A 72089-nucleotide genomic window follows, 5' to 3' on the forward strand; every position below is an offset into this window, starting at 1 on the left:
AGGGGGCTTATGTGACTTTCAGGGAGTGGGGGACCAGAAAAGGGAAAATCATTTGAAATGTAAATAAAAAATATATCGAATAAAATTTAAAAAAAAAAGAAGAAATTCTGGTGAAATAATGATCCCTGTAAGTTATTTTACAGAACAATAGGGATAAAAACTACATAGTATTGGCATAGGGACAAGCAGGTAGACAAACTGAATAGAATTGAAAATGCAGAAATGAACATTCATACCTATGTTCACTAGATCTTTGACAAAGGAGCTTTAACCATTCAGTGGAAAGAAAACATTTTGAACAAACAGGGCTGGGTCAAGTGGCAGTCAACATGTAAAAGGATGCAAATTGAACCATTCTTATCTCCCTGTACAAAGCTCAGGCCATGTGGATCAAGGACCTCCACATAAAATCAGATACACTGAATCTAATAGAAGCAAGAGTCAGGAAGAACCTGGAGCACATGAGCACAGAGGAAATTTTTCTTAATAGAACACCAATAGCTTATGTTCAAACATCAAGAATTGACAAATGGTACTGGGCAGTAGTGGCGCACACCTTTAATCCCAGCGCTTGGGAGGCAGAGGCAGGCGGATTTCTGAGTTCAAGGCCAGCCTTGTCTACAGAGTGAGTTCCAGGACAGCCAAGGCTATACAGAGAAACCCTGTGTCAAAAAAAATAAGAATAAATAAAATAAAATATTTTTTTAAAAAATTGACAAGTGGCACCTCATAAAATTACAAACCTTCTATAAGGCAAAGGACACTGTCAGTAGGACAAAATGACAACCAACAGACTGGGAAAAGAGATCCAATAGAGAGCTAATATCCCATATGTACAAAGAACTCAAGAACGTACACTCCAGAGAACCAAATAATCCTATTAAAAATGGGGTACACCGTGGATAGCATTGATGGATTTCCATATATTGAACCATCCCTGCATCCCTGGGATGAAGCCTACTTGATCATGGTGGATGATCATTTTGATGTGTTCTTGGATTTCATGGGCAAGAATTTTATTCAATATTATTGCATTGATATTCATAAGGGAAATTGGCCTGAAATTCTGCACTAAAACCATCTGGTCCTGTGTTTTTTTTTTTTTTTGTTCAGAAGGCTTTCTATGACCCTTTTATTTCTTTAGGGGTTATAGATCTGTTTAGATGATCTATTTGATCCTGATTTAATTTTGGCATTTGGTGTCTGTCTAAGAAATTGTCCAATTCCTCCAGATTCTCCAGTTGTGTTGAGTACAGGCTTTTGTAGTAGGATCTGATGATTTTTTGAATTTCCTCAGTTTCTGTTGCTATATCTCCCTTTTCATTTCTGCTTTTGTTAATTTGGATACTGTCTCTGTGCCCTTTGGTTAGTCTGGCTAAGGGTTTATCTATCTTGTTGATTTTTTTCAAAGAACCAGCTCCTGGTTTTGCTGATTCTTTGTATGGTTCTCTTAGTTTCTACTTGATTGTTTTCAGATCTGAGTTTGATGATTTCCTGTCTTCTCTTCCTGGGTTAATTAGCTTCTTTTTGTTCCAGGGCTTTCAGTTGTTCCATTAAGCTTCTAGTGTATGCTGTCTCCAATTTTTTTTTTTTTTGGAGGCACTCAAAGCTATGAGTTTTCCTCTTAGCACTGCTTTCATTGTGTCCCATAGATTTGGGTATGTTGTGCCTTCATTTTCATTAAATTCTAAAAAATCTTTGATTTCTTTCTTTATTTCTTCCTTGATAAAGATATCATTGAGTAGAGTATTGTTTTTTCACATGAAGAACTCCGATGACTGAGAAGCACCTTAGGAAATGTTCAGCATCATTAATCATTAGGGAAATGCAAATCAAAACAACCCTAAGATTTCACCTCACACCAGTCAGAATGGCTGAGGTCAAAAACTCAGGAGACATCAGGTATTATCGAGGATGTGGAGAGAGAGGAACACTCCTCTACTGCTGGTGGGATTGCAAGATGGTGCAACCACTTTGGAAATCATTCTAGCGGTTCCTCAGAAATCTGGGCATGACACTTCCAGAGGACTCTGCTATACCACTCCTGGGCATATACCCAGAGGATTCCCTGGCATGCAATAAGGACCCATGCTCCACTATGTTCATAGCAGCCCTATTTGTAGTAGCCAGAAGCTGGAAACAACCTCAGTGTCCCTCAAAGAAGGGATGGATACAAAAAATGTGGTATATTTACACAATGGAGTACTATTCAGCCATTAGAAACAATGAATTCATGAAATTCTTAGACAAATGGATGGAGCTGGAGAACACATACTAAGTGAGGTAACCCAGTCTCAAAAGATCAATCATGGTATGCACTCACTGATAAGTGGATATTAGCCTAGAAACTTTGGATATCCAAGACATAATCCACATATTAAATGATGTCCAAGAAGAATGGAGGAGTGGCCCCTGGTTCTGGAAAGACTCAGTGCAGCAGTATAGGGGAATGCCAGAACAGGGAAGTGGGAAGGGGTAGATGGGGGAACAGGGGGAGGGAAGAGGGCTTTTGGGACTTTCGGGGAGTGGGGAGCCAGAAACGGGAAAATAATTTGAAATATAAATAAAGAATGTATCTGATAGAGGGCAGGCAGCTGCAACAGCAACAAGGGCAGCAGTGACTCATCCAGAGGAAGGGCCATCAGCAGTTGAACCAAGGTGACAGGGTCCAGGCAGGCCCTGCGCCACTACCACTGACCATCCCTGGCCAGCCAGGCTGCAAGCAAGCGGCAGATTTACAGCGCCTTTCACCACACAGAAGCCACATCAGAAATCTTCCTCCCGCCAGTCACTTACTAGAGACTTGCCTCCATCTTGGTTCTCGAGATCAGACAGCCTGAGGTATGAAAACGTAACCCAAGGCCAACATCTTGGGGGTCTAAGCCCGATGGGCATTGGCCTTCACCCAGGCCCTGGGCTGTTCTGGGGGCCATCAGTGTGCCAATCCAGCCAGGAGGTTGTTTGTCCGGCCAGGCATGCACGCCGCCATTTAGGCTACAGGATGCCAGAGAGTTCTAGCAGGCAAAGTCAGCCAACAGTCATAGACCGAGACTAACATAGCGGGGGTCTAGGCCCAACAGGCCCTAGACTGCCCCCAGGACCTGGGCTGCTCAGTAGGACATCTGTGTGCCAACCCGGCCAGGAGGTTATTAGCCCAGCAGACTCTCCCTGCACTTTCAGGAAGCGCACGCACGCTGCCATCCTGGCCACCTGACAGAACCAGTTAACACTCATAGCCCGAGGGGAATTTTGCTCGGGCCTTGGCCTGCCAGGCTTTTGCCTAGACTCGGGGCCTGAGCAGCTAGGCTAGCCTTGTGTGCACAAACCCAGTTGGGAGGCCGGCTGCCCAGCAGAGTGATCAACATTCAGAAAAAATCCCGCAGCATACACCATCTGCACTCCCTGAAGGAACAAACGGGCACCACCTGGTTCACAGAGACAATCTGGGGCAAGGCACACTAGGGCTCCGAGGGCACCCAAGAGGAGGACAGCACATCAGCAATCTGTGACAGGGGAAACCTAGCCATCCAGTGTTGTAGAAATAGCCCTAGAGCCTCACAGGAGGCTCAAACACCACCCAGAGACAAGACCAACTAACTCCAGAGAACAAGATAGCAACGGGCAAACACAGGAATGCTACAAACAGAAATCTAGGCAATATGGCAGCATCTAAACCAAACTCTCCAACATCAGCAAGTCCTGGTTATGCCAGCACACCAAAAAACAAGATTTGGATTTAAAATCACTGGTTATGATGCTGCTAGAAGAACACAAAAAGGACATAAATGAATCTCTTAAATAAATACAGGGGAACATGAATAAGCTAGAAACCCATATAATGGAAACACAAAAATCACTTAAAGAAATTCAGGAGAATAAGGCTAAAGAGATAGAAACCAATAAAGAAGAAACACACACACACACACACACAAAAACTTAAAAGAAATGCAGGAGAACTTGAGTCAACAGGCAGAAGTCATGAAAGAGGAAACACGAAAATCTCTTAAGGAATTAAAGGAAAACACAAACAAACAAATGAAGGAACTGAGCAAAACCATCCTGGATCTAAAATCAGAAGTAGAAATAACTAAGAAATCACAAAGGGAGACAACTTTGGAGATACAAAACCTTGAGAAGAAATCAGAGGCCATACATGCGAATATCAACAACAGAATACAAGAGATGGAAGAAAGGATCTCAGATGGTGAAGATACCATAGAAACCATTGACTCAACAGTCAAAGAAAATGCAAAATGCAAAAAGCTTGTATCCCAGAACATCCAGGAAATCCAGGATACAATGAGAAGACCAAACCTAAGGATTATAGGTATAGATGAGAGTGAAGATTTACAACTGAAAGGGCCAGCAAATATCTTCAACAAAATTATGGAAGAAAACTTTCCCAACTTAAAGAGAGAGATGCCCATGAATATACAAGAAGCCTACAGAACTATTGGACATAGTACTACCAGAGGACCCAGCTCTACCACTCCTGGGCATATACCCAGATGATGCTCCAACAAGTAATAAGGACAGATGCTCCACTATGTTCATAGCAACCTTACCTATAATAGAAAGAAGCTAAAAAGAATCCAGATGTCACTCAACATAAGAATAGATACAGAAAATGAGGTACATTTACACAATGGAGTACTACTCAGATATTATAAACAATGAATTCATGAAATTCTTAGACAAATGGATGGAGCTAGAAAATGCCATCCTGAATGAGGTAACTCAATCACAAATGAACACACATGGTATGCACTTGCTGATAAGTGGATATTAGTCCAAAAGCTCAGAATACCCAAGATACAACTCACAGACCACATGAAGCTTAAGAAGAAGGAAGACCAATATGTGGCTACTTTGATCCTTATTGGAAAGTGGATCAAAATACCCATGGCTCACAGCCAACCAATAGACTGATCATAAAGTCCCCAATGGAGCCATTAGAGAAAGGACCCAAGGAGCTGAAGTGGTTTGCAGCCCTGCAGGAGGAAACAATAATACGTACCGACCAGTAACCGCAGAGCTCCCAGGGACTAAATCACCAACCAAAGAGTACACATGGAGGGACCCATGACTCCAGCTACATATGTGGCAGAAGATGATCATTTCAGACATCAATGAGGAGAGGCCATTGGCCCTGTGAAGGTTCAATTGCCGAGAACAGGAGAGAGCCAGTCAGGAAACTGTGGTGGGTGGGAGTGAGTTGGGGGAGGGGGAAGAGATAGGGTCTTTTCAGAGGGTTAACACCAAAAGGGGAAAACATTTGAAATGTTAATAAAGCAAATATCTATAATAATAATAATAATAATAATAATAATAATAAAGCCTCAACAGATACAAAAAGATTGAAATATCAGATCACCAGGGACTAAGGTTGGTCTTGAATAACAACAAAAACAACAGAAAGCCCACGTACAAGTGGAAGCTGAACAACACTCTACTCAATGATAACTTGGTCAAGAAAGAAAGAGACAGAGAGAGAGAGAGAGAGAGAGAGAGAGAGAGAGAGAGAGAGGAAGAAGAAAAAGAAGAAGAAAGAAGAAGAAGAAGGAGGAGGAAGGAAGGAAGGGAGGAAGGAAGGAAGGAAGGAAGGAAGGAAGGAAGAAAGAAAGAAAGAAAGAAAGAAAGAAAGAAAGAAAGAAAGAAAGAAAGAAAGAAAGAAAGAAAGAAAGAAAGAAAGAAAGAGAAAGAAAGGAAAGAAGGAAGGAAGGAAGGAAGGAAGGAAGGAAGGAAGGAAGGAAGGAAGGAAGGAAGGAAGGAAGGAAGAAAAGAAAGGAAAAGAAAAGAAAAAAGAAAATAAATTGAAGACTTTTAAAAATGAAATAAATATGAAGGGACAACATACCCAAATTTATAGGACACAATGAAAGCAGTCCTAAGAGGAAATCTTATAGCCCCGAGTGCCTCCATAAATAAATAGGAGAGATAATACACTAATAGCTTAACAGCACATCTAAAGACTCTAGAACAAAAAAGAAGCAAATATACCCTGGAGGAGTAGATAGCAGGAAAGAATCAAACTGAAGGCTGAGATCAACCAAGTAGAAACCAAAAGAACTATACCAAAAAAAAAAAAAAATCAAGAAAACCAGGATCTAGTTCTTTCAGAAAATGAACAAGATAGATAAACACTTAGCCAGACTAAACAAATGGCAGAGAGACAGTATCCAAATTAACAACATTAGAAATAAAATGGAAGACATAAGAACAGAAACCATGGAAATCCAAAAAATCATCAGACCCTACCTCAAAAGTGTATATTCAACAAAACTGAGAAAACAATGAAATGGACAATTTTCTAGACAGATACCAGGTACCCAAATTAAACCAGGATCAGATAAATGATCTAAACAGTCCCATGACTATTTAGAAGCAGTTATTTATAGTATCCATCCCAATAAAAAGCACAAAATCAGATGGTTTTAATGCAGAGTTCTATCAGACCATTAAAGAAGACCTAATACCAATACTCTTCACAGTATTATACAAAATAGAAACAGAAGCACTACCCAAATCATTCTATGGAGCCACACTTTCTGTGATACTTAAAACACAAAGACCCAATGAAGAAACAGTACATCTGACCAATTTCCCTTATAAATATCAATGTAAAAATACTCAATAAAATTCTCATAAGCTGAATCCAAGAACACATGAAAATGATTATTCACCATGATCAAGTAGGGTTCATTCTGGTGATGCAGGGATGGTTAAATATATGGAAATCCATCAACTTAATCCACTACATAAACAAACAGAAAAAACATGATCATCACATTTGATGCTAAGAATGCATTTGACAAAAATTCAACACACCTTCATGGTAAAATTTTTGAAAAGGTCAGGAATTTAAGGACCATATTTAACATAGAAAAAGAAATATACAGAAAATGAGTAGCCAATGTCAAATTAAATGGAGAGAAATTCAAAGCAATCCCACACAAATCAGGGACTAGACAAGGCTGACCCCTCTCTCCCTAACTGTATAATATAGTACTTGAAGTCCTAACCAGAGCAATTAGACAGCAAAAGGAAGTCAAATGAATACACGTGGGAAAGGAAGAAGTCAAAGTATCACTATTTGAAGATGATAAGATAATATATGTAAGTGACCTCAAAAATTCCACCAGGGAACTCCTAAACCTGATAAATGGGTTTGGAGGGGTAACAACAAAAGGAGATAAAATTTGAAATGTAAATAAAGCAAATATCTAATAAAAAAATCAAACTTTGACTCTAACCTGTCCTGACAGAAAAATCTCCTGCAGTAATGGGGGCCCAGAGCTTATGGAAGTTTCCTGGAAATGACTGATGTAACTTGAGGCCCATACCATGAGAGGAAGCCCCTGCCCAGAGTTATCTAATGTCCAAGAAAACGAAGCTGACTGAAAACCTAGGGTAGAGCTGAAGACAACTGGCCCTTCCCCTAAAAAAAAAAAGTCAAGGAAATGACCCCTAGCAATGTTTTGATGCATTCAGATTACCACTATGTCCAACTGTGTTCAGAAAGGCTTCCTCTGATGGCTGTTTGGAGAATATGCAGAAATGCACATCAAAAACTAGAGGGAGCCCATAAACCTTGAAGAAAAGAGGGGGGAAGGGCTGTAAGTAACCAGATGGTTCCTGAAAACAAAAATGGAAATAGTTCTATGGGAAAACCTAGATATGCCACTACTGGGCATATACCCAAAAGATGCTCCAACATATTACAAGGACACATGCTCCACTATGTTTATAAGAGCCTTACTTATAATAGCCAGAGACTGTGGTACAGTTAGACAATAGAGTAGTATTCGGCTATTAAAAATAATGTGTTCATGAAATTTTCTGGCAAATGGCTAAAACTAGAAAATATCATCCTGAGTGAAGTAACCCAGTCATAAAAGAACACACATGGTATGTACTCACTGATAAGTAGATATTAGCCCAAAAGCTCAAATTACCCATGATACAAACTATAGACCATATGGACCTTAGGAGGATGGAAGACCAGGGTGTGGATGCTCCAGTCCTGCATAGACTAGGGAACAGGAAGATCTCAGGAGGTAGAGGGAGGGGTTATCTCAGAGATAGAGGAGTGGGAGGGAAAAGTGGGAGCAGGAGTAGGTACTAGAGGAGATGGGAGGGGGGAATGGAGAATAAGGAAACTGAATAAAAATATTTGATTTTTTTTCAGGTAGCAGTGGGAGATGAGGAACAGGAGGTAGCCACTGGAGGCCAAGGAAGCAAGGAAGCCAAGAAAGCAAGAGGCTTCCAGACCCAATGAGGATGACTTTAGCCAAAATGTGCAGTGCAGGGGAGGTAGAATAGAACCTATAGAAACCACCTCTAGTAGATAGCCACAGCCAGTCAATGGTTGGGTCACTCACGCACCTCAAAGTTTTTAACTCAGAAATGTTTCTGTCTCAAGGAGAGACAGGGACAAAAGTGGAACAGAGACTAAAGGAAGGACCGCCTAGGAACCACTCCACCTGAGAATACATTCTGTCTGCAGACACCAAATGCTGACACTCTTGCTGTTGGCCAAGAGGTGCTTGCTAAAAGGAACCTGGTGTGGATGTTCCCTGGGAGGTTCTGCCAGCACCTGATCAATGCAGATGTGGTTGTTTGAAGCCAACCATCAGACTGAGCTCTGGGACCCTGGTTGGGGAGCTGACAGAAGGACTGGAGAAGCAGAGGTGGATTGCAATACCATAGGTAGAACAATGTGGGCTGACTGGACCAGCCGGTGCTCCCAAGAACCAGATCAGCAACCAAGGAGTGTACAGGAAGGGATCCATGTCTCCAGATACATATGTAGCAGAGAATGGCCTTGTATGATGTCAATGATGGGGGCAGGCTTGTGGTCCTGTAGACGTTTGATGCCCCAACATAGAGGTATGCTATGAATACCTGGAGCTATGCTATGAATAGTGGAGGTATGGTATAAATAGTGGAGCAGGTGTGAGTGTGTGTATGGGGAAGATCCTAATAGAGGCAAAGAGGATTAGAGAGAGGGCAAATGTAGGAAGGGGGTTTGTGGCAGGGTAACTGGAAAGTGGGATATTATTTGAGAGGTTGATATGGGACAGAGGGGTTTGTAGAGGGTTAACCAGGAAGAGAGATATCATTTGAGTTATAAACAAATGGAATAGTTAACTTAAAAAATGTTTTAAAAAAGACTAACCAGCACAAATACCAAGTGGTCAGTCCTATAAGCACATATATACACACACAAAAAAAATCATTAAGTTACACAATCACATAAGCAGGGTAGACACTAGCTCACATAGACTGAAATAAATACTATATGGGTCTGCACTAGGTCCTCTGCATACATGATGTGGTTGTACAGTTTAGTGTCTGAGGGGCTCCTAACAATGGGAGTTTGGTGGTCTCTGACTCTTCTATCTGCTCTTTGGACCCTTTTCTTCCTCCTGGATTGCTGAATCCAACCGTGATATGAAGCTTTGTGACTAGAATTATCACATCTTGTTATGCAATGTTTAATTGATGTCACTGGGAAGCCCTCTATTTTCTGAAGGGAAATGGAGGAGCAATAGATCTAGTTAAGAAGGATGATAGTGCAGGCACTGGGAGAAGTGGAATTGGGGAGGCTGCATTGAGGATGTACTTTATGGAGAAAGAATATATAAAGAAAACACATTAAAATGTTTGTTGTGTTGTTGTTGTTGTTGTTGTTGTTGTTGTTGTTGTTGTTCAAAGCAAGCACAGGAACAAACCCCAACCTGCATGGCTATTCCTTCCTGTGACTTGTCTTCACTGTTTCACTACGGAGTGCTTCTGCTTGCAGTCATAGTTCATCTATTTCAAAAACAAATACAGCCAGTGACTATAGTTAACAATCAGTAAAAGATCTATATTATCATCCTCCCTTTCACATTCTCTTTTGTGTTGGAGAAAGGGAAGAGAGTATGTGTATGACGAGTTGCATATTTGAGAACACAGTCATATTTGTGTAGAGGCCAGAAGTAAATCTTGGGTACTGTTTCTCAAGAACTTCTTTTTTTGTGAGACAGTGTACCTTCCTGGCATGGCTATTAAGCTAGTATGAGTGACCAGGAAGCTCAAGGAATGTTGCTGTGTCTGCTTCCTAAGCTCTGGTATAACGAGTATATGTCACTATGCCAAGATTTGAGATATGCACTGGAGATGAAATTTGAGACCTCAGGCTTTAATGACATGGATGACAAGAGGAACCAAAGCTCTATACTCAGCAATCACATTTTTCATGTTCTGTCCCCATTGTATGGAACAATGTGATATCTTGAAAATTTACAGTGTATTGTTTCTAGCCTGAATTGTAATGAAACACTGAGCAAAGACACATCAATCAAACGATCTTATTGAGAACAAAAGGAAAAAATTTACTGTGAATTATAATAAGATAATTCCATTGGGGCTACAGCTAAAGCACATTAAGAACTCAAATTTAGATATACATAGGCACAAGGGATGGGAAAAGTGTTACAGAGAATAGGGAAGTGCAGATATACACATGCAGTGACTCCAGAAACTGGAAACTGGAATACAGATATTTCTTGAATCTTGAGGAATATAAGAGTTATTTGAAGGGAGAAAGGAAAACCCATCATGATCCAGGCAATTTGATCTCTTTAGAGAGGAATGAAGCACAGCTCATAAAATGGTGGTACAGATGCAAATCCATTTAACACTGCAGATGTATCAATGTCCTTTGGATGAACGAGAGATTTCAGCTTAAAGTTCTGCAAGATCGTGGTCAGGACTAAAAATAGCTCCATGCGGGCCATGCCCTCTCCTGCACACATCCGTTTTCCTGGAAGGGAAATTCCAAAAAAGATAATTATTCCTTGTATACAAGTGTTAGCCTGAGATGCACTGGTACAAATACAAGACAAAAACACTAACTGCTGAGTTAAAGAGTATGTGTGTAGATAAATGAATGGATGAAAGAAAACCATTTTAGACAAATAGTGTCATTTTTCCAACTATCATATGGTATTAAGGAATAGATCATCAAAAATATTTATCCACTAGTTGTGTTTGTTTATATGTGTACTCAAAGCACAAGGGAAGATGTGGAGAGGAGATTTTTAAGTTTTCATAAAGATCTTAAAATAGGTTTCATGCATATTGCAGAAATAAATTCTATATCCATTGTTCATAACCTGAATTTGGAGGAGGAGGAACCCTGATGCTACTTCAGGGCATCATGGCATGTATAAAATATTTCCATCACACCAAGGTGACCTGGAAAATTCTGAACAGAGAGAAAATGTTCTGTTTCCGTAGTTAGAAAACTTCAGTGAAATGGTCCCCAATTTTCTTTGAATATTTTTTGTGACCTATGCTCTTTGAGGAAGCTAAACATTTTTTATGAGAATGCTGCTTTGGGTTTTGTACAACATGTGATGTATGAAAGAGGATTATATGAACTTCTTCCCAGCAACCCTCCAGTTCTGATATATGTGATAATCTCACATGTTAATCCAACTGCATTAACATGAAGTACTCAAACATCTGTTTCCCAAGCATGCTTTAGGCACCTTGGTAACTTTCTGTGGTTTTGGAGACAAAGCTTATCATTCAGCCTGGAGGTAAGTAAGGTCAAAGACATGAACTTAAATTATGTAGAAGTCTTCATTTTCATGGAGAATAAGAAAAGTATAAGTGAATTTTTGTTTTTAAGATGGTATCTTTGGTATTTCTGTGATGTACCTAAAGGAAGAAAACAAATTCCCTTCACTCTAAGTTTCTCTATTTCTGAACAATCAAAAGTCTCATTTTCATAGCCTGAGAGAGAGGGTGGTCCTCATAAAAATGAGTGCATGGACAATACAAGTCATGCTACTGATCATTCACAGACTTAAAATCTACCAGTCTTTGTGGAGTTACTTTGTAAGTCCCCATAGATCTGCATGCCACTGGAACCATTGTAATGAGTTTATATTACCTGCTGAGAAAGGCATGAAATAGTCACTTTTCTTAAAGTTTCCATTCTTATCTAGAAAGTGGCCAGGGTCAAACATCTCTGGGTTGGGAAACTCCTTGCTGTCATGCAGCACTGATGATAGTGATGCTATTACTGTTGTTCCCTGCAATGACACACAGAAGAGTAACAAACAAGCACATTAGAAAGAAATCATGGCATGTAAGGAAAATGGAAAATAACAAAGTTCAACCTTCTGTTTCATAGATAGTGTTAAGTATAAAGAATATCAGGGACTGTTCTGACAGACAGAGCACAGGTTGAGTGTGATGACAGTGACAGTGATGTTCCTAAAGTGTGTTGAGTTCAATTTTAGGTCACAACTGGAGTACAGAAGTCATCATCTGTAAAGGAATTTTAATCCAGCAATGTGGCTGCTCTTGCAAGAGATCATATGCAAACACCTTCTAGGTCTGTGTTATCTGGACACACAGATATGGACTACAGATATGCCTTAAATTCCAGGGAACAAATGCAAGCAAACCTCTGAGTTAAAGGCCAGAATGGTATAGAGCAAGTTTCAGGTAAAGAAATGCTTAGATCCAGGTATGGGGGCACACACATTTAATCCCAGCACTCAGGAGACAGAGACATGTAAATCTCTGAGTTCTAGTCAATCAGTTCAGCTAACGCAAGTTGAGTTGAAAGGTGGGAGAAAGGAGCAGAGTTCATGGCACTTCAATTTTTGAAATTCAGAAGCAGTTTTTACAGGGACAGATTTACAAAGGCAGGTTACAAAGAGAACAGGTCAGACACATGTAAAAACAGAATGAATAAGAGAATAAGAAAGAGCCAGAAAATTAGAACAGATTGCCAGAGTTAGTTTGAGGTCAAGCAGAGTAATTCAGTGAGAATCTAAGAGAACTCAGATTGAATCAGTCAGTTTGTAGAGGAGCTTGGGCCAGACAAACTGAGTTGAACCAGTCAACCAGAGTTCAAAAAGAACTAGAAAGGATGAGCTTATTCAGCAGTAAGCCTAGATGACAATTACATCAGGTGAATAAAAGTTACACTTAACAAAGGTCATATCAAAAACATTATTCATCACAACCAAGCTGGTTTAATCCCAGAGAAGCTGACATGGCATTACCCAAAACATAAAAATGTTTATCATACTCATGAGAAAAAAATATTATCCTTAGTGAGGTCACACAGTTCAAATATTTAAATGCTACATGTTTTCTCTCACATGAGAGTCTTACCTTGAATCATTTGTTTTCCTTGTATTTTTTACTTATGGTATATGTGGAAACTAGATAGGTAAATTCATGTCATTGTCAATGGAGGATTCATGAGGGCTAGTAGAATATGGGAGAAATGAAAGTGGACAGTACAATAGTGGGTGCAGGATTCAAGCAGGTAGCAAAGTGATATGAATGGGAAAGTGGGCAGCAAAAGGAAGGCTTAAAAAATGCAAGGAACATAAGAATTTATGTGGGAATGTATGTAGGATTGCTACAATGGGATCTCATAGTTCAAATAAGGTGAAGATTTAAATAAAATGCAAGATACAAAAGAAGTTATGTAGGAACTTATAGCATCCATAATGGGAATCTCACAGTCCAAGTGAAAAATATATACTAAAGGGGGATAATTGAACACGTGTACTATCAAAGAACAGGGTGAGTACAGTAGGAGTGAAAAGTTCAAGCATGGATAGAGAATAAGGAAAAAAAGAAGTAAGGGGCAATGTTCAATCATGTCCTCAATTCTCAGGGATCATCATGAAAGAGTGGGCAGAAAGAATGTAGGAATCAAAGGGACAGTGTGACAGAAGACTGGAGCACAGAGCACAGGGGTGCAGCAGAGAAAAGAAAAGCCTACCTTGGGGATGAGGTAATTCCTGAACTTAATGTCACAGGTCACTGCATGTGGCAGGTTGTTAGGGATGAGGTCAATGAATCTCTGGACCTCATGAATCATGGCATCTGTGTAGGGCATGTGGCTCCTGTCCTGCATGCAAGGGCTGCGATGTTTGCCAATCACACGATGAATCTCTTCCTGGACTTTAGCTGGGTGGTCACAGTAAAAATAGGGGAAACAAGAAAAATGTAAGATGTTTATTACAGTACATGACTACATGATGCACAAAAGGTGCCTTAATAGCATTATAAATGAATTTTATATCGAGTACAATAAGACATGCAGATATGCTACATATAGATTCATAAGACTATCTTACAAACAGCTGTTATGATATATCAGTATGTACTTATAAGAGCAAATAAAATAGAATTAAGTAAATATTTAAAATAGCAAAACAATACAATTAGCCATCATAACTTATGATGATAAAAAACAAGTAGAAATCAAACATGGAATTTTTGTCAAAATATAATATCTTTAAAAAATCTTGTGTGTGTCTCTGTGTGTGCATATGTGCATGTGTGTATGTGTGGTGTGTGTGTGTGTGTGTGTGTGTGTGTGTGTGTGTGTGTGTGAAATTTAAAGCAATATGTTGCTCAAAACAGGACAAGTTCAAATTAAATCGTTGCTTCTGAAAAATTACCATATTTGTAAATAATGTTTCCTATATACTCATTTATATGAAATATCTAATATTTTCTGTTGGAAAAAGGAAAAATGTGAGTTATAATTGCATCCCATATATTAAAAGACATCTACAAATAAATAACACAAACATACATGTACAGGCACACACTTTCTGTTACTTCATGAGCAGAGTGTTGCATTTCAGGATTTAGTCATTCCGATTTTCATTGTGATATTCATTAATGGTAGATAAATATTCTCTATCATGAAGAGTATGGTTATCTTCTATTAGTAGTACACATTATGACTGGAGTTTTTTCTATTTAGTTTGTAATCTTCCATTTCATGAGTTACAATAGCTTCTAAGTATCTAAATTCATAGCTCTTAGAATAAAAGCTCAGTGGATATGGGCATCAGACCACATATTATTTCTCATTTGTCCTCAATCTCTGCTCATGCATGCAGCATCCACATGGTAAATACAGAATAGAGAGCTTTGTAAATCTTGTGCCAAGAAACCTATCCTACAGTCTTATCCCCCTATGTGGGCTATTCAGATTTCTGGAGCCCATGACTTCCTTGATCCTGCTTAAGAGAAGTAGGTAACAATATTGACAAGTGTTTCATGAAGAAAGGAAAGATGATACAACACTGAGGTTGAGGTCTACATTTTTGCTTAGCAGTCTCACAGCAAATTTACATGTGACTTAGGGGTCTCCCTAAAGTATGTTATGCTTATATTCAGTCCTAGTGTTCTGAAACTCCATAACTATTTCTTGGGTTAGTGGTTTAATTCTCTTCACACTTTAGAGTACTTGGAGATTTCTATTAAGATGATACTATGTAGGGATCAGGAACACCCTCGGCCATAGCACGCCGTCTCCAAGCAGTGCAGGAAGCCAGCTATACACCCAACAGCCAGTGAGGACGAGACAGCCAGCACAACCTGCATCCAGAGCTGGTCGGGGCCACATGGGTAAATAACCAAATACAACTACAAGAGAGTGGGTCTTGGCTGCCATATTTGCTTCTGTAACTGTAAAACAGACTGGTAGGCAGAATTCACTTGGAACACACCACACCAGGACTCCACCTGCATCCAGGAACTCTGCAGCACAACAACAGTTTGTGCCAGGAGAAAGCAGCTCACCCAGGGTTGCTGAGATAGGCCTACAAGCACACACACAGGAGGGGAAAGCTCCAGCCAGTGACAGCAGGCCCAACTAACACCAGAGATAACCAGATGGCAAAAGGCAAATGTGGGAACATTGCTAACAGAAATCAAGGCAATATGGTACCATCTGAACCCAATTCTCCCACAACAGCAAGTCCTGGATACCCCAATACACCAGGAAAACAAGATTTGTATTTAAAATCACAGGTCATGATGCTGATGGAAGGCATCATGGAGAGCTTCAAGAAGGACATAAATAACTCCCTTAAAAAATACAAGAGAACACATGTAATCAGCAAGAAGCCCTTGAAGAACTAAAGGAAAACACAACAAAACCGGTGAATGAATTAAACAAAGCCATCCAGGATCTAAAGAAGGAGGTAGAAACAATAACGAAACCACAAAGGGAGACAACTTGGGACATAGAAAACCTAGGAAAGAAGTCAGGAGTCATGGATCCAAGCATCAACAACAGAATACAAGAGATGGAAGAGAGATTCTCAGATGTAGAAGATACCATAGAAAGCATTGAAATAATAGTCAAAGAAAATGAAAAATGCAAAAAGGTCCTGATCCCAAATTTCCAGAAAATCCAGGACAAACTGAGAAGACCAAACCTAAGGATTATAGGCATAGAAGAGAGTGAAGATCTCCAACTTAAAGGGCCAATAAATGTCTTCAACAAAATTATAGAAGAAAACGTCCCTAACCTAAAGATAGAGATGCCCATGAACATATAAGAAGCCTGTAGAACTCCAAGTGGATTTGACCAGAAAAGAAATTCATCCCGTCACATAATAATTAAAACACCAAATGTACTAAACAAAGAAAGAATATTAAAAGCAGTAAGGGGAAAAGGTCAAGTAATAAATATATAAAGTAGACCTATCAGAATTACACTGGATGTCTCACCAGAGACTATGAAAGCCAGAAGAGCCTGGGCAGACATAATGCAGACCCTAAGGGAACACAAAGCCAACCTAAACTGCTATATCCAGCAAATCCAACCCTTCAAAGGATAATGAATGAAAAAACACCAACAAAGGAAGGGAAACTACACACAAGAAAAAGCAAGAAAGTAATCTTCTTTCAACAAATGCAAAAGAAGATAGACACACAAAAATAAAAATTACATCAAAAACAGTAGGAAGTAACAATTGCTATTCCTTAAAATCTTCTAACATCAATGGACTCAATTCCCCCAATAAAAAGCCATAGATTAACAGACTGGGTTCATAAACAAGACCCAACATTTTGCTACATACAGGAAATGCATCTCAGTGTCAAAGACAAACACTACTTGAGAGTAAGAGGCTGGAAAACAGTTCTCCAAGCAAATGGTCCCAGGAAACAAGCTGGAGTAGTCATTCTAATATTAGATAAAATAGACTTTCAACCAAAAGTCATCAAAAAAGATACAGAAGGCCACTTTATACTCATCAAAGGAAAAATCTACCAGGAAGAATTCTCAATTTTGAAAATCTATGCCCCAAATACAAAGGACCTGCATTTGTAAAGGAAACCTTACTAAAACTTAAAGCATACATCGCACTGCACACAATAATTGTGGGAGACCCCACTCTCTTCAATGGACAGATCAGGGAAACGCAAACTAAACAGAGTCACAGTGAAACTAACAGAAGTTTTGGAACAAATGGACTTAATAGATATCTATAGAACATTTCATCCTAAATCAAAAAGGATACCTTCTTCTCAGCGCCTCATGGTACCTTCTCCAAAATTGACCATATAATTGGTCACAAAACAGACCTCAACAGATATAACCGAACTAATTCCATGCCTCCTATCAGATCACTATGGAATAAGGGTGGTCTTCAATAGCAACAGAAACAACAAAAAGCCCACCTACACATGGAAGCTGAACAATACTCTACTTAATGATACCTTGGTCAAGGATGAAACAAGAAAAGAAATCAAAGACTTTTTAGAATTTAATGAAAATGAAGGCACAACATGCCCAAATTTATGGGACATAATGAAAGCAGTGCTAAGACGAAAACTCATAGATCTGAGTGCCTACAAAAGGAAGCTGGGGAGAGCATACACTACCAGTGTAACAGAACACCTGAAAGCTTTAGAACGAAAAGAAGCTAATTCACCCAGGAGGAGTAGAAGGCAGGATATCATGAAACTCAGGGCTGAAATCAACCAAGTTGAAACAAAAAGAACTATATGAAGAATCAAGAAAACCAGGAGCTGTTTTTTTTTCTGAGAAAATCAACAAGATAGATAAACCTTTAGCCAGACTTACCAGAGGGCACAGAGACAGTACCCAGATTAACAAAATCAGAAATGAAAAGGGTGAAATAACAACAGAAACAGGAAATCCAAAAAATTATCATATTCTACTACAAAAGCTTATACTCAACAAAACTGGAAAATCTGGATGAAATGGACAATTTCCTAGACACATACCAAATACCAAAATTTAATAAGGATCAGATAGACCATCTAAATGGTCCCATAACCCCTAAAGAAATAGAAGTGGTCATTGACAGTCTCCCAATCAAAAAAAGCACAGGACCAAATGGCTTTAGTGCAGAATTCTATCAGATATTCAAAGGAGACCTAATGACAATACTCTTCAAACTATTCCACAAAATAGAAACAGTAGGAGCACTACCCAATTCCTTCTACGAAGCCACAATTACTCTGATACCAAAACCACACAAAGATCCAACAAAGAAGGAGAACTTCAGACCAATTTCCCTTATGAACACCGATGTAAAAATACTCAATAAAATTCTTGCCAACTGAATCCAAAAACATATCAAAACAATCTTTCACCATGATCAAGTAGACTTCATCGCAGGGATGCAGGGATGGTTCAATATATGGAAATCCATCAATGTAATCTACTACATAAACAAAGTCAGAGAAAAAATCACATGGTCATTTCATCAGATGCTGAGAAAGCATTTGACAAAATTCAGCATCCTTTCATGTTAAAGGTCTTAGAAAGAACAGGAGTTCAAGGCCATACTTAAACACAATAAAAGCGATATACAACCAACCAGTAGCCAACATCAAACTAAATGGAGAGAAACTTGAAGCAATCCCACTAAAATCAGGGGCTAGACAAGGCTGCCCTCTCTCTTGCCATATTTATTCAATATAGTACATGAAGTCCTAGCCAGGGCAATTAGACAACATAAAGAGGTCAAAGGGATCCAAATTGGAAAGGAAGAAGTCAAACTATTCACTATTTGCAGATGATATGATAGTATACTTAAGCGACCCAAAAAATCCACCAGAGAACTCCTACAGCTGATAAACAGCTTCAGCAAAGTAGCTGGTAATAAAATTAACTCAAGCAAATCAGTAGCCTTCCTATACTCAAAGGATAAGCAAGCTGAGAAAGAAATTAGGGAAATGACACCCTTCACAATATCCAGAAACAATATATAGTATCTTGGTGTGACTTTAACCAAACAAGTGAAAGATCTGTATGACAGGAACTTCAAGTCTTTGAAGAAAGAAATCAAAGAAGACCTCAAAAGATGAAAAAATCTTTCATGCTCTTGGATTGGTGGATTAATATAGTAAAAATGGCCATCTTGCCAAAAGCAATCTACAAATTCAATGCAATCCCCATCAAAATCCCAACTCAATTCTTCATAGACTTAGAGAGAGCAATTCTCAAATTCAGCTGGAATAACCAAAAAACCTAGGATAGGTAAAACTATTCTCAACAGTAAAAGATCTTCTGGGGGGATCAGTATTCCTGACCTCAAGCAATACTAAAGAGCAGTTGTGTTTCAGGGAGGGCGAAATCCAAGAAAGGAAAATCACTTGAAATGTAAATAAAGAATATATCGAATAAAAAATGATATAATGTAGATCCCATTACAAATAATAACTAAAAGATAGGTCTTGCCACTGAAAATCATAAGCACATTAAAGAAAGGTTCTCTGATCCAATCAATTCTGGGACTAGAACAAATCACTCTTCCCCCTTTTGTTCCTATACATTGTTGTTTCTCTGTCAACCACTGGAAACCTTTTAATACAGGGATTCTTAACACTCACTTTTCTTAATTCTATTGCTATTTCTATTTCTCCATGGCAGAAACTCAGTCACTGTGGGATTATGGAGAGGAAGGGGCCCTGGCAAGAAGAAACTCCTTTTATAAACATTTTATAACCCTATTCTGACTCCTTGTTTTGAACCAACATCCATATTGTGATTGTAGAAATACAGCTTACATGTTCATTAGGCATTTATGTTAAAGTGTCATCTGCTCTGCCCCATTTACTCATGCCTCATTACACTATTGTATTTCAGTATTTTTGTGAAGCTCTCTTGGCCATTTACTATTTTCCTTTCCTCCTACCTTTTAAAACTAATTGTCATTCATGTTTATGCTAATTTCACTTCAGTGAAAATTATGTATGTTAAAACACTAAATTATTTAAAAGTAAGGTTCAGGTTGGCACATTCAGATGCTGTCTCCTGAAGGAACACTCCCTTTTGAAGAGGAAACAGAGGGGACCACTTCTACTTTGGAAGAAATTAAGAGAGTTCTCATGAGTGCTGTATTTATTCTGGTGACAATAATATAAGAACAAAGACTGCCCCAACCTTGTTATTTTCTTTGATGCTATCTGCAAATGTTATACTAATGAAAGCATTAAAACTGCATACATTCCATGAATTCATATGTAATATTTTAAGCTTTCTGATATGTCATAGGAAAAATTTTGTTTCAGCCAGTAGTAAATTGTTTCTTAACATTTAAGTGAACAAATATTCATAAGCATAATACATACCTTAATACATATTGTAAAACAAAAATAAAAGTACATTTCTAAAATAATATTATTTTTAAATAAATGCTGTTGGTAGAACTGGAAGAAATATGTTCAACAGAAGTTGCATTTAAATGAACTTTTGAAATAATGACATTCCTTTTTCTACAAGTATTGCCCATATGGAAATAGCATTCTAATTAACTGACTTAACTTATTTTCATTCCTCAGATTGGACATTAGCTCAGGAAGGTTCAGGAAATTCCAGGATTCATGCTTATGTTTCAGTAAAGTAAGTTTTTACTGCTGTACACCAGAATTAGATTTATTAGAAAAAAAGTAAGTGCAAAAGCTTGAGTGCTTTGAAAATCTAATTTGGGGACTAAATATATAGGTAAAACAAGCCAAAGAAGGTTGGCATTGCCTGAGACTGATTATTTCCTAAGGAATACACTGATCAGCATTTGATTCCTTTTCCTACATCTACAGTTCCTTGATTCCTCTTATTCATCCTACTCTCTATGACCAATTGCACAGAAAGTTAAGGACTGACACATCTCTAACAATAATACACAGAACACTAGCAATGTCTTCCCAGCATCCTATAAGAATACTATGGTTAGCCAACTGTGTCCTTACCTGTGACTTCTGGATACTTCATCAGGAGCAAGAGAGCATATCTCAGTGTTGTGCTTGTTGTCTCTGTCCCAGCACCAAACAAATCATTCACAGTGATTGCTAGGTTTTCAAGTGTAAACTCCGAGTGTTGATTGTGGCTTTCCTAAAAATTATTTGATGTGTTTATCTGGTAAATTATTTACAAGCGCCTATGATAACAATGACTCTTTCAATATCAGATTATTTTCTATTGCTGCCAACACAGAACTTGAAAAAGATAGTTCCAGAAGTAGCACAGCATTGCTGAGACTGATACAGAGAATCTAAATTTCATTTCCCACACCCTTATTTATTTTTTTGCTTGAATTCATTAATAATCTACACCTAAATTTGTACAATGCTATTTTCTTTCTTTTTTGGAATATTTTTATTAGTTATTTTGTACACTCCATATTTTATTCCCCACCCCACCAACCCCTGTCCATGCTCCAACTCTTTTGCATCCCATACCTCCTTCCTTCCCCCTGTCTACACATGGATGTCTCTACCCCCACCCCACCTGACCACTAACTCCCTGGGGTCTCCAGTCTATTGAGGGTTAAGCGCATCATCTCTGAATGAAAATAGTCCCAGTAACCTCTATTGAGTTTAACTGGGTCTAATAATAGGACCTAGTAGTCCTCTATTGTATGTGTGTTAGGGGCCTCATATCAGCTGTTGTATTCTGCCTGTTTGGTGTCCCAGTGTTTGGGAGATCCCGGGGATCCAGATTGATTGAGATGCTGGTCCTCCTAAAGGGTTGCCCTCAGCTTCATTGCAAAATGCATGACCTTTAACACTTAAAAAGATGTAAATGATATTTTTGTTCATTCATTGAAAACAAAGGTCCATATGCTAAATATAGTGAGAATAATTCAAAATCATTTGACTCTAACAATTTGGGAGTTCTCTGTTATACTATTACTAGTCTATAATCCACACTGTTAGCACTGGAGTTAAATAAACATGCTCTTTCTTTAAGAGATTCATAATAGATTTAAATCAATAGAATTGAGAAAAATGGGAAAGCATGGTGCTAGATGTTACAGGCTTATATTACAAATTTCTCATTCATATCTTTGTTCAAAAATTTTTGCACTCAATATTGCTCAAATGGGATAAAAGAGAGACTATAAATAATGCAATTTTCAAAATGAGGAATAAATCTGAATAGATAGTATGTAAAAGGGATGTCATCATGGATGTTTATTCAGTATATCATTATTCATATACCCTAATTGTTGAGAACCTTATGGGGTGCCATGCCACCTGGCAGGAACTTTGACCAATGTGAAATTCCTCTCCTAGCCTTTGAGCAGGAACTCCTGTGTCAGCCATAATCCCCTCCACCTGGGATGGAGTGCTCAGGCCAAGGTGAAGCCCATTGTTCTTCAAGGATCTGCAGTTTCCTGAGAGATACTAGCCACCTGCTTGAGCAACTGAACCAGTTCTGTGGAGAAGTGTCCAGCTTTTGGGGGAAGGGTTTTCTTGCCTATATATTTGGAGTCCTCCATTAAATTTTGAGACCTTGAGCAGCAGGTGTCATCTTGGTCTTGCTCTCTTTTCACTGGCCTTTCCATACATCCCCAGCTTCCCTTCCAGGTAACCTGTTCAATGTAACTGTTTACAGTTACACCTTAAAGTTACAGTTACAGTTAAATTAGGCAGTTACACCTCATTTAAAAATTGATAATATTAGAGTGTCTAATACTGTTTAATAACACTATTAACACTATTAAATGACTTTCTCTATGTTAGTATCTGCTAAACAAAGACACACATCTCCCTTTGTCATATTACTTCAGGAGCTGTCAACCTTTTTCCAGGAATTCATTTTATTTCATTTTTCTGGTTAATAGTTCTGGAAAATCATAACAAGTCATATTTTTCCATGTTTTCTTTTTTATTACAGAAGGCCTACTACAGTAGGCCATACCAGGGAAAACATTTGGGAGAGACTACTAAAAACATGCCTTTTTTCAATTCTTTTTTTTATGCTTTTGTACCAAAGTGATTTTATTGAAAAAACAAAATGCAATGTTTTTTGTTTTTTTTTTTTTTGTTTTTTTTGGTTTTTTTTTTTTTTTTTTTTGGAGACAAAAGAACAATCACTCTTTCTAACCTTTCACGATACAAAATGAAAGTCATTGTTAACCAAGGAAACTAGTGGCAAATGGCTGTGTGTCACCAGAACACATTTAAAGCAAGATAAGAAGAAGCAGAAGGAAGGGGGAAATGGGAAAGGGGAAAGCATTCAGAATGTAAACAACGAATATAGAACATTTAAAAAAAATTAAAAAATTAAAATAAAAAAATAAAAATAAATAAATAAAATGGAGAAAGATGGCTGTATGGACAGGCAGCTATAGCTGCATATTCAAGTAGCAAAATTGATAGAACTAGACTTAAGGAGTTATGACTTGGCCCTGATGAAAGCAAGACAGTGTTTAGATTGTGAGTGGCATTTGATATTATGTTGGGATAGCAATCCTTCCAAACAAAACTGGTCATCCCTAAAGAGCCACAGAGTGAAATACAAAATTGGCTTTATTATCAATATAACTCCAAAAGTAAAAGATATGTATTCTTTGTGCCTCACTGCTGGTAACAATGGGTTTTTATCCGAAGAATCAGGAAAGTGTGGCTTGAGCTAGGCCTTACTCAGTCCTCCATCAGGGTGTCTTTTTTCAATTCTAATTCTCTAGTCCAAACACCAAAGTATGGCATGAAAGAGAAATTAGACCCTGCATCTGCACTCATACATTTTTATGAGGTCACATCAAATCCAGTTGTCTATTTTTAGAGAGAAAGATGGCACCGCACCAAATGACTGTGGCCAAATATGTTCATTCTATGGAAACTAAAATACCCACTAGCTGACCCCACACAGAAAAACTTCACAAGCCTCTTTCTAGAGCAATAATAGTGTCCAGTCGCTTTTAACACGTTTATTACTTGTTTTACTTTCTAGTCACTGAATGTTGGACACCAGACTATAACTATATTTCTAAGTCCTCTCAGCAGTGTGTGTGGATCCAAATGTGGACTCTAGAAGTTGATCACATTCTATGCCTTCTTATTTCATTGCCAATGAAATCCAAGGATTTAAATTTCTTAAATGATACATGTGATCTTCATTGGTTTCATCTTAAATATTCCTTAGAAGTCTGTCTTCCTCTTAGTTTACATTCCAGAGCAAAATATTGGTGTTCACAGAAGTCAGCATTTGAACTCAAAACAGTCATTTCAGAGAAACTTTTAAATGATATTAAGCTTTCATAGTTAAATTAAAATGATAACATATATGTCAGTATTACAGGCACACATTCCACATAATTAGTAGATTTCTACTTCAAATAAGAAAGTGACTGCAATACCTTGGCATTTTTTTCCAAACGAAATTAACTTGTGATCCTGGGTGATGGTTTATAGGCACTCAATATAAAGTACTGTTGGCAGTAAAGACAATAAGATTGACTTACACTTGCTTCCTGGTTAACTTAATTTGGTTGGGTAATTTTCAGTTCATTTTCCATCTATATCTCTATTATTCTGCACCTTTCCTAATTGACTCAGATTTATCTCACTGAATATAAAAAGTAATCTTGCTCATTGCAACTTGTACTGAATTGTTCAACTCCTGCTCTCTATGTATCTTAGTCCAGAATAGCTTTTCCTTCCACTCAGATCCATAGCTTTCACTACCAAGAGCTGATAAACTCCTCCCTGACCTATGAACCTCACACAGGGTCTTATCTCATCCCTACTCTGAATCTGGAACCTCTGGGCTTTATCCCTGGTCAGATCAAGTCATGATCCTGGATTTGCTCTGGTGCAATAAAGTATGACTATTACAAGGTACTAACCACTTTCTGATTAGTTTTAAAGCCTGCAGCAGGGAATTTCATACTCAGAAATGTGTTCCTGGTTAAAAAAAAAAAAGAGTCCGTGGATGGAGAGGTCAGAGACTCTAGGTTACAATTTACTGGTGTTATTTTGTTAATGGTCATATTGTCCAGCTGCTGTGCAAATGTTTATGTATAACACTGGACTGTTATAATTTTAGGTCCAAGAAGCTGTTTTTGTAGATTAGAGACCTATCCAGAGATGTGTAAATCATAAAAGTGAGAAAAGAGGGAGAGAGAGACCTCATACTTAGCCCTAACATCTTGATCAATTCCATCTTCCTGCTAAGGTCTGTAAAAACAAGAGTATGGGAAGGAGAGTACTGAAATACAACCTTCTTCTGCACATGACACAGACCTGAATACAATTATACAAAACATTCAACTTCCAGCAGCAACTGAGAAAAGGTGATTCAGGACATATTTTTTTAACTGAAAAGCTATTGGCAAATAATAACTAGATGGGAGAAAGAATCTTACTTTTGAATATATGGTTACTGAGAGATTTCCCATGATGTAGTAGTGAATGACTCAATGCAAATATGGGGAACATTTACTGGAATTAGTGGTTGGTAAAAGGAAAAGAGAAAGAGAGAGACAGAAAGAGGGGGGAAGGAAGGTGAAAACAACGAAGCAAGAAAAGAAAGAAAGAGGGCTTGGGACCATCTCACACCATACTCAAGTGGCACAGGGAGGTAGCTAACCACCCAGAGTACAGAGAGGCCTGAAAGCACAGATAGAACTCCCCCTCCCCCCCACACACACAGCTTAGAGGATCAAGTCCAGAACCCTCTGGCAGAAGGCTTACAGCTTCTGCCTCTGGCTTGGAACCAAACTCTGCCACAGTGTGCCATATCCAGATGGCACAGGGAGATAGATGACCACCCATGAGTGTGAGGAGGCCAGTTAGCATGGGTAGGACCTCCCCTGCTGCACAAAGGATCACATCCAGATCCTCAGGTATGAGCCTTCTGGTTGCTGTCTCTGGATTGGGACCATCCTCTGCCACAGCACACCATATCCAAGTGGTGCAGGGAGGTAGCTAACCACTCAGGAGTGCAAAGAGGCCAGACAGCTGCTCAGAGGAAACTGCTGGAAACCCTGAGGACACAAGAACTTAGGAGAAGCCTGGGACAGGAATATTTGAATTTCTGCCCTCAGCCAGAGCTGATCAGGGGCCACAGAACTACATACACACATACAATCACAAGAGAGTGGGTCTTGAAGGAGTACCTACATACCTGTGTACAAAGAGAGATAGAGTTTCCAAAGAGCCCAAATAGAGATGCTTGCATGACAGATAAGCCACAGTCAGAAACAGCAATACTACTAACACCAGAGATAAACAGATGACAAAAGCCAAATACAAGAACATTACCAACATAAACCAAAGCAACAAGGCACCATCACAACTAAGTTCTCCCACAACAACATGTCCTAGATACCTCAATACAACAGAAAAGCAAGATATGGATTTAAAATCACATCTCATGTTGCAGATAGAGGATTTCAAGAAGGACATAAATATCACCCTTAAAGAACATGAGTCAACAGGTAGAAGTCCTTAAAAAGGATGCACAAAAATGCCTTAAAGAAATACAGGAGATGGATCAACAGGTAGAAGTCCTTAAAGAGGAAACACAATAATCCCTTAAAGAATTACAGAAAAACACAAACAAGTGAAGAAACTGAACAAAAACATCCAGGATCTAAAAATGAAAGTAGAAACAATGAAGAAATCACAAAGGGGGACAACTCTGCAGATAGAAAACCTTGGAAATAAATCAGGAGTCATAGATGCAAGCATCATTAACAGAATACAAGAGATAGAAAAAAGAATCTCAGATGCTGAAGATACCATAGAAAGTATTGACTCAACAGTCAAAAATGCAAAATGCAAAAAGCTTGTAACCCAAAACATCCAAGAAACCAAGGACACAATGAGAAGGCCAAACCTAAGGACTATAGGTTTGAAGAGAATGAAGATGTACATTTTAAATGGCCAGTAAATATCTTCAACAAAATTATAGAAGAAAACCTAAAGAGAGAGATGCACATGAACATACAAGAAACCTACAGAACTCCAAACACACTGGAATAGAACAGAAATTCCTCCCATCACATAATAATCAAAACAACAAATGCACTAAACAAAGAAATAATATTAAAAGAAGTAAGAGAAAAAGGCCAAGTAACATATAAAGGAAGACCTATCAGAATTACACCAGACTTCTCAACAGAGACCATAAAAGCAAGAAGATCCTAGGTAAATCTCATGCAAACCCTAAGAGAACACAAATTCCAGCAAAGACTACTATACCCAGCAATGCTCTCAATTACCATAGATGGAGGAATTAAGATATTCTATGATAAAACAAAATTTACACAATATCTTTCCAAAAATCCAGCGCTACAAAGGAAAATACATGGAAACGCCAATATAAGGAGGGGAACCGAACCCTAGAAAACGCAAGATAGTAATATTCTTTCACAAAAACACTAAAGAAGACAACCACACTGTACTGGCTAGTTTCGTGTGTCAACTTGACACAGGCTGGAGTTATCACAGAGAAAGGAGTTTCAGTTGGGGAAGTGCCTCCATGAGATCCAGTTGTGGGGCATTTTCTCAATTAGTGATCAAGTGGGAAGGGCCTCTTGTGGGTGGTACCACCTTTGGGCTGGTGCTCTTGGATTCTATAAGAGAGCAGGCTGAGCATGCCAGTAAGAAACATCCCTCCATGGCCTCTGCATCAGCTCCTGTTTCCTGACCTGCTTGAGTTCCAGTCCTGACTTCCTTTTTGTGATGAACTACAACGTGGAAGTATAAGCTCAATAAACTCTTTCCTCCCCAACTTGCTTCTTGGTCATGATGTTTGTGCAGGAATAGAAACCCTGACTAAGACACACACAAACATATAAATAACATCAAAAATAAGAGGAAGTAGCAATCACTATTCCCTGTTATCTCTTTTTTATCAATCAACTCTATTCCCCAATAAATAGACATAGGCTAACAGACTGGACACATAAACAGGACCCAGAATTTTGCTACATACAGGAAAAGCACCTCAGTGTCAAAAACATACACTATCTCAGAGTAAAAGGCTGGAAAACAACTTTCCAAGTAAATGGTTCAAGAAAACAAGCAGGAGTAGCCATTCTAATATCAGATAAAATTGACTTTCAATGAAAAGACATCAAAAAAAGACAAGGAAGGACATTTCGTATGCATCAAAGGAAAAAATCTACCAGGAAGAACCACCAATTCTGAATATCTATGCTCAAAATGCAAGGACACCCTCATTTGTAAAAGAAATTTTACTAAAGCTAAAAGCAGACATGTGCCTCACACAATAATTGTAGGTAACTTCAGTACCCCACTCACCTCAATGGACTGATCAGGAAATCAGAAACTAAATAGGGACATAGTGAAACTAACAGAAATTTTGAGCCAAATGGATTTAACAGATACCTATAGAACATTTTCTCCTGAATCAAAAGAATATACCTTCTTCTTATCACCTCATGGTACCTTCCCCAAAATTGACAATATAATTGGTCAAAAAACATACCTCAACAGATATAGGAAGATTGAAATGATCCGATGCCTCCTATCAGATCACTATAGAGTAAGGGTGGTATTCAATAGCAACAAAACCAACAGAAAGCCCACATATATATGCAAGCTAATAATGCTCTAGTCAATGAAACCTTGGTCAAGGAAGAAATAAGGAAAGAAATCAAAGATTTTTATTATTTAATGAAACAGAAGGTACAACATACCCAAATTGATGGGACACAATGAAAGCAGTGCTAAGGGGAAAACTCATAGCTCTGAGTGTCTTTAAAAATCTGAAAAGAGCATACACTAACAGCTTAACAGCACACTTGAAAGCTCTAGAACAAAAAGAAGCTAATATACCCAAGAATAGTAGACAGCAGGAAATCATTAAATTAAGGACTGAAATCAACCCAGTAGAAACAAAAAGAACTATACAATGAATCAACAAAACAAGGAGCTGGTTCTTTGATAACATCAACAAGATAGATAACCCCTTAGTAAAACTAACCAGAGGGCACAGAGACGGTATCCAAATTAACAAAATCAGAAATGAAAAAAAGAGTTATAACAACAGAAACCAAGGAAATTTTAAAAAATCATCAGATCCTACTTCAAAAGTTTCTACTCAACACAACTAGAAAAATCTCTGAATGAAATGGACATTTTTCTAGACAGACACCAAATAACAAAGTTAAGTCAGGGTCAGATAGAACATCTAAACAGTCCCATTACCCCTAAAGAAATAGAAGCAGTCATAGAATTCTGCTGATGAAAAAAAAGCACAGAACCAGATAGATGGATTTAGTGTAGAATTCTATCAGACATTCAAAGAAGACGTAACACCAATGCTCTTCAAATTTTTCCACACAATAGAAACAGACTGAAGACTACCAAACTTGTTCTATGAAGCAACAATTATGCTGATACCAAAACCACACAAAGATCCAGCAAAGAATAAGTACTTCAGAACAATTTCCATTATGAATATTGAAGCAAAACTACTCAATAAAATTATTGCCAATCTAATTCAAGAACACATCAAAATGGTAATACACCACTATCATCCCAGGGATACAGAGATGTTTCAATATAGGGAAATCCATCAATGTAATCCACTACATAAACAGACTCAAAGAAAAAATCCACATGGTCATTGCATTAGATGCTGAAAAAGCATTTGACAAAATTCAGCATCTATTCATGTTAAAAGTCTTGGAAAGAACAGGAATACAAGGGCCATACATAAACATAGTAAAAGCAATATACAGCAAACAGGTAGCCAACATCAAACAAAATGGGTAGAAACTTGAAGCAATCTCACTGAAATAAGGGACTAGACAAGGCTATCCACTCTCTCCCTACCAGTTTAATATAGTACCCAAAGTCCTAGCTAGAGCAATTAGACAACAAAAGGCTGTCAAAGGGATTCAGATTGGAAAGGAAGAAGTCAAATTATCACTATTTACAGATGATATGACAGTATACTAAAGTGACCCCAAAAATTCTTCCAGAGAACTCTTAAACCTGATTAAACAACTTCAGCAAAGTTGCTTGATGTAAATTTAATTCAAACAAATCAGTAACCTTCCTATATTCAAAGGATGAACAGGTTGAGAAAGAAATTAGGGAAACAACACCCTTCACAATGTCACAAACAATATAAACTGTCTTATCATGACTCTAACGAAACAAGTGAAAAATCTGTATGACAAGAACTTCAAGTCTCTGAAGAAAGAAATCTAAGAAGACCTCAGAAGATGGAAAGATCTCTCAAGCTCTTGAATTGACAGATTAGTATAGTAAAAATAGCCATCTTGCCAAAAGCAATATACAGATTCAATGCAATCCCCATCAAAATTCCAACTCAATTGTTCATAGAGTTAGAAAGAGCAACTCTCAAATTCATCTGGAATAACAAAAAACCCAGGACAGGTAAAACTATTCTCAAAAGTAAAAGAACTTCTGGGGGAATCAGTGTCCCAGAACTCAAGCAGTACTACAGAGTAATAGTGTAAAAAAAAACTGCATTGTATTGGTACAGTGACAGGCAGGTAGATCTATGTAGAATTGAAGACCCAGAAATGAACCCACATGCCTATGCTCACTTGATCTTTGACAAAGGAGCTAATTCATCCAGTGGAAAAAAGATAGCCTTTTCAACAAATGGTGCTGGCTCAACTGGAAGTTAGAATGCAGAAGAATGCAAATTGATCCATTCTTATCTCCTTGTAATAAGCTGAAGTCCAAGTAGACCAGGGACTTCCACAAAAATCCAGACACAATAAAACTAAGAGAAAAGAAACTGGGGAAGAGCCTTGAGCACATTTGCACAGGGGAAAACTTCCTGAATAGGACACCAATAGCTTATGCTCTAAGATCAAAAATTGACAAATGAGACCTCATAAAATTATGACTGTTTCTGTAAGGCAAAGGACATTGTCAATAGGAGAAAATGGCAACCAACAAATTGTGAAAAGATCTTTATGGACCCTACATCTGACAGAGGGCTAATATCCAATATATACAAAGAACTCAAGAAGTTAGACTCCAGAGAACCAAATAACCCTATTAAAAATGGGGTACAGAGCTAAACAAAGAATTTTCACCTGAGGAATATCGAATGGCTGAGAAACACCTAAAGCAATGTTCAACATCCTTAGTCATCAGGAAAATGCAAAACAAAACAACCCTGAGATTTTACCTCACACCAGTCAGAATGGCTAAGGCTAAAAACTCAGGAGACAGCAGGTGCTAGTGATGATGTGGAGAAAGAGGAACACTCCTCCACTGATGATTGCATTACAAGCTGCTACAACCACTCTGAAAATTGGACATAATACTACCAGAGGACCCTGTTATATACCACTCCATGGCATATACCCAGAGGATTCTCTAGCATGTAAAAAGGACACTTGCTCCATGATGTTCATAGCAGCCCTATTTATAAGATCCAGAAACTGGAAATAAATCAGATGTCCCTCAATAGAGGAAGGGATACAAAAAATGTGGTATATTTACACAATGGAATACTACTCAGCTATTAAAAACCATAAATTCATGAACTTCTTAGGCAAATGGGTAGAACTGGAAAATATCATCCTGAATGAGGTAACAGCAATCACAAAAGAACACATATGGTATGCACTCATGGTAGCCTAAGAACTAGGAATACACAAGACACAATTCACATATCAAATGAAGCTCAAGAAGAAGGAAGAACAAAGTATGAATACTCTTGTCTTTCTTAGAAGTAACAAAATACCCACAGGAGATACAGAAAGAAAGTGTGAAACAGAGTCTGAGGGAAAAACAATCCAGAGGCTGCCCCACCTAGGGATCCATCCCATATACAGTTACAAAACCCAGACACTGTTATGGAAGCCCACAAGAGCTTGCTGACCAGAGCTGGATGAAGCTGTCACCTGGGAGGCACTGCTAGTACATGACAAAGACAGAGGGAGACACTCTCAGCCAGCAATGGAACTGAACACAGGGTCCCCAATAGAGGAGGTAGAGAAAAGAACAAAGGAAGTGAAGGGGGTTGCAGTGCCATAGGAGGAAAACCAATATGAGCCACCCTGTATTACTATAGCTCTGAGGAACAAAACCATCTACCAAAGAGTACACATGGAGTTACCCATGGCTCCAGATGCATAGGCAGCAGAGGATGGCCTTGTTGGACATCAAACGGATGAGAGCCCTTGGTCCTGGGAAGGATAGATGCTGCAGTGTAAGGGAATACCAGGACATGGACAAGGGAAAGGGTTGATTGGGGAACTCGGGGAGGGGAGATGGGTTATGGGATTTGCGGGGGACCAGGAAAGGGGACATTTGAAATGTAAATAAAAATATATCTAATAAAAATTAATAAGAAAGAACAAAATAAAGAGAGTGAACTTGGGAGTGAGTAGCTTTATGGAAAATATATGAAAAATGGAGAGGAAATGGGGAATACATATGACTATATCTAAATGTATATATGTAAGAAATTTTCCAGAATGGAAAAAAGTCCTTATCCAAATATTTACCCTAAAAGAAATGTTACAGACATTCAAAAATCAAGTAAATAGGACAATTAAAATATGACATGCTAAATAATAAAATCTCCATTAAGAAATACATAAAAGGGGCCTAGAGAGATGTTTCAGTGGTTAAGAGCCCTGACTGCTCTTCTGAAGGTCCTGAGGTCAAATCCCAGCAACCACAGGGTGACTCACAACAATCCATAATGAGATCAGATGGTCTCTTCTGGGGTGTCTGAAGACAGCTACAGTGCACTTAGATAATAAATAAATAAATCTTTTTTAAAAAAATTACTTAAAAGATAAGTTCAAAAAACTGCATTGTTTTTGTATGTAAAAGTCACTCAAATAAACCAGCAGCTTTACTTTATACAAATGATAAACTGGTTGAGAAAGAAAATATGGAAACAACACCCTTCCCAATAGTACAAATATGTAAAATATTTTGGGGTAACTCTAACCAAACAAGTATGAGATCTGTATGACAAGAACTTCAAGACTCTCAAGAAATAAATCAAAGTCCTCAGAATATGAAGATATCTCCCATGCCCATGGACTGGTAGAATTAACAAAGCAAAAATGGCCATCCTATCAAAGGCAATCTACAGTTTCAACACAATCCCCATCAAATTCCCAATACAATTCTTCAAAGACATGGAAAGAGCAATTCTCAAATTCATCTGGAAAAACAAAGAATCCAGAATAGTGAAAACAGTTTTCAATAATGAAAGAACTTGTGCAAAAATCACCATCCCTGACCTTAAGCTATACTATAGAACAATCATGATGAAAAAACTACATGGTATTAGTACAGAAACAGACACATTGATAAATAGAATAGAATGAAGACCCAGAAATAAAACCACTTACAGGCAGAGACTGTCATACATATGTATGTATCAGAGACCTGGGAGGTGAGAGACTCTCAGGACTCAAACAGAGGGCCCTTAGATGAAATGCCCTACACTGGGGAAAAGGAATTTGAAGAGTGCACCTCCAGTAGGAAAGATAGAACATCAAATAGAGAGATGGAATTACCATCCCACAGGCCAAAACTCTGACCCAGAATTGTGTCTAAAAGAAGGGAAGACACAAAAATGGAGAAGAGCTTGAGAGAAGGGAGTTCTGGTGACAGGACCACATTTGGATCAAGCTCAAGGGTAGGCTGTGAAATCTGACACTATTACTGATGCTATAGCATGCTTACAAAAGGAGCATAGCATGGATGTCCTCTGAAAGACCCAACAAGTAGCTCAAAGAGTCTGATATAGATGCTTACACCCAACCAATGTACAGAAGCTGGAGACCCCTGTGGTTGAATTGGGAAAAAGCTGGAAGAAACTGAGGAGGAAGGTTACTCTATAGGAAGACCAGCAGTCTCAACTAACCGAGTCCCGCTAGATCTCTCAGACACTGAGCCATCAGTCAGGCAGCATACACTAGCTGATAAGGAGCCCCTGACAGGTATGCAGCAAAGGACTGCTGCTTGGTCTGGCCTCAGTGAAAATAGATGTGCCTAACCTTTGAAAGGATTGGGGCCCCAAGGAGTTTGGAGGTGTGATGTGATGGGTGTGGTGAGGACATGCTCTTTGAGATGTGGTGAGGAAGTATGGGATGAGGATCAATCAGAGGGCAGACAGTGAGGGCTATAAAACCTAAGCTGTTAAAAAAAAAAGGAGAATAAAAATTCAATAAAATAAAATTAAAATAAAATGTCTTTTCTGTTCAAAAAATTTTAAGGCACAACTTGATAATTATATATTAATACCTTTCTAACGCAATGTGTTAAATACATAATAAATGAAAATCACATAATGGAGTGGATTTGGAGAGGGAGTGAATGACAGAGAATTCAACGCTTATTGGACACAATAAGGGCATCTCTCATGCCCTTTGTATTGTCTTTTTCCTCAGTTATATTGCTTTTCTATGTGAAGATAAATGTCAATGTATTCTAATTAAACAAGTCCCCTTAAATGTTCATGAATCCATTCTTACACACCCAATAAATATTAAAGTTGGTTTTCAAATGACACTGGACTGAGCTTTTATATATCTCTGCCAAATATAAGTATTCAATGAATGAGGAAATACTTGAAAAGTCAAATAAATAGGTATATGTCAACTTTACCTGCTTCTGCTTAATCAGGTAATAATCAATAAAGTCCCGAGGATTTGTAATGTCCAGTGATTCTTGATGTTCTTTTATTTTCTTCAGAAGGTAGGTTTTAATATAATCAAAATTTTTAGCTGCTGTCTTATGACTTCCTGGAAAATAATCAGTAAGTACTGGGAAAGTATTGCAGAACTACAAGAAAAAAAACAAGAATTTATTAAGTATATTAGGTATAATAAAAAATATATAGAGAATAACATAATAAGCATGATTTAGATTTATAGTTATATATATGACACATGTTCACTTTGAATAAGAGTCGATTCATTTCATAAATTTAAAATACCACATGGTATACATTAATGAAATTCATACATTTTAGATTCCAGTGGATGTTAAGATAATAGGATAACTGATTCACTGCAGAAAGCTTTACAATCAGCCAACCTCTGACATGAAGTGACAACAAAGAAGTGAGTGGGCCTCTTTTAAAGACACCTTGATAAAAATTGTATACTTTATCAACTGCTTTGCAGTCCATAAATACTATATAGGCAGAGAACAGGAGATGCTAATTCTTCACGGGGAAAGATAGTGAAGATATTTGTGATCCACATACCATAAAACCATTCATATTGTCATTTATTCCTGTTCCCTTTTAAGGGAGAATCCAAACTAAAGTATCAAACATTTCAGTGATTTCAGTGCTTCCTGAATAATTATTCCAAATTTTTCTTAGTAGATCGTTATCTTTCTTATCTAAGGTATTTCTGTCAAATACCAGAATGAGTAGGTCTTAAAGGTTGACATTAAAAAAAAAAACTTGTGAGTATTGCAAGAATATTCTATGAGTGACTAGATATCTTTCTCAAAATCAATGAATTAATTCTCTCTACTAGTCCACGTGTAATTTGAGCTGTGATAAAGAATGACCATAGGTTTGCTTTCAGGAGGAAAGGTATTTTTCTACACCTGTATCCAAGGACTGCTCAGAATCTTGACATTCTCATTGAGTTTTTTCATCAAGAAAAGAAAATCCTTATCTTTATAATCAAAACGATCCTGGAAAATAATGGAGCAGATGATATTGCATGGAACACAGCCCAGGATGAAGGTGGGATCACAGGGTGAGCCTGAAGAATGGGAAACAATTGTAAAATGTTATTAAAATATACCAAGAGGGAAATTTATCCTTGTTAATGTGTACAGTACCTTTAGAAATTTTAAGCAGTATTGTATCTACAAAGTCCTCTAATAGCTAAACATTCAGTATATATAGTAACAGCAACAACCTTTACTTTTAATATGAAATAACATTACTCAAATATGATTTCTATCTTCTTTTCACTTAATTTTGAAGAGAGAACTTAAAGAAAAGTTTCTTCAGTATTTAAGCAGATAACCTGAGTCTTCTGTGACAGGTACTTCCTGTATAGGTAGCATTCACAAAGACAGCAAATTAAAATCTGCTTACTCTCTAAGACAAAAGAGTGGCTGCAAAGAGAAATGGTATACACAACAGAAGACAGAACTATAATATACTTAGAGAAAGGTGAGATAGTCTTAATGAAACAGTCCAAGTTTAGTTAAACAAGTCATTCAATTAAGTTAGTTTGTATGGGTACTGGTTCAACTTGTGGTCAGCATGCAGAGGAATGCAAATTAATCCATTCTTATCTCCTTGTACAAAGCTCAAGTCCAAGTGAATCAAAAAACTCTAGATAAAACCAGATACACTACAATAAATAATAGAGAAAGTGAGGAAGAGGCCCAAATACATGGGAATAGGGGAACATTTCCTGAAGAAAACACCAATGGCTTATGTTCTAAGATCATGAATTGATAAATGAGACCTCATAAAATTGCAAAGCTTCTGTAAGGCAAAGAATATTGTCAATAGGACAAAATGGCAAACAACAGAATGGGAAAATATGCTTTCTAATCTTCTAACTGAATGTGAGTTAATATCTAATATATATAAAGAACTCAAGAAATTAGACTCCAACCAATCAAATAACCCTATTAAAATGGGGTACAGAGATAAACCAAGATAAGTGTATATTAGCCCCAAATCTTGGAATACCCAAGATACAATTCACAGATCACATGAAGCTCAAGAGGAAGGAAAAATGAAGTGTGGGTGATCTGGTTCTTCTGAGAAGAGGGAACAAAATTCTCAAAGGAGCAAATATGTAAATAACATGTAGAGAAGAGACTGAAGGAAAGGCCATCCAGAGACTGTACCACCTGGGGATTCATCCCATATAAAGTCACCAAACCCTGACGCTATCATGGATGTCAAGAAATACTTGCTGAAAGGAGCCTGATATGGCTGTCCCCTGAGAGGCCCTGCCAGAGTCTTTACAAATACAGAGGCAGATGCACACAGCCAAACATTGGAATGATCACGGGTCCCCCAATGTAAGATTTAGAGAAAGACTGAAGGATCTGAAGGGGTTTTCAGCCCCAATGGAGTAGTTACAGTAAGGAGTAAAGGAGCTGAAAGAGTTTGCAACTTCATAGGAAGAACAACAAAATCAACCAACCAGACGCCCAGAGTTCCAAAGGAGTAAGCCATCAACCAAGGGGTACACATGGATCTAGCTGTATATGTAGCAGAGGATTGTCTTTCGGGAATCAATAGGAGGAGAAGTCCTTGATCCTATAAAGTCTCAATAGATGCCCCAAAGTAGGGGAATCGAGGGCAGCAAGGTGGGAGGGGTTGGTGGGTGGAGGAATGACATCATAAAAGCAGGGGGAGAGGGGATAGGATAGGGGCTTTCCCAGGAGAGGGCAAAATGAGAAAGAGGATAACATTTGAAATGTAAATAAAGAATATATCCAATAAAAGAATTTTTTGAAAATATAACATCAAAGACATTTATGACATTTCTGTCTCCACAAAAAGCTAAATTCCCTCTGAGAAAATGTATGTATTCTAAATTTTCATAAACAATATCGGATACTTAAAACACACACACACACACACACACACACACACACAAGGATTGGCACTCACTGATAAGTGGATATTAGCCCAAAAGCTTGGAATACTCAAGATACAATTTGCAGATGACATGAAGCTCAAGAAGGAAGATCAAATTGTGGGTGCTTTGGTCCTCCTTAGAAAGGGAAACAAAATACTCATGGAAGCAAATATGGACACAAAGTATAGAGCAGAGACTGAAGGAAAGGCCGTTCGGAGACTGCCCCACCTGGAGACCCATCCCATATATAGTCACCAAACTCAGACACTATTGTGGATGCCAAGAAGTGCATACTGACAGGAGCCTGATATAGCTGTCTCCTGAGAGGTTCGGCCAGAACCTGACATATACAGAGATGGATGCTCACAGTCAATCATTGAACTCATCAAGTGGTCCCTAATTGAAGAATTAGAGAAAAGACTAAAGGAGTTGAGGGTGTTTTCAAGCCAATAGGAAGAACAATATCAACCAACCAGAGCTCCCAGGGTCTAAACCATCAAACAAAAAGTAGACATGGAGGGACCCATTGCTCCAGCTGAATATGAGGCAGAGGATGGCTTTGTTGGGCCTCAATGGATGAAGAGGTTCTCAGTCCTGTGAAGGCTCAATATCTCAGTATAGGTGAATACCAAAGCAGGGAGGAGGGAATGGGTGGATGTGTAGGGACACACCCTCATAGAAATAGGATAGGATAGGTGGTGTAATTCAGAAAAAGGGATAACATGTGAAATGTAAATAAATAAAATATCCAATAAAAACTAATAAAAAGTTTGTATGTTTTGCAGAATAATGCTATCATGTGTAATTTCTTAAAACATACAAATCACAAAAACGAACCATGATAAATTTTCAAATCATGATAAAGGTCTATTACACACAGTTAAGGAATGAAAAATATACTTTGATTCATATGTACCCAGGACTAAGAAAATAAATGTTTAAGACATGTAGACATATCAGTGAAGTTGTGGAGACCAAAGTTGCTCAACAAAATAAAAAGAAATATAATCTGGTTTGGGATAAATAAACAAACATGGATAGTGTCACTGCCACCATTATTAATAGCAATTACTTTCATAAAAAGATCAGTAATAAACAAGGTATGTTTATGCTAAGGATGTAACTTTTTAGAAAATTAAAACAAAACCTGTGTTCGTGATATCTGATTCAAAGGCAACTGCAAAACATTTCTGAAAGAATAGTACTAGTAGATCCTTTGTACTCTAACCTGTAACAGAATGGAAAAGTCAAAACTCAAAGCTTTCCTCACCATTGGTTTTCCTCAGTTCCTCCACAAGGCACTGTGCTTCCTCTTGAACACGGTTTTCAATGGTCCTTTTTCCCATGCCCAAATTCCGCAGAGTCATCAGTGTAAACCGTCTTATTTCTTTCCATCTATTTCCATGGCTAAAAACAATTCCTAAACAAATAGTAATGGAAACTACAATGTGATCCTAGAAAGAGAAAATGGCATCTGCAAAGACACAACGATAGAGAAGCCCAGTCTGAGCCCCAGAATCATGTCTAGCCTTTGCTTTCTCTCTTTTTCTTTACTGTAAATGCTGCCCAGCTCATGAATGAACATGCACACTCACTTACCAAGTCCTTTATTGATTTGTTCAATTACTGGGAAGCTTCCTCTTTCAGAAAACTCCTCCCCATGATCAATTAAGGCTTCTTTCACTGCTTCATACCCATGCAACACCACAGTGGGCTTCATGCCAAAGTACAGAGTGAACACAGGGCCATAGACTTTTGAGAACTGAAAATTGGAAAACAAAGCAATGGGTAATTGTCACTTGTCAGTGGGTACAAAGTACCCTGTGATGACCAAGGCAGTTGATACTTAGATTACAATGAATTGTTACCTCGAAATAATCAGCAGGTCTCTTGATCCTGTTTCAGTAACTGAGGCAAGAGTTTTCCAGATTCTTTCTGGGGATGAATTGCTCAGGAGTAAAAGACCTCCATTCTATTGGCAGTCACCATACCCTGACACTGTTACTGATGTTATGTTTAGCCTACAGGCAGAAACCTAGCATGGCTGTCCTCTGAGAGCCTCTATGAGCAGCTTACTGAGAAAAATACACATACTTACAGCCAATCATCGGACTGTAGGAAGAGTAAAGAAAAGTAGGGGAAGGTTGCAGGTACTGAAGGGGATGGCAATCCCATAGGAAGAGTAACAGTATAAACTAACTTAGACCCTTGGGTGTTCCCAGAGACTAAGACACAAACTAAAGAGCATAATACAGGCTGGTCAAAGGCTTTTGGCACATATATAGCAGAGAAATACCTTATCCCACTTCAGTGGGTGAGGATGTACCTAGTCCTTTACAGACTTGATACCCCAGAGAGGAGGAAGATTTAGAAGAACCCTCACAGATACAAAGGGGAGAGGGAATGGGGGAGAACACTGTGAAGGGGAATGATAGGCAACATTTGGCCATTAATAATAATAATTATGATAATAATAATAACAAAAATAATAATAGTAAATACTCAACATTGGTACTAGGCTTTTTTATCAGTTGATACCTGGGCAATCTAATTTCATGTTCAGTCAATACTAAAATAAGAATCAATGCACAGATGTTTGTTTCAGGAACTCCTGCAAAGTTTTTATGTGGAACTCAGCCCCAGAAAGAAGAGTGGAAGTCCATAATGAGGAAGCTAACACTGAAGGTTCACACAGCAAGGGCATCTACTAAGAGAAAAAACTTCTTAACCTGGGACATTCATGTCCCAAGTCACAAAGTAAAACTCAATGTGGATAGTATCAAATTTCTTTAGTTTTCTTATTTCGAGTATTACTCTAGATCTATAGATATTTTCTCTTAATAAAAAGCAACAGTCATTTAAAGAACTTCGTTTAGAAATGCTAATGCTAATGAAAATATATCATAAAATGTGCTACCTGACCTACTGGATGATGTAGTGTGACCTTTTCCAGGGACTTTTAGCAAAAAAATAAAAGATAAAAAAATGAAAAAATAAAAAAATAAAAAAGATGGAAAACAGCAATAAAATAAAGATGGGAAGAAGTATACATATTTTTTTGCAATTTTGAAAATATTATTATAACATGCAAAGAAACGAAAGTTCTCTAATTCACGATAAAAAATTGGTTTTTCCTTAATTTCTGATGGGGGCAAGAAATGCAACTTTAGAGGCTTTTAACTTCACAATCATTGATTTCAATACTCTTTTTGGTCAGTTCTGAAAACATGCAAAAATAACATTATACAAACATATATAAATGTACATATATGCATATAACAATTAATAAAAGAATAAGCCATAGATTTTATAAAGAACAGTAAGGAGTGTATGAGAGGGTTTGGAAAGAGAAAAGGAAAGGAAGAATATAATTTCAAAATAATAATTCAGTAATTATAATCTCATAATGAAAAGAAATTTTTAAAAGAAGTGTTTGATTTATCTTTCCTTGCAAGGTGCTAGGGGAGCATACTTACACTCGTTAAGGATTGGGTGATGTTCTTTGCATCTAGCTGGAAGAAATTGCCAATAATTGGGAAACCAGTAGGACCAGGAGGGAGATTCCCAGTCCTGGAACTCTGTCTCCAGAGTGAGAGGACAATGAGAGAGGAGAGGGTGAGCACCAGGAACGTGACCAGATCCATTGAGCTACTCCTTCCTGACACAGCTGTGATCAGGCAGCACAGAGTTTTTATCCTGTGGCTGCAGAATCAATATGACATCACAACTGACTAATCAACTGCAGCTCTTTAATCTTTGTTTACATGGACTTTATCCTAGTGATAAGGGCAAAAATAAGCTGTTCTTCATGCTTAAACATTTCATAATGTAGCTCAATCTACTCATCTACTATATCTTCCTATGCCTGAGCAACTATGCCCAGGATTAACAGTATATTTAAATTATTCATTTGTTACCTTAAACATTGACAGATGCATTCTAAATAAGCATAGCTTTATAAGTATTTAACAGGCTCTAACAAATACAACTAAGTAAATAAATTGTATCTAGTATTACTCATATTGAATAAAAGACAATATATTATCCTGTCCTTCACCACTGTATAATACAAGTCATGGAAAAATGAAAACTATTGTTATTTGTTCTAATGGTAAAAAGACAAATGAAAGAACTTTCAGTATTGCACAGTTCATAGAAAGAAAAAAAATGAACTCAATGAGATTTTCTTATGTCCATAGATATTCACCGTGGTTTTATTACATTTTTTATTTAAAATAGATTCTTGTCTAGTACCATACTCCAGGCCACTCATCCCTCCCACATCTCTCCACAGTTTTATTCCCCCTCTGTTTTCTGTTCAGAAATGTGCAGGCCTCCAAGAGATGACAAGCAAACTGGGCACATCAAGATACAGTAAAACAAGACAAGAGCCCTCAAATTGAAGCTGGGTAAGACAACAGTAGGAAGGAAACGAGTTTCAAGATCAGGCAAAAGAGCCACTCCCAATGTTAGGAGTACCACAAAACAAGCTACAAGCTGTATGACTACTCGCTTCATATCACTCTAGGCAAGAATATAGCAGCTCAATATAACTAACCACAAAGACATCAGATAACTGCACAAAAATTACTATAAGTCCTTGACTGTATTGTCTAATCCAGAAAAGGTGTTTTGCATTCTTTATTCTTGTTTAGAGTTACTATTGCTATGATGAAATATCATAATCAAAAGCAAATTGTGGAGGAAAGGCATTAATTGGTTTACAATTCCACACCATGGTTCTTCATTGGAAGAAGCCAAAATAGGAACTCAAGCAGGACAGGGCTAGGGAAGCAGGATCTGATGCAGAGGTCATTGAGGGGTGCCGCTTACTGGTTTGTTTCCATCGCTTGCTCATTCTGCTCTCTTCTAAAATCCAGGACCACTATCCCACACATGGCCTTATGCATCATGAGCTAGGTCCTCTTCAGAAAATAACTGATTAAGAATATGCCTGCAGTGAGATCTTAGGGAGACATTTTTTTCAAACGAAGTTCCCTTTTTCCAAATGACTCTACCTGTGTCAAGTTGACATAAGCTTTATCATCATAATTCTGTAATTGATAAGAATAAATCATTACTATATAATGAACAAGGAAGGTTGAATACAGAGCAGTTTCTGTGACTTTAATAAATCATAAGTTGTTGAAGATGTTAGAAATCATAATATGAAATGGCCAGACTGTTCAGAATGGAATGTGATAAGACAGACATGTAAAACTTTAGATATTAATGGAATGATATAGGTTATTATAATTAGAATGGCAAAACTCAAGCATAGTCTTGATTGATAGAGATGGCATCAATGATATTCTAAATAGACTAAGCAGATATTGCCAAGCTCCCTTAGCTCAGAAAATTGTCTTTTTTATTATGTTATACAGTATTTCATAAATGATATAAAAGTTCTGTGGATTTTCATAAAATGCTCATATCAGGGTTTATTCTGATTCCCTCTCTTTTCTTTGTCTAAACCAAAATTATTCCCACTAGGGATTAAAAGCTGAGCCTTGGACATTCTGTCCTTCAGGTAGGTAGACAGAAACTATGGGTAGTATAACCAGGGTTTAAGTCCTTATCTTGCATTTTTTCCTCCATATAGACATTCAGTACCATCATCAACCAACCTTTACTGACTGTGTACTGTGGTTCAATATCAACCTTATTTAGTCCTATTCAAAACAAACATGAGTTTAGTTAATAATTACATCATTTTTGATATAGAGGTCAGAAAAGTTTTACCTTAATAATTCAAATCTGGATAATAATTAGATCATCATTTTCTGACGTGGAGGTCAGAAAAGTTCTAACTTAATAATCTTTAGACCTTTGGTGACCCAAAGTCATCTTGCCCTGTTATCTTGTGTAAGGTAAGCAGAATTTGTTGTCTGGCCCATGTTGACACAAAATGCCAAAGAAACAAAGTTCCATTTACTGAACATAGGTTAGACCAAAAAGCATAAAAGTTTATATTGGACTTCATATTGGAAACTGGTAAACTGTTAAATTGGTGAGATCACAATGGCTTCAATGCTCAGGGTACTAGCTGAGGACAGAGTCTAAGGAATAAAGACACATGGCCTAACCTGTTATATTTTCCACCAGAATCATTGTGGGTAGATGATAAAAAATCTTGAGCAACACATCACCCTCAGTATCAGTACATGAGCAGCATGAATTCATTCTCTCCCCTTTAGTGAACTGGTCTCAGAACTGATCTGAGCTATGGGTTCAGGATGGGATACAACATACAGCATCAGTTTTCAAAGGACTTCCCACACCATCTTTTACCCAATATCAGGAAGCACAATGGAGAGTAATCAGGTAACAAGATATAGCATAAAAGATTACTTTTATAGGATACCCACAAGGAAGACTGCTCAGACATTGGTTGAAGCCAATAGAAAGTCTATTAGCCAGCTGTTAACTACATTAGCTGTTCTGGAATCTGTTGTAGTGCTGAGCCTTTCTCATGATGAGCTTTTAAGCATAAATATCATATTCTGTGTTAGCATACTTCAGTTAACAAGAATGATTACCTTGAAGCAGAACTGAAAAAGCCAAAAATCAAGGTTAATACATTTAGAGACTTTCCCAGAACTAGACTTTGATTACAAAGGTCTTTTTTGGGTTTTGGGTTTTGGTTTAGAGGAGTTTTTAGTTTTAGATTTGTTTTGTTTTGTTTTGTTTTTATTTTGGCTGATTTTTTCTGTGCTCTGAGTTTGATGTTCTAAATGGTACTTCCAAAATGAAGTCAATTGTGCTAAGCTGTGGGGAACCTCCTTTGAACAGATATATTCTATTTGCACACACACAAACATACAGGTGTTTCATGCCAGTTTCCCCCACAACCCCCTTGTTCAACTCCAAAGGATACTAACAACATGTTCCTCTTGTGCATCCATCACTACCATCATAGCTTTATAAACAATGACAACAACTCCTAAAGAATCAAGTCCAATGCATTATGACAAATTGATGTCATCCATGTTTCTTGATTGGGTATACATAAGTATGATTTTATTTCAACAAATGCACACTCATATTGTATATGGGCTTCAGCCTAAGCAAGTAAAAACTCAAAGAAGTTGATAAACCATATGCTTTCTACCACTGCCATCATGGACATTCCTTAACAGATTAAAAACTGATAATGGTTCTGCCTTCAATAGCTCTTAATTCAAATCCTTCTACACATACTTTTCTCTTGGCTTTTTTGTCATTCCTCATACTCACTTTGCTACTATACAGTCTCCCCATAGCCTTAACAACATCTACTACTAGAATTCTTCTCTAGGGAATTGCAAAATGGACACAACAAATTTACAGGAATGCAGGATTGCCCACTTGAACAATGCTGAATTGAGATTGAGATCCCCCTACACCTGGATTTCATCACCACTACACCCAGCCTGGGGGGCAAAAAACCAGGTCAGGAAGCTTAGTAATATAGAGTGGATTTCAGGCCTGAAGACTTGATTGGCACACACCTGAGACTTTTGCAACTCCTTGTTCCCTGCCGAATTTCCAACCTAGGACATGTGCCACACTTGCCATATAAGAAAATGCAACCTGTGGTCATGTGGGCTCAGAACAGAGTTCTCCATGTTAATGAGGTACATAGAGACCCTGAAGGTTTAACCAATAAGCTCTCCTTCCCAGATATCCCTCCCTGGCAGAGGTATTTGATCTTGGATACACCCTAAGAAGTTGATATTGCATGGTATGACTCTACTTTCTGCAATACACAGTCAATAAACAGTTTAGAAACATGGACAGTCTCTTTCATGAAAATCTACTGTGGGGAGCAATGGAGAAGGCATTCAACTATTGAGCCACAGCTGAATTCTCTTCTAGAAGCCTTCTCAGTACTCCCAGTCACAAGCACCACCAAACTAAGGACAATCACCTCTTAAACAAGCCAGGAGAAGTTTATATCTTACGCTATGCACCTAGTTTCTGCTATGACCATTCAATACCACAGTTTAGAACAATCGACTGTTTCTTTCATGAAGATCCACAGTGGGGAGCCATAGAGAAGGCATTCAACTGTTGAGTATACTCAATTTGAACAGTGGTGTTTAGACTGGGACTGGAGAGAAGGGGAGCTCTGGCCTGTTTCAGAGGTTATTGTCCTTGGTAGTCATGGCTGGGAGTTCAGAGAAGCCTTCTAGAGGAGAATTAAGCTGTGGCTCAACAGTTGAATATAAACTTCTCAGGGTATATCCAAGATTAAATACCTGCTTCAGGAAGGAATATCTGGGAAGGTGTCTTAGTCAGGGTTTCTATTCCTGTGCAAACATCATGACCAAGGAGCAAGTTGGAGAGGAAAGGGTTCATTGAGCTTACACTTCCACGTTGCAGTTCATCACTAAAGGAAGTAAGGACTGAACTCAAGCAGGTCAGGAAGCAGGAGCTGATGCAGAGGCCATGGAAGGATGTTTCTTACTGGCTTGCTTCCCCTGACTTGCTCAGCCTGCTCTCTTATAGAACCCATGAATACCAGCCCAGGGATGGTACCACCCACAAGGGGCCCTCCCCCTTGATCACTAATTGAGAAAATGCCTCACAGCTGGATCTCATGGAGCCACTTCCCCAACTGAAACTCCTTTCTCTGTGATAATTCCAGGCTGTGTCAAGTTGACACACAAAACCAGCCAGTACAGAAGGGAAGCTTATTGGCTAAGTCCTCAAAGTCTCTAGTTACTTCATTACCATGGAGAACTCTGTTCTGGGCCTGCATGACAGGTCACATTTTCTTATGTGGTGAGTATGGCACTTGTTCCAGGCTAGAAATAGGGCAGGGAATAGGGAGTTGCCTAATTCTCAGGTATGTGCCTGTCAAGTCTTCAGGTCTCAAATCCATGCTACCTTACTGAGCTTCTTGGCATGGTTTTACTGTCCTTCAGGTTGGGTGTAGTGGAGATGAAATCCAGGTGTAGGGGCATCGCAATTCTGATCCAGCATCATTCAAGTGGGCAATCCTGCATTCCTATAAATTTGTTGTGTCTATTGAAGGTTTCTGTAGTGAAGAATCTTTGGTGGTATGTGTTGTGAAGGCTAGAAGGAGGCTGTACAGTAGCAGAGTGAGTATGAAGAATGACAAAAATAGCCAAGAGAATAGAGGAGAGGGGAGACTGTGGAGGAAACATGGCCTGGGCAGCCATCACCAAGTCATGGATATCCTTCCCAGAGATCTTTTTGTTCCTCTGAGTTTGGTGCTTCCTATGCCTTCTCCTTCTCATCCTCCTCCATTGTCCTTGACCTTCCAGAGAGAGGTGATCCTTCATTTTGGTTGGTTTTTGTGATGTTAGACATTTCTGGTAGGAACCCGGATAGCCTTAGGCTGCTCCTGTGGAAAAACATAAGTGAAACACTTCTAGTTGTAAGGAGAGGGTCTGCTCCCTACCAAATTTCAACCAAAGTATGATACTCTCATACTAGATTAGGGGGAGTTAATTTTGGTGTGCATCAATGGAGGTAGATAGGAGGATGTTTAGAGGTTTTGTATATGTTAAAAATGTTTAGTATAGTCAGAGCAATTAGTAATTGTACGTTGGGGGACATATGGTCACCTTTTGTTTTAGAAGTTAGGCTTTTAGCGTCTGGTATATTTTTCTACTGTTCCTTGTCCCTAAGATTTGTGAGGAATTCCTGTATGGTGGGAATTTCCCAGTGTGTGTAGAAGGATTTAAATAGAGAGCTATTGAAGACAGGACCATTATCAGTTTTTATCTGATTAGGAAAGCCCATGATGGCAGCAATGGAGAGCAAATGGTGAATTAACCTTTTTGAGTTTTTGCTTGTTTAGGCTGTAGCCCATATAAAATATGAAGTATGTATCTGTTGTAACAAAAACATACTTATGTATACAAATCTGAGAAACATGGGTGACAACAATTTGCCGTAAGACACTGGATTTGAGTATTCAGGAGTTGTTGTCATCGTTTGTAATGCTATGATGGTAATAATGGATGCACAAGGGGAGCATGTTTTTATTTATTTAGGCAATTTTTTTATAATTACCTTTTTATTTTCTATATTCTTTGTTTACATTCCAAATGCTTTCCCCTTTCCCAGTCCCCCCCCCCATATGTCCCATAAGTCCTCTCCTCTCCATCCATTCTCCTATCTTTCCCCCTCCCTTTTCTCTGTCCTGGTACTCAGCTACAATGCTGGATCAAGCCTTTCCAGGATTAGGGCCCTCTTCTTCCTTCTTCATGGGAATCATTTGATATGCTAATTGTATCTTCAGTATTCAGAGTTTCATGGCTAATTAATATCCACTTATCAATGATTGCATTCCATGTGTATTCTTTTGTGATTGCATTTACCTTGCTTAGGATGATATTTTCCAGTTCCAAAGGACACTGTCAAAAGGACAAAATGACAACCAACAAATTGGGAAAAGTTCTTCACCAACCCTACATCTGATACAGGGCTAATATCCGATATATACAAAGAACTCAAGAAATTAGACCCCAGGGAATCAAATAACCCTATTAAAAATGGGGTACAGAGCTAAACAAATAATTTTCACCGAAAGAACTTCAAATGGCTGAGAAGCACCTTAAGAAATGCTCATCATCATTAGTCATTAGGGAAATGCAAATCAACACAACCCTGAAATTTCACCTCACACCAGTCAGATGGCTAAGGTTAAAAACTCAGGAGACAGCAGGTGTTGGCAAGGATGTGGAGAAAGAGGAACACTCCTTCACTGCTGGTGGGATTGTAAGATGGTACAACCACTATGGAAATCAGTCTGGCGGTTCCTAAGAAAACTGGACATGACACTTCCGGAAGATTCTGCTATACCTCTCCTGGGCATATACGCAGAGGATTCCCCAGCATGCAATAAGGACACATGCTCCATTATGTTCATAGCAGCCTTATTTATAATAGCCAGAAGCTGGAAAGAACCCAGATATCCCTCAGTGGAGGAATGGATACAGAAAATGTGGTATATATACACAAGGGAGCTTGTTTTTATTATCCTTTGTCATTGAACAAGAAGGCTGTGGGGGAAGCTGGCATGAAGCCTGTTTATATATGTCTCTGTGCAAATAGAATTGTTCTCTTTGTTCAGTGGAGGTTCCCACAGAATGGCACAATGGACTTTACTATGGAAGTACCATTTAGGACATAAAATTCAAAGCAATGACAATGCTATCAGTCAAACAGAAAACAAAACAAAAACTAAAAAACTAAAAAAAAAAAAAAAAAACCAACAAAAAAAACATAAACCCAAAACCCCAAAGAGAACTTAGTAATCAAAGTCCAGTTCTAGGAAAGTCTCTAAGTGTATTTACTTTGCTTTTTGGATTATAGAGGTCTGCTTCTAGCTAATCATTCTTGTTAACTGAAGGATGCCAACACAGAATATGATTTTTGTGCTTAAAAGCTCATCATGAGAAAGGCTCAGGGCTACATTGAAATCCAATGTAGATACCAGATGGCTAATAGACTTTCTATTGACTTAAACCAATGTCTGAGCAGACTTCATTGTGGGTAACTTATAAAATTAATCTTTTATATTACATCTTGTAACCTGATTACTCTATTGTGCTTCCTGATGTTAGGGGAAACATAGTGCAGGCAGCCCTTTGAAAACCAATATTCTATGCTGTACCCATCCTGAACTTGAACCCATAGCTCAGACCAGTTCTGAGACCAGTTTGGTAAAGGGGAAGGATCATTGCTTATATAGTGATACTTCTGAGGGTGATGTGTAGCTCAAGATTTTTATCAGCCACCCACAATGATTCTGGTGGGAAATAAAACAGTTAGGACACATGTATTTATTCCAAGGCTCAGTCCTCAGCTACTACCCTGGACATTGAATCCATTAGGATCTCACCAATTTAACAGTTTACCAATTTCCAACATAAAGTCTAATATAAATTCTTATGCTTTTTAGTCTAGCCTATGTTCAGTAAATGGAACTTTGTTTCTTTGGGATTTTAGGTTAACATGGGTCAGGCAACAAATTCTGTTTACCTTACAAAAGAAACAGGGCAAGATGACTTTGGATCACCAAAGTTCTAAAGATTACTAAAGTAGAACTTTTCTGACCTCCATGTCATAAAATAATGATCTAATTATTAACTAGGTTTGAAATATCATTAAGATCAAACTTTTCTGAACTCTATGTCAAAAATGATGATGTAATTATTAACTAAACTCATGTCTTGAATAGGACTAAATAAGGTTGATATTGAATCACAGTACACAGTCATTAAGGTTGGTTGATGATAGTATTGAATGTCTACGTGGAGGAAAAAAAGTGTAAGATAAGGACTCAAACCCTGGCTCTACTACCCATAGTCTCTGTCTGCCTAGCCAAAGAACAGAATCTCCAAGGCTCTGCTTTTAATCCCTACTGGGAATAATTGTTGCTTAGACAAAGAAAGTAGAGGAAATCAAAATAAAAACTGATGTGAGCATTTTAAGAAAATCCACAGAACTTGTATATGATTTATGAAATACTTTAGGACATTGTCTTAAAAGACAATTTTCTGAGCTAAGAGAGCTTGGAAATATCTGCTTAGTCAATTTAGAATAACTATGATGCCATCTCAAAAAATTAAGACTTTGCTTGAGCTTTGCCATTATAATGAGAATAACACATATCATTCCATTAATATTTGAATTTTTATGTCTCTGTTATCATATTCCATTCTGAACAATATAGTCATGTTATACTATGATTTCTTTTTTTCCATTCATTTTTTTCTCATTGAATTCATTTTTTTCTGTGAGCTATTTGACACTGGATGTTCTTCTGTTTGTCTTTTCACCATTAGAACAAATAGCAACAGTCTTTTTCTATTATAATTTTTTATTTTCTATATTATTTGTTTATATTTCAAATGATTTTCCTTTTCCCGGTTCCCTCTTTCCCATAAGTTCCCTAAGCACTCTTCCCTCTGCCCATTCTCCCATCATCCCCCTCCCACTGTCTGTCCTGGTATTCCCCTACAATGCTGGAACAAGCCTTTTCAGGACCAGAGACCTCTCCTTCCTTCTTCTTTGGAGTCATTTGATATGTGAATTGTGTCTAGGGTATTCAGTTTCTGAGCTAATATCCACTGATCAGTGACTGTATTCCATGTGTGTTCTTTTGTGATTGGGTTTCCTCACTTACGATGATATTTTCCAGATCCAACCATTTGCCTAAAAATTTCATGAATTTGTTGTTTTTAATGCTGAGTAGTATTCCATTGTGTAAATATACCACATTTTCTGTATCCATTCCTCCATTGAGGGACATCTGAGTTCTTCCCAGCTTCTGGCTATTATAAATAGGACTGCTATGAACATAGTGGAGCATGTGTCCTTATTGCATACTGGGGAATCCTCTGGGTATATGCCCAGGAGTAGTATTGCAGGGTCCTCCGGAAGTGTTATTCCCAGTTTTCTGAGGAAGAGTCAGACTGATTTCCAGAGTGGTTGTACTAAATTCCATTCCCACCAACAGTGGAGAAGTGTTCCTCTTTCTCCATATCCTTGCCAACACCTATTGTCTCCTGAGTTTTTAATCTTAGCAATTCTGACTGGTGTAAGGTGAAATCTCAGGGTTTTTTGATATGCATTTCCCTAATGATTAATGATGCTGAACATTTTTTAAGGTGCTTCTCAGCCATTTGAAATTCTTTGGGTGAAAATTCTTTGTTTAGCTCTGTACCCAATTTTTTAATAGGGTTATTTGGCTCTCAGTGGAAAAAAGATAGCCTTTTCAACAAATGGTGCTGGTTCAACTGGAGGTCAGCTTGCAGAAGAATGCGAATTGATCCATTCTTATCTTATTGTACTAAGCTCAACTCCAAGTGGATCAAGAACCTCCACATAAAAGGAGACATACTGAAACTGGGGAAAGAAACTTGGGAAGACCCTTGAGGACATGGGCACAGGGGGAAAGTTCCTGAATAGAACACCAATAGCTTATGCACTAAGATCAAGAATTGACAAATGGGACCTCACAAAATTACAACGTTTCTGTAAGGCAAAGAACAATGTCAAGCAGACAAAACAGCAACCAACAAATTGGGAAAGGATCTTCATCAACCCTACATCCAACAGAGGGCTAATATCCAATATATACAAAGAACTCAAGAAATAACAGCAGTCTTGATTTTCCATGACTTATGTTGTACACTGGTGAAGAACAGGATATTACATCATCTTTTATTTAAGATGTCTGAGTAACACTAGACACACTTTATTTATTTAGTTGTATTTTTTCAGAGTCTATTAAATATTTAAAAGCTACACTTGTTAAGAAAGCATCTGAAATTGTTCAAGGTAACAAATAAATATTATAAATATACTGTTAAACCTGGGCATAGTTGCTCAAGCATAGATTTCTATAGAAGATATAGTAGATGTAGTTATTTTGAGCTACATTATGAAATGTTTAAGCATAAATAACAGGTTATTTTTGTCATTATCACTAGAATAAAACTCATGTAAAAAACAGATCAAAGGGCAGCAGCTAACTGATTAGTCAATTATGATGTCGTATTGATTCTGCATCTACACTATAAAAGTTCTGTGCTGCTTGCTCACAGCTGTGTCAGGAAGGAGGAGCTCAATGGACTGGTCAAGTTTCTTAGCTTCCTCACTATGGATTTCCACTCTTTTTCCTGGGGCTAAGTTCCACAGGAAAAGCTTTACAGAATTTGGTGACTGCCCATGGAGTGGGGTTCTTTTACTAATGAGCAATTCATCCCCAGAAAGAATCTGGAAAACTCTTGCCTCAGTTAGTTATTGAAACAGGATCAAGAGACCTGCTGAATATTTTGGTGTAATAATTCACTGTAATCTAAATTCCAACTACCTGGGTCATCACAGGGTACATTTTACACACAGACAAGTGACAATTACCCATTCCTTTGCCTGACCATTCAGATTTCCTCCGTTGAGAATTCTTTGTTTAGCCCTATACCCCATTTTTAATATGGTTATTTGGTTGTCTGGAGTCTAATTTCTTTAGTTTTATATATATTGAATATTAGCCCTATATCAGATATAGGATTGGTAAACATCTTTTCCCAATCTGATGGTTGCCATTTTACCCTATTGACAGGGTCCTTTGTCTTACAGAAGCTTTGCAATTTTATGAGGTACCATTTGTCAATTCTTCATCTTAGAGCATAAGCCATTAGTGTTCTCTTCAGAAAACTTTCCCATGCCCATGTATTTCAGGCTCATCCCCCACTTACTCTTCTATTAGTTTTAGTGTATCTGGTTTCACATGGAGGTCCTTGATCCACTTGTATTTGAGCTTTGTACAAGGAGATAAGAACAGATCAATTTATATTCCTCTACATGTTGACCTCTAGTTGGACTAGCACCCATACAAACTAACTTAACAAAATGATCTGTTTAACTAAACTTGAGCTGTTTCATTAATGCTATCTCATCTTTCCCAAAGTATATTACAGTTGTGTCTTCTGTTCTGTACACCAGTTATCTCTGCAGCCACTCTTTTGTCTTAGAGTATGAACAGATCTTAATTTGCTGTCATTGTGAATGCTACTCATCCAGGAAATACCTGTCACAGAAGACTCAGGTTATCTGCTTAAATTCTGAAGAACCTTTTCTTTAAGTTCTTTCTACAAAATAAAGTGAAGAGAAGAAGGAAAGTCATATTTGAGTGAAGTTAATTCATACTAAAAATAAAAGTTATTGCTCTTTCTATATATACTGAATAGTTAGCTTTTAGAGAACTTTGTAGATAAAATACTGCTTAGTATTTCTAAAGGGGCTTTAACAAGGATAAAATGCCCTCTCGGTGTATTTTAATAAAATTTTACAATTGTTTCCTATTCTTCAGGCTCACCCTGTGATCCTGCCTTTATCCTGGGCTGTGCTCCGTACAAAGTCATCTGCTTCATTATTTTCCAAATTCGTTTTGATTATAAAAATCAGGATTTTCTTATTTTGATGGAAAAACTCAGTGAGAACACCAAAATTCTGAGCACTCCTTGGGTGCAGGTGTAGAAAAATTCCTTCCCTCATGAAGGAAAATTATGGCCATTCTTTGTCACAGGTCAAATTATACGTGTGATGGGACCCATGTCCTGCATAGAGTAGTAGGAATGGTCATCTGGAATGGAAGTCTAAATCCTTAGCTAAACAAACAGAAAAACAAAAGACAAATTCCAAAAGGGCTCTAGCTCCTTAGCTCCCTATCTGATGGTTTTATCATTGACTTTCAGAGAGCTATTTCTCTATTAATTACTTCATTGATTTTGAGAAAGATATTTAGTCATGCATAGAATATTCTTGCAATGCCTGCAAGTTCTTATACTGTCAGCAGTTAAGACTTACACATTCTAATATTTGGTGAAAATACCTTAGTTTAGAAAGAAAGTAATCTGTTAAGGAAATTTTGGAATAATGATTCAGGAAGCACTGAAATCATTCAAATGTTTGCTGCTTTAATTTAGATCCTCCCTGACAAGAGAACAGGAATAAATAACTATATGAATGATTTTATGGCTTGTGGACCACAAATATCTTCACAATCTTTCCCTGTGAAGAATTAGCATCTCCTGTTCTCTGCCTATATAGTAGTTATAGACCATAGAGAAGTCAATAAAAGTGTGCAATAATTGTCAAGGCATCCTTAGAGAAACTTACGTCTATATATTCACTTCATGTCAGAGGTTGGCGGAATGGAAAACTGGCTGCAGTCAGTCAGTTACCCTATTGTCTTAACAGTCACTGGCATCTACAATGTATGAATTTCATCAATTTATGCCATATGATATTTCAAATTTATAGGCAAAACTGAATTATTACAAAATGTGGAAAATTTATCATGAACCTTGATTATATGGGCAGTATTTTCTACTTCAATTCTTCTATTAGCATAGAAAATTACTATATATAAAAAGAAGCAACTTCAAGGTGAATATGAGTCATATATATAACTATAAATCTAAATCAGACTTGTTATATTATAGTATGTATATTTTTTATTATACTGAATATATTTAATAAATTCTGGATTTTTTTCTTGTAGTTCTGCAATACTTTTACTGTTCTCATTTATCATTGTCCAGAAAGTCATAAGACAGCAGCTACAAATGTTTATTATATTAAAAACTACCTTCTCTAGAAAATAAAAGAACATCAAGTATCACTGGATGTCAAAAATCCATGGGACTTTATTAACTGATAAAGTAGAAGCAGATAAAATTGATATACAACTATTTATTTGATTTTCAAGTATTTCCTCAATCACTGAATACTTAGATATTTGCCAGAGTTATATAAAAGCTCAGTTCAGTGTCATTTGAAAACCAACTTGAATATTTATTGGGTGTGTGAGATCACAAGATGGATTCAGGAACACATAAATGGTTAATTAGAACACATTGACATTTATCTTCATGAAAAAAAGCAATATAACTGAGGAGAAAGACAATAAAAAGAGCAGGAGAGATAGAAACGGACTCCAATCATGTCATAGAATATAAGCTACTGCATCCAATAAGCACTGTATTCTCTGTCTTCTACTGCTTTTCCAAATCCACCACATTATGTGATTTTCATTTATTATGTATTTAACATACTGTGTAAGAAAGGTATTCATATATAATTATCAATTTGTGTCTTAAGCATTTTCAAACAGAAAAACGTTATTTTTAATTTATTTTATTATGGCTTCTTATTCTTATTTTTTTTATAGTACAGTTTTTAATCCCCTTCCCGGCTTTCCTCTGATTGCTTCTCATCCAATACTTCCCCACACACCAATCTTCAATAGGATGCATTCACCACAAGAACTGCACCAGACTTCCCAATTCCCTGGTGCCTCAATTCTCTTGAAGGTTAGATGCATCTTCTTTCACTGAGGCCAGACCAGGCAGTCCTTTGCTACATACCTATTAGGGACTCCATATCAGCTAGTGTATGCTGCCTGGTTGATGGTGCAGTGTCTGAGAGATCTAGGGGTTTCTGGATAGTTGAGATTTCTGGTCTTCCTATGGGGTTGCTCTCCTCCTCGGTTTCTTCCAGTTTTTCTCCAATTCAACCACAGGGGTTCCTAGCTTCTGTACATTGGTTGGGTGTAAGTATCTGCATCAGATTCTTTCAGCTGCTTTTGGGCCTTTCAGAGGACTGGCATGCCATGCTCCTGCTTGTAAGAACACCACAGCATCAGTAATAGTGTCAGGTCTTAGTGCTTACCCTTGAGCTTGATCTAAATATGGGACTGTCACTTGACCCCCATTCCCTCAAATTCTTCTTCCCTCAAGCTCTTCTCCAGTTCTGCCTTTGCTATTCTTTCAGGCAGGACAATTCCAGGTCAGAGTTTTGGACTGTGGGATGGTAATTCCATTTCTCTATTTGATGTCCTGTCTTTCTACTGGAGGTGCACTCTACAAGTTCCTTCTCCCCACTGTAGGGCATTTCATCTAATGTATCTCCATTTGAATCCTGAGAGTCTCTCATTCCCCAGGTCTCTGATAAATTCAAGATGGTCCTCCCCCCAACTCCTGAATTTGCCTGTTTCTATTATTTTGGCTGGCCCTCAGGGCTTTAGTCCTGTTTCCTCCCCAAATCCTAATTATGTTCCCCTTTTTGCTTCCCTGTCTCCTCTACCATCCAAGTTCATCCCTCCCTCTGCCACCCATGATTACTTTCTTCTTCTTCCCAAGTGGGACTGAGGCATCTTCACTTAGGTCCTTAGGCTTCTTAACATTCTTGCATTCTGTGAACTGTATTCTGGGAGGTCTGTTATTTTTAGCTAATATCCACTTATTAGTGAGTACATACCATGCATGCATATCCTTTAGGGTCTGAGTTACTCAGGATTATATTTTCTACTTCCATGCATTTGCCTTCAAAACTCAGGATGCCCTCATTATTAATAGTTGAACAGTATTTCATTGTATGAGTGAACCATGTTCCCTTTATCCATTCTTCCATTGTGGGGCACCTTGGTTGTTTCCAGCTTCTTGCTATCACAAATAAAGCCACTATGAACACAGTGGAACATGTGGCCATGTGGCATGGTGGGGCATCTTTTGGGTATATTCCCAAGAGTGGCATAGTTTGGTCTTCAGGTGGGTCTATTTCCAATAATCTGAGGAACCTTCAGATTGATTACCAGAGTGATCATACGAGCAGTGGAAGAGGGTTCCTCTTTCTCCACATCCTCACCAACATGTGCTGTCATCTGAGTTTTTTATCTTATCCATTCTGATTGGTGTAAGGTGGAATCTCATGTTTGTTTTGATTTGCATCTCTCTAATCACTAAGGACTTTGAACATTTCTGTAAGTACTTCTTGGTGTTTTGAGATTCCTCTGTAGTGAATTCTCTGTTTATTTTTATACCCCACTTTTTGAATGGGTTGTTTGGGTTTGTGTGTGTGTGTGTGTGTGTGTGTGTGTGTGTGTGTGTGTGTGTGTGTGGCTAGCTTCTTGAGTTATTAATTTATTTCGGATATTAGTCCTCTATCCAATGTGTAGTTAGTGAAGAATTTTTTCCCAACCTGTAGGTGTCCAATTTGACTATCTCCTTTGCCTTACAGAAGCTTTTCAGTTTCATGAGATCTCATTTATTCTTGATTTTAGAGCCTTAGCCATTGGAGTTCTGTTTACAAAATTTCCCCCTGTGCCTATGAGTTCAAGGCCCTTTGCCACACTCTCTTCCATTAGATTCAGTGTGTCTAGTTTTATGTTGAAAATCTTGATCCACTTAGACTTGAGATTTGTGGAAGGTGACAAATATGTATTTATTTTTGTTTTTCTACATACAGACTCCAGTTAGACCAGCATCATTTCTGAAGAAGCTTTCTTTTTCTATTGTATATTTCTTGTCTTCTCTGTCAAAGATCAACTGTCAGTAAGTGTTTGGTTTTTATTTCTGGGTCTTCAATTCTATTCCATTTATTAATGTGCCTGTTTTGGGACCAATACCATGCTATTTTAAATCATGATTGCTCTGTAGTACAACATGAGGTCAGGGATGGTGAATCTCTGAGAGGTTCTTTTATTGCTAAAGATTGTTTTCACTATTTTGGATTTTTCATATTTCCAGATGAATTTGAGAATTGTTCTTTCCAGGTCTTTGAAGATTTGTGTTGGGAATTTGATGGGGATTGTTTTGAATCTGTAGATTACCTTTGGTAGGATGGCCATATTTACTTTCTTAACTCTACCAGTCCATGAGCATGGAAGATTTCTCCATATTCTGAGGTCTTTGATTTCTTTCTTGAAAGCCTTGAAGTTCTTGTCATAGAGATCATTCACTTATTTGGTTAAAGTTATCCCAAAATATTTTATATTATTTGTGACTATTGGGAAGGGTGTTGTTTCCCTAATTTCTTTCTCAGCTAGTTTATCATTTGTACAAAAGAAGCCTACTGGTTTATTTGACAGATTTCAACATACAAATATAATGCAATTTTTGAACTTATCATTTTTTTCTTTCAGTATTTTTTTTAATTTATTGATATATTTATTTACATTTCAAATGATTTCCCCTTTTCTGGACCCCCACTCCCCAAAAGTCCCATCAGTCCCCTTCCCTCCCCCTGTTTTCCCACCCGACCCTTCCCACTTCCCTGTTCTGATTTTGCTTTATAGTGCTTCACTGAGTCTTTTCAGAATAAGGGGCCACTCCTCCGTTCTTCTTGTACCTCATTTGATGTGTAGATTATGTTTTGGGTATTCCAGTTTTCTAGGTTAATATCCACTTATTAGTGAGTGCATACCATGATTCATCTTTTGAATCTGGGTTACCTCACTTAGTATGATGTTCTCCAGCTCCATCCATTTGCCAAAGAATTTCATGAATTCATTGTTTCTAATGGCTGAATAGTACTCCATTGTGTATATATACAACATTTTTGGCATCCACTCTTCTGTTGAGGGATACCTGGGTTCTTTCCAACTTCTGGCAATTATAAATAGGGCTGCTATGAACATAGTGGAACATGTATGCTTATTACATGCTGGGGAATCTTTTGGGTATATGCCCAGGAGTGGTATAGCAGGATCTTCTGGAAGTGAGGTGCCCAGTGTTCAGAGGAACTGCCAGACTGATTTCCAGGGTGGTTGGACCGATTTGCAAGCCCACCAGCAGTGGAGGAGTGTTCCTCTTTCTCCACATCCTCGTGGACACCTGCTGTCTCCTGAATTTTTAATCTCAGCCATTCTGACTGGTGTAAGGTGAAATCTCAGGGTTGTTTTGATTTGCATTTCCCTAATGACTAATGAAGTTGAGCATTTTTTAAGATGTTTCTCTGCCATCTGAAGTTCTTCAGGTGAGAATTCTTTGTTTAACTCTGTATCCCATTTTTTAATAGGGTTGTTTGGTTTTCTGGAGTCTAACTTCTTGAGTTCTTTATATATATTGGATATTAGCCCTCTATCTGATGTAGGATTGGTGAAGATCTTTTCCCAATTTGTTGGTTGGCGATTTGTCCTTTTGATGGTGTCCTTTGCCGTACAGAAACTTTGTAATTTTATGAGGTCCCATTTGTCAATTGTGGATCTTGGAGCATACGCTATTGGTGTTCTGTTCAGAAACTTTCTCCCTGTACCGATGTCCTCAATGGTCTTCCCCAGTTTCTTTTCTATTAGCTTCAGAGTGTCTGGCTTTATGTGAAGGTCCTTAATCCATTTGGATTTGAGCTTAGTACAAGGAGACAAGGATGGATCAATTCGCATTCTTCTGCAGGCTGACCTCCAGTTGAACCAGCACTATTTGTTGAAAAGGCTATCTTTTTTCCATTGGATATTTTCAGCCCCTTTGTCGAGGATCAAGTGGCCATAGGTGTGTGGGTTCATTTCTGGGTCTTCAATCCTGTTCCATTGATCTGCCTGCCTGTCACTGTACCAATACCATGCAGTTTTTAACACTATTGCTCTGTAGTATTGCTTGAGGTCAGGGAAACTGATTCCCCCAGAATTTCTTTTGTTGCTGAGAATATTTTTAGCTATCCTGGGTTTTTTGTTATTCCAGATGAATTTGAAAATTGCTCTTTATAACTCTGTGAAAAATTGAGTTGGGATTTTGATGGGTATTGCATTGAATCTGTATATTGCTTTTGGCAAAATGGCCATTTTACCTAGATTGATCCTGCCGATCCATGAGCATGGGAGGTTTTCCCATTTTTTGAGGTCTTCTTCCATTTCCTTCTTCAGAGTCTTGAAGTTCTTGTCATACAGATCTTTCACATGTTTGGTAAGAGTCACCCCAAGGTACTTTATACTGTTTGTGGCTATTGTGAAGGGGGTCATTTCCCTAATTTTTTTCTCAGCCTGCTTATCCTTTGAGTATAGGAAGGCCACTGATTTGCTTGAGTTGATTTTATAACCTGCTACTTTGCTGAAGTTGTTTATCAGCTGTATGAGTTCTCTAGTGGAGTTTTTTGGGTCACTTAGGTAGACTATCATGTCATCTGCAAATAATAATAGTTTGACTTCTTCCTTTCCAATTTGTATCCCTTTGACCTCCTTATGTTGTCTAATTGCCTGAGCTAGTACCTCAAGTACAATATTGAAAAGATAAGGAGAAAGGGGGCAGCCCTGTCTAGTCCCTGATTTTAGTGGGATTGCTTCAAGTTTCTCTCCATTTAGTTTGATGCTGGCTACTGGTTTGCTGTATATTGCTTTTACTATGTTTAGGTATGGGCCTTGAATTCCTGTTCTTTCCAAGACTTTAAGCATGAAAGGATGCTGAATTTTGTCAAATGCTTTTTCAGCATCTAATGAAATGACCATGTGTTTTTTTCTTTTAGTTTGTTTATGTAGTGGATTGCATTGATGGATTTCCGTATATTGAACCAACCCTGCATCCCTGGGATAAAGCGTACTTGATCATGGTGGATGATCGTTTTGATGTGTTCTTGGATTCAGTTGGCAAGAATTTTATTGAGTATTTTTGCATCAATTTTCATAAGGGAGATTGTTCTGAAGTTTTCTTTCTTTGTTGGATCTTTGTGTGGTTTTGGTATCAGCATAATTGTGGCTTCGTATAAGGAATTGGGTAGGTTTCCTTCTGTTTCTATTTTGTGGAACTGTTTGAAGAGTATTGGTGTTAGGTCTTCTTTGAAGGTCTGATAGAATTCTGCACTGAAACCATCTGGTTCTGTGCTTTTTTTTTTGGTTGGAAGACTTTCTACGACCCCTTCTATTTCTTTAGAGGTTATGGGACTGTTTAGATGATCTATTTGGTCCTGATTTAATTTTGGTAATTAGTATATGTCTAGGAAATTGTCCATTTCTTCCAGATTCTCCAGTTGTGTTGCGTATAGGCTTTTGTAGTAGGATCTGATGTTTTTTGGATTTCCTCAGTTTCTGTTGTAATATCTCCCTTTTCATTTCTAATTTTGTTTAATTTGGATTCTTTCTCTGTGCCCTTTGGTCAGTCGGGCTAAGGTTTATCTATCTTGTTGATTTTCTCAAAGAACCAGCTCCTGGACTCGTTGATTCTTTGTATGGTTCTCTTTGTTTCCACTTGATTGATTTCAGCCCTGAGTTTGATGATTTCCTGTCTTCTACTCCTCCTGGGTGAAATAGCTTCTTTTTTGTTCCAGGGCTTTCAGGTGTGTCATTAAGCTGCTAGTATATGCTCTCTCCATTTTCTTTTTGGAGGCACTCAGGGCTATGAGTTTTCCTCTTAGCACTGCTTTCATTGTGTCCCAAAGATTTGGGTATGTTGTGCCTTCATTTTCATTAAATTCTAAAAAGTCTCTGATTTCTTTCTTTATTTCTTCTTTGGCCAAGGTGTCATTGAGTAGAGTATTGTTCAGCCTCCATGTGTATGTGGGCTTTCTGTTGTTTTTGTTGCTATTGAAAACCACTCTTACACCATAGTGATCTTATAGGAGGAATGGGATTAGTTCGATCTTCTTGTATTTGTTGAGGTCTGTCTTGTGATCAATTATATGGTCGATTTTGAAAAAGGTACCATGAGGTGCTGAGAAAAAGGTATATTCTTTTGCTTTAGGGTGAAATGTTCTATAAATATCAGTCAAATCCAATTGGTCCAAAGCTTCCATTAGTTTACTGTGTCCCTGTTTAGTTTCTGTTTTCCTGATCGGTCCATCGAGGAGAGTGGAGTGTTGAAGTCCCCCACAATTATTGTGTTAGGTGCAATGTGTGCTTTGAGCTTTAGTAAAGTTTCTTTTACGAATGAGGGTGCCCTTGCATTTGGCGCATAGATGTTCAGAATTGAAAGTTCTTCTTGGTGGATTTTTCCTTTGACCAGCAAGAAGTGTCCCTCAGTGTCTCTTTTGATGTCTTTAGGTTGAAAGTCAATTTTATCTGATATTAGAATGGCTACTCCGGCTCATTTCCCGAGACCATTGGCTTGTAAAATTGTCTTCCAGCCTTTTACTCTAAGGTAGTTTTTGTCTTTGACATTTAGGTGTGTTTCCTGTATGCAGCAAAATGTAGGGTCCTGTTTCCTTATCCAGTCTGTTAGTCTATGTCTTTTTATTGGGGAATTGAGTCCATTGATGTTAAGAGATATTAAGGAATAGAGATTATTACTTCCTGTCATTTTTGATGTTATTTTTATATTTGAGTGATTATCTTCTTTTGGGTTTGATGAAGGAAGGTTACTATCTTACTTTTTCCAGGGTGTAGTTTCCCTCCTTGTATTGGAGTTTTCCTCCTATTGTTCTTTGTAGAGCTGGGTTTGTGGAAAGATATTGTGTAAATTTGGTTTTGTCATGGAATGTCTTGGTTTCTCCATCTATTGTGATTGAGAGTTTTGCTGGGTATAGTAATCTTGGCTGACATTTGTGTTCTCTTAGAGTCTGCATGAGATATGCCCAGGATCTTCTAGCTTTCATGGTCTCTGGTGAGAAGTCTGGTGTGATTCTGATAGTTCTTCCTTTATATGTTACTTGGCCTTTTTCTCTTACTGCCTTTAATATTCTTTCTTTGTTTAGTGCATTTGGGGTTTTAATTATTATGTGGCAGGAGGTATTTCTGCTCAGATCCAGTCTGTTTGGAGTTCTGTAGGCTTCTTGTATATTCATAGGCATTTCTCTCTTTAAGTTGGGAAAGTTTTCTTCCATAATTTTGTTAAAGATATTTGCTGGCCCTTTCAGTTGTAAATCTTACTCTCATCTATACCTATAATCCTTAGGTTTGGTCTTCTCATTGTATCCTGGATTTCCTGGATGTTCTGGGATACAAGCTTTTTGCATTTTCATTTTCTTTGACTGTTGAGTCAATGGTTTCTCTGGTATCTTCAGCATCTGAGATTCTTTCTTCCATCTCTTGTATTCTGTTGTTTATATTTGCATCTATGGCCCCTGATTTCTTCTCAAGGTTTTCTATCTCCAAAGTTGTCTCCCTTTGTGATTTCTTAGTTGTTTCTACTTCTGTTTTTAGACCCCAGGATGGTTTTGCTCAGTTCCATTATTTGTTTGTTTTTCTGGTGTGTTTGAGTAACCAGGACTTGCTGATGTTGGAGAGTTTGGTTCAGATGCTGCCATATTGCCTAGATTTCTGTTAGTAGCTTTCCTGCATTTGCCCTTTGCCATCTTGTTCTCTGGAGTTAGTTGGTCTTGTCCCTGGCTGGTGTTTGGGCCTCCTGAGGGGCTCTGGGGCTATTACTGCAACATTATATGGCTGGGTTTCCCCTGTATCAGATTACTGATGTGCTGTCCTCCTCTTGGGTGCCCTTTCAGCTCTAGTGTGCCCCAGATTGTGTCTGTGAACCAGATGGAGCCCGTTTGCACCTTCATGGAGTGCTGATGGTATATGCTGCCAGGACCTTTTCTGCATGCTGATCACTCTGCTGGGCAGCCGATCTCCCAACCGGGTTGGTACACACAAGGCTAGCCTGGCTGCTCAGGCCCTGGGTCCAGGTAAAAGCCTAGGAGGCCAAGGTCCGAGCAAAGTTCCCCTCAGGCTATGACTGTTAATTGGGTCTGTCAGGTGGCCAGGATGGCGGGCGTGTGCACTAGCGCTCCCTCAAAGTGCCGGGAGAGTCTGCTGGGCTAACAACCTCCTGGGCGGGTTGACACACAGATGGCCCACCAAGCTGCCCAGTTCTTTGGGTCAGTCCAGGGCCTGTTGGGGCCTAGACCCCTGCTTTGTTAGCCTCAGGCTATGTCTGTTAGCTGGTTTTGCCTGCTAGATCTCTCTGGCGTCCTGTAGGCAAAATGGCGCGCGCCGGCCTGGGCAAAAAAACCTCCTGGCTGGGTTGGCACCCTGATGGCCCCCTAAACAGCCCAGGGCCTGGGTGCAGGCCAACGCCCGTCGGGCTTAGACCCCCGCGATGTTGGCCTTGGGTTATGTTTGTGTACCTCAGTCTGTCCGATCTCTCTGGAGTCCAAAACCAAGATGGAGGTGAGTCTCTCCTGACTGGTGGGAGGCAGAGTACTGAAGTGGCTTTTGTGCGGTGAAAGGCACCGTAAATCCGCAGCTGCTTGCAGCCCGGCTGGCCAGGGAAGGTCAGTGGTCGTGGGCGCAGGGCCTAACTGGACCCTGTGTCGCCTTGGTTCCACTGCTGATGGCCCTTCAGCTGGACCAGCCACTGCTGCACTGCCGCTGCCGCCGCCGCCGCAGCTGAACTTATCCTTTTTATTTTATTTTTTATTTGATATATTTATTTACATTTCAAATGATTTCCCCTTTCCAGGATTCCCCCCTTCCTGAAAGTCCCATAAGCCCTCTTCCCTCCCCCTGTTCCCAAATCAACCTCTTCATGCTTCCCTGTCCTGGAATTCCCCTACACTGTTGCACTGAGCCTTTCTATGACCAGAGGACTCACGTTCCTACTTCTTGGGCATCATTTGACATGTGAATTGTTTCCTGGGTATTCCAACCTTCTAGGCTAATATCTGCTTATCAGTGAATACATACCATGTGTATTCTTTTGTGAATGGGTTACCTAACTCAGGATGACATTCCCCAGTTCCACCCATTTGCCTAAGAATTTCATGAATTCGTTGTTTTTAAAGCTGAGTAGTATATCATAGTGTAAATATACCACATTTTCTGTATCCATTCCTCTGTTGAGGGATATCTGTATTCTTTCGAGTTCCTGGCTATTATAAATAGGGCTGCTATGAACATAGTGAAGCATGTGTCCTTATTGCATGCTGGGGATTCTTCTGGGTATATGCCCAGAAGTGGTATAGCTGGGTTCTCCATTAGCATAATGCCCAGTTTTCTGAGGAACCACCATACTGGTTTCCAGAGTGGTTTCCAGGCCAGCTTGTGACCCCACCAGCAGTGGAGGAGTGTTCCTCTTTCTCTACATCCGCACCAGCACCTGTTTTCTCCTGAGTTTTTGATCTTAGCCATTGTAATTGGTGTGAGGTGAAATCTCAGGGTTGTTTTGATTTGCATTTCCCTGATGACTAAGGATGCTCAACATTTATTGAGGTGTTTCTCAGCCATTCGATATTCCACAAGTGAAAATTCTTTGTTTAGCTATTTACCCCATTTTTAATAGGGTTATTTGGCTCTCTGGGGTCTATCTTCTTGAGTTCTTTGTATATCTTGGATATTAGTCCTTTGTTGGATATAGGGTTGGTAAAGATCTTTTCCCAATTTGTTGGTTGCTATTGTCCTTTTGACAGTGTCCTTTGCCTTACAGAAAGCTTGTAATTTTATGAGGTCCCATTTGCTAATTCTTGAACTTATAGCATAAGCCATTGGTGTTCTGTTCAGGAACTTTTCCCCTGTGACCATGTCCTCAAGTGTCTTCCCCAGTTTCTTTTCTATTAGTTTCATTGTGTCTGGTTTTATGTGGTGGTCCTTGATCCACGTGGACTTGAGCTTAGTACAAGGAGATAAGAATGGATCAGTTCACATTCTTCTGCATGCTGACCTCCAGTTGAAGCAGCACCATTTGTTGAAAAGGCTATCTTTTTTTTACTGGATGATTGTAGCTCCTTTGTCAAAGATCAAGTGACCATAGGTGTGTGGGTTCATTTCTGGGTCTTCAATTCTATTCCATTTGTCTACTTGTCTGTCACTGTACCAATACCATGCAGTTTTTAACACTATTGCTCTGTGGTACTGCTTGAGTTCCGGGATACTGATTCCCCCAGAAGTTCTTTTACTGTTGAGAATAGTTTTACCTATCCTGGGTATTTTGTTAAACCAGGTGAATTTGAGAAATACACTTTCTAACTCTAAGAATAATTGAGTTGGGATTTTGATGGGAATTGCATTGAATCTGTAGATTGCTTTTGGCAAGATGGCCATTTTAACTATATTAATCCTGCCAATCCAAGAGCATGGAAGATTTTTCCACCTTCCGAGGTCTTCTTGGATTTCTTTCTTCAAAGATTTGAAGTTCCTGTCATACAAATCTTTCACTTGTTTGGTTAGAATAACATCAAGATACTCTATATTGTTTTTGGCTATTGTGAAAGGTGTCATTTCCCAAATTTCTTTCTCAGACTGTTTATCCTTTGAGTATAGGAAGACTACTGATTTGCTTGAGTTGATTTTATATCAAGCCACTTTGCTGGTGTTATTAATCAGCTGTAGGAGTTCTCTAGTGGAGTTTTTGAGGTCACTTAAGTATTCTATCATATCATTTGGAAATAGTGATAATTTAACTGCTCCATAACCAATTTGTATCCCTTTGACCTCTTTTTGTTTTCTAATTGCTCTAGCTAGAACTTCAAGTACTATATTAAATAAATACAGAGAGAGAGAGGGCAGATTTGTCTGGTCCCTGATTTGAGTTGGATTGCTTCAAGTTTCTCTCCATTTAGTTTGATGTTGGCTACTGCTTTGTTGTATATTGCTTTTATTATGTTTAGGTATGGATCTCTAATTCCTGTTCTTTCCAAGATGTTTAACATGAAAGAATTCTGAATTTTATCAAATGCTTTTTCAGTATCTAATGAAATGGCCATGCTTTTTTTTCTTTGACTTTGTTTATGTAGTGGATTACATTGATGGATTTTTGTATATTAAACCATCCCAGCATTGCTAGTATGAAGCCTACTTGATCAGGATGAATTATCATTTTGATGTGTTCTTTGATTCGGTTGGCAAGAATTTTATTGATTATTTTTGCATCAATATTTATAAGGGGAATTGGTCTAAAGTTCTCTTTCCTTGTTGGATCTTTGTGTAATTTTGGTGTCAGTGAAATTGTGGCTTCATAGAATGAATTGGGTAGGGTTCCTTCTGTTTCTCTTTGTGGAATAGTTTGAAGAGTATTGGTGTGAGGACTTCTTTGAAGGTCTGATCGAATTATGCCCTAAAAGCATCTGGTCCTGTGCTTTTTTTTTTTTTCTTTTTCTTTTTTTCTTTTTTTCTTTTTTTTTCTTTTTTTGGTTGGGAGACCTTCAACAACCAGTTCTATTTCTTTAGGGGTTATGGGACCCTTGAGATTTTCTATCTTACCCTGATGAAACTTTGGTAGTTGGTATGTGTCTAGGAAATTGTCCATTTCATCCAGATTTTCCAGTTGTGTTGAGTATAGTCTTTTGTAGTAGAATATGATAGTTTATTAAATTTCCTCGGTTTCTGTTGTTATTTCTCCCTTTTCATTTCTGATTTTGTTAATTTGTATGCTTTCTCTGTGCCCTCTTGTTAGTCTGGATAAAGGTTTATCTATCTTTTCTCAAAAACATTTTCTCAAAAAATAGCTCCTGGCTTTGTTGATTCTTTGTATAGTTCTTTTTGTTTCAACTTGGTTGATTTCAACCCTGAGTTTGATGATTTGCCTTCTACTCCTCTTGGCTATATTAGTCTCTTTCTGTTCTAAAGCCTTCAGGTGTGCTATTAAGCTGCTAGTGTATGCTCTCTCCAGCTTCTTTTTGGAGGTACTCAGCTCTATGAGTTTTCCTCTTAGCACTGCTTTCATTGTGTCCCATAAATTTGGGTTGTTGTGCCTTCATTTTCATTAAATTCTAAAAAGGTTTGGATTTCTTTCCTTATTTCTTCCTTGACCAAGGCATTATTGAGTAGAGCACTGTTCTGCTTCCTTGTGTATGTGGGCTTTATGTTGTTTCTGTTGCTAATAAAGACCACCTTTACTCCATAGTGATCTGATTGGAGGCATGGAATTAGTTCAATCTTCTTATATCTGTTGAGTTCTATTTAGTTACCAATTATATGGTCAATTTTGGAGAAGGTACCATGAGGTGCTGAAAAGAAGGTATATTCTATTGACTTAGGATGAAATGTTCTATAGATATCTATTAAATCCATTTGGTCCAAAACTTCTGTTAGTTTCACTGTCTCTGTTTAGTTTGTGTTTCCCAGATCTGTCCATTGAGGATAGTGCAGTATCGAAGTCACCCACAATTATTGTGTGGGGTGCAATGTGTGCTTTCAGCTTTACTAAGTTCCCTTTACGAATATGGGTGCCCTTGTATTTGGAGCATAGATGTTCAGAACTGAGAGATCTTCCTGGTAGATTTTTCCTTTTATGAGTATAAAGTGTCTTTCTCTGTATTTTTTGGTGATTTTGGTTGAAAGTCTATCTTATTGGATATTGGAATGGCTATTCCAGCTTGTTTCCTGGGACCATTTGCTTAGAAAACTGTTTTCCAGCCTTTTACTCTGAGGTAGTGTTTGTCTTTGACACTGAGATGCAGTTCCTGTATGCAGCAAAATGTTGGGTCTTGTTTATGTAACCAGTTTGTTAGTCTATGTCTTTATATTGGGGAATTGAATCCACTGATGATAAGAGCTATTAAGGAATAGTGATTGTTGCTTCCTGCAATTTTTGATGTAATTTTTTTTGTTTGTGTGCAATTTTTAATTTCTTGCTTTTTCTAGTGTGTAGTGTACTTCCTTTTTGGGTGTTTTCCATTCATTATCCTTTGAAGTGCAGGATTTGTGGGAAACTATTATGTAAATTTGTTTTTGTCATGAAACACCTTGGTTTCTCCATCTATGGTAATTTAAAAAATTTCCTGGATATAGCAATCTGTGTTAGCACTTGTGTTCCCTTAGGGTCTTATGACATCTGCCCAGTATCTTCTGGCTTTCATAGTCCCTGGTGAGAAGTCTGGTGTAATTCTGATAGGTCTGCCTTTATATGTTACCTGACCTTTTTCCCTTACTGCTTTTAATATTCTTTCTTTGTTTAGTCGATTTGGTGTTTTAATTATTATGTGATGGGACGAATTTCTTTTCTGGTGGAATCTGTTTGGAGTTCTGTAGGCTTTTTGTATGTTCATAGGCATCTCTTTAGGTTAGGGAAGTTTTCTTCTATAATTTTGTTGAAGACATTTACTGGCCCTTTAAGTTGGAAATCTTCACTCTTTTCTATACCTATAATCCTTAAATTTGGTCTTCTCATTTTGTCCTGGATTTCCTGGATGTTTTGGGTCAGGAGCTTTTTGCATTTTTCATTTTCTTTGACTGTTGTATCAATGCTTTCTATGGTATCTTCTGCATCTGAGATTTTCTTCTATTTCTTGTATTCGGTTGTTGATGCTTGGATCCATGATTCCTGTCTTCTTTCCTAGGTGTTTTATGTCCCAAGTTGTCCGCCTTTGTGATTTCATTATTATTTCTACCTCCTTCTTTAGATCCTGGATGGCTTTGTTCAATTCCTTCCCTTGTTTTGTTGTGTTTTCCTTTAGTTCTTCGAGGGCTTCCCCCTCTTTACCTCTGTTTTCCTGTATTTCTTTAAGGAAGTTATTTATGTCCTTTTTGAAGCCCTCCATGAAGCCCTCAATCAGAATCATGACCTGTGATTTTAAATCCAAGTCTTGATTTCCTGTCATTTTGGGGTATCCAGGACTTGCTGTTGTTGTAAAAACGGGTTCAGGTGGTGCCATATTGCCTTAATTTCTGTTAGCAACATTCCTACATTTGCCTTTTGCTATCTGATTATCTCTGGTGTTAGTTGATCCTGCTGTCACTGACTGGTGCTTGCCCCTCCTGTTTGCCTGCATGCCTATCTCAGCAAATCTGGGTGACCTGCTTTCCCCTGACACAAATTGCCGAGGTGCTGCCAAGCTCCTGGGTAGAGGCAGAGTCCTGGCAGGGTGTGTCCCAAGTGATCATCTACTCTGCTGATCCCTGCCTATCCATCTGCCCCTCCCCACTGTCACAGGAGCAAAGATGGTGGCAGCCTTGCCTCTGAAAGCAGGACTCCCTCTAACCATGGGACTCCCTGCAGGTCAGATGCCCCCTGGTAGAATACGTGCCCAGACAGCTGTGGGGCTGCCCAACTCTTAGGTGCAGATGGAGCCCAGGCAGGCTGTGTCCCAAGCGGTCTTTCACCCTGGTGTTCTCTGCATACCTGGCTGAATGGCTGCTTGGTCACAGGAGCAAAGATGGTGGCAACCTATGAACTTATCTTTTAAGGTATTCTTAATGGATATTTTATTATTTATTATCATGTTTACTTGATTATTGAATGTCTATAACAATTCTTGTAGGATAGGTATATTAAAAAGGACTTTTTCCACTAAATGTTTTTCATTCTTGAGTGTTTCTTACATATATACAATTAGATATAGTCATAGTTATCCCCATTTCCTCTTCATTTTTTGTATATCTTCCCTACAGTAACCCTCTCCCTAGTTCATTCCCTTACTTTTCCTTACTTTTTCATTCTTTCTTGCTTTTCTTTCTTCTTTGTTTTCCTTTCTTCTTTGTTTTCAGTTAAAAATAATATATCCTGAATAGGCCTTTCCCAATCACTGCTGGAAGTTTGAGTGGCATGATTTTATTCAGGTCTGTGTCATGCACAGAAGGTTGCACTTCACTGCTCTCCTTCCTATCCTCTTATTTTTGCACAACTTAGAAGGAAGATGGGGTTGATAAAGATATTAGATTTAGGGCAATGTACTATGTCTCTCCTATTTTTGCCGTTTCATGATTTATACATCTCTTGACAGACTTCTAATTTCCAAACCAGCTTCTTGAACCTAAATTTATAATGGTCCAGGTTTATGCAGATACATATAAACATTTACACAGCAGCTGAACAATATGACCATTAACAAAAATAGCATAAGTAAGTTGTAACCTAGAGCCTCTGACTTCTCCATCCATGGGCTTTGCATCAGGATCTTATTTCTGGGTATAAAATTCCCTGCTTCAGGCTTTAAAACTAATCAGAAAGTAGTTAGGTACCTAGTAGTAGTTATACTTGTATTTCACCAGAGCAGATCAAGGATTGTGACTTGATCTAACCAGGGACAAAGCCCAGAGGTTCCAGATTCAGAGTAGGGATGAGATATGACCCTGTGTGAGGTTCACAGGTGAGGGACAAGGTTTTCAATCCTTGGAAGTGGAAGCTATGGATCTGAGTGGAAGTCGAAGCTATTCTGGACTAAGACCACCAGAGAGCAGGAGCTGAAAACCTCAGTATAAATTGCAGTGAGCAAGACTATCTTTTATATTTCATGAGATAAATCTGAGTCAATTAGGAAAGGTGCAGAATAGTAGGGACAAAGATGGAAAATGAACTTGAAAACTACCCAAGAAAATTAAGTTAACCAGAAAACAAGTGTAAGTCAGTCTTATTGTCTTTAATGCCACCAATACTTTATATTGAGCACCTATGAACAATCACCCAGAAACACAAGTTATTTTTGCTTGGAAAAAAAGCCAAGGTAAGGTATTCACCTTATTATTTTTGGAGAAAAATGCTAATTATGTGAAATGTGTGCCTGTAATGCTGTCATACATATGTGATCATTTTAACTTAACCATGAAAGCTTAATATCATTTAAAACTTTCTCTGGAATGACTGTTTTGAGTTCAAATGCTGACCTATGTAAACACCAATATTTTGTGCCCTGGAATGTAAACTAAGAAGAAGACAGACTTCCAAGGAATATGTAAGATGAAACCAATAAAGATCATATAGATCATTTAAATGACTTAAATCCTTAGATTTCATTGGCAATGAAATAGGAAGGCATAGTATGTGATCAGCTTCTTAACGCCTCATTTTGATCCAGACACACTGTCAAGAGGACTAAGAGACCTGGGTATCTAGAGCACATAGTTATCGTCTGGTATGCAAGATTCAGAGACTCGAAAGTAAAACGAGTAATAAAAGTATTTAAAGAGCCCAAACACTATTATTGTTCTAGAGAACAGATTTGTGAAGTTTTTCTCTGTAGGTACAATTTGTTTCACTTATTTTTTTTCTAATAAATCTAATTCTAGTGTACAGAAGTGAAAATTTACTTTACTGAAACATAAGAATGAATCCTGGAATTTCCGGAGTCTACCTGAGATAATGTTCAATCTGAGAATAAAAATAAGTCAGTTCGAAAATGAAGACACAACATACCCAAATCTATGGGACACAAAGAAAGCAGTGCTAAGAGGAAAACTCATATCCCTGAGTGCCTCCAAAAAGAAAATGGAGAGAGCATACACTAGCAGTTTAACGACACACCTGAAAGCCTGGAACAAAAAGAAGCCAATTCACCCAGGAGGAGTAGAAGACAGGAAATCATTAAACTCAGGGCTGAAAT

General features: G+C 38.2%; 1 protein-coding gene across 4 annotated transcripts; it reads right to left on the minus strand.

Moving 5' to 3' along the window:
- Positions 1-10628: 10628 nt before the first annotated feature.
- Positions 10629-41314, minus strand: LOC127677123 (cytochrome P450 2C6-like). Of its 4 annotated transcripts, none has more exons than XM_052172344.1 (9): positions 41147-41314; positions 39270-39432; positions 38941-39090; positions 35656-35816; positions 34699-34875; positions 21061-21202; positions 13808-13995; positions 11948-12089; positions 10629-10810 (listed from the first exon to the last, which is right to left on the minus strand). In XM_052172344.1, exons 1-9 carry the CDS (start codon positions 41312-41314, stop codon positions 10629-10631), a joined length of 1473 nt encoding a protein of 490 aa, XP_052028304.1. The 4 variants fall into 4 exon arrangements, with proteins under 4 accessions (XP_052028304.1, XP_052028305.1, XP_052028307.1 ...); XM_052172345.1 differs by having other exon boundaries at positions 21061-21197; positions 34694-34875; XM_052172347.1 differs by lacking the exon at positions 38941-39090 and having other exon boundaries at positions 21061-21197; positions 34694-34875.
- Between the last annotated feature and the right edge of the window lie 30775 nt (positions 41315-72089).

Source organism: Apodemus sylvaticus, chromosome 1, assembly GCF_947179515.1.
Source record: "Apodemus sylvaticus chromosome 1, mApoSyl1.1, whole genome shotgun sequence".
Taxonomy (NCBI): domain Eukaryota; kingdom Metazoa; phylum Chordata; class Mammalia; order Rodentia; family Muridae; genus Apodemus; species Apodemus sylvaticus.

Excerpts from the sequence above, each read along its gene's own strand:
- LOC127677123 (XM_052172344.1), bottom strand. The coding sequence starts at position 41,314 with ATGGATCTGGTCACGTTCCTGGTGCTCACCCTCTCCTCTCTCATTGTC. Across the intron at positions 34,876-35,655 it reads TGAGCAGTCCTTGGATACAG|TTCTGCAATACTTTCCCAGT; the intron begins GTGTAGAAAAAT and ends TTTTTCTTGTAG. Across the intron at positions 12,090-13,807 it reads GGAATTACCTCATCCCCAAG|GGAACAACAGTAATAGCATC; the intron begins GTAGGCTTTTCT and ends GTGTCATTGCAG.